A 72,089-nucleotide genomic window follows, 5' to 3' on the forward strand; every position below is an offset into this window, starting at 1 on the left:
TCTTTTTTTAAAGTCTAAAATCTTGACTTTTACACATTTTTACACCTTACAACATTGTAATCCCAGTGACATCCGACGTGACCTTACTTACTTCTTCATTACACTAAAACCAAGACTTCATTCTCTCTTAATAATACTTTGTTCTTACTTTATATATATGATTTATCATTATTATTATTTATATATGACAAAGTGTTACATTAAAAAGGATCAATTTTTATTGCCTTCACATCATAAAAGTTCCAGAACCGTGTTTTAATTGAACAACTTAATAAGTATTTAAGGCTATAATTCTGTACTCTAAAAACAGAAATTACTACTGTTGATCAATAATTCAGATTTTAAGGAAAAAATGCTACACCTTAAAAGTTCAAATCCATCTTGACCTTGTTGGATTTTTATGTAAAGTTCAGTAGTTGTACTTGAACTTTTATACTTCTGCGACAGAAAAGGGAGCAACACATGTGCAGCCTACTTTCTTCCTATTGGACCACTGACTAGGTGACACCATATGTATATTAGGACCTGTTACAACTAATAAACCATCTTATAACACTGTCTATATGTGCATATTGCATGTTTATACAAACTACTGCTACAGCATTTGTTGACTCGATGCTGAAACTGAATGAGTTTGGAAGTGAGCCAGCCATCTTTTATTCAAGAGACCTTGACGATCTGTCCACACCACTATGTCTTTTAAAGTGGCGAGAGAAAGAGGAAGTGAGAGTGAAAATACAAACATGCACTTTTTCTTTTTTGTTTGTTTGTTCTGTTTTGTTTTTTTGTTTTTTGAGCGCACATATATTGTACGATTGGGCCATGTGTGTGAGGGAGAGACAGACATGGTCACGGTCAAAAAGGCAAGATCAACAGATTCATTACGTTTGTTTGATCAATAACTTCCTGTGGGAGATAGATGTCTTTTGGCTTGAGCAGCTGTTCGCTCTGACAATAGTCATTCCCCTCACATGATATTCCTGTGTGGTGAGGGAATTGTCATTCAGCGCATGTTTGTGCGTCATTCAGTGTATGTGTGTGTGGTCTGGGTGGGTAATTCACAGGGCCCAGACAGAAACCCCCAATTCCACCTCACACTTTTCAGAAGGGTCACCCACACTAGAAGCCCTCGCTCCATAAAGCAGGAACAAAGTGCACGTTTGCCTGCGTATGCATGTGTGTGTGCGCACGTGCGATTGTGCAATGGACTGAAACTTAAATCAGCACATGAAAGGTGTGTATCTCAGTGTTGCTTCTCCTGCTGCTCTGACAGGAAACAGACCCTGGCTGCGGTGTATGGTTTCTCCAAGCTCCCACACAGGACTCGGTTTCAAACATGGTGCAAAATTTAAAACAGAAATGCATCATGAGTGGGAACAATGAGGCCAATGTTATGTCACTAGTTAAATTTAATGCCACAGATTACTCACTTCTGTTCCAAGTATTTCAATTTTGCATTATGAAAAAAAAACTGAGATAGTTTGCATATATCAGAGCATCAAAGGTTTTTAAGAGTTGTTTAATTGTTTATTTTCCCTGTGTTTCGTATCTATTCAAACTAAATCCTCTTTCCAGTGCCTATACACCAGATTATTCACCTCAGCAGGAGATTGGTATTATTTGTGTGTGTAACGCAGGTCTCCCTAAACATCATGGATCATGAGGGCTGAGACAACAACAGCACAGGGGAGGATGAGCAGCAATCAGCACAAAGAGAAAGAGAGGTATTACGGCATATCTCTCAACACATTTGCACAAATGTTTTGGCTAGACTAGTTGAGTCTTCTCTGTCATCACTAATCAGCTAACAATAAATCCCCGAGCAGCTCTTGGTAGTGAAGTAAAGATCTAGAGAGATGACTCTGTCTGCAAGAGAAGAGTGCTTTTCACACAGCATTTTCAAATATTCACTGAATAATGAAAAGAATGGGTTGAATTTGGTTTTCTGGCAGTCCATCATAGAGTTTTTCTCCTCTGCGGTTCACAATGAACCATAGAATAGGTCAACATCTTATTGGATTTTCTGTTTTGTTGAACATTTTCTGCCAAGTTGAATTTCTACTTCGACAGCCGAGCTAGCTCGCAGAATTTGTGCCGGGGAGTTTTCTGAGCTTTTGCATTTACTCTGTTGCCACAGTGCCATGCATGGCCACGTAATGGACACAAGACGCTGCTCAGCATGTCTGAAGTGAAGACAGCGCTGTAGTTCCTAATGAGGCCGAGGAGTGATCGCTCACAGCAACAATGTGCTGACAGAACTGACCAACGCTGCAGCTCCAGAGGTGGACCAGCACGCTGACTGATCTCTTTAACTCTCAAGCTTTTCAAAATGAGCCTCTATGCTCAGCAACATACTGCAGGGCTTTTTAATGCATGTTTTTCTTCACAATGAGGAAAAGTCAGCAAATTCCAATAAACATTCTTGTTTACTGGAATCATCAGCTTGGTTTAGGCTGAGCCATTCTTACATTGTTTTCCTTCCCAAAGAGGACAAAAAATGTGAAAATGAGTTAATTCTCTATTATTCTTACGGAGCATTTCCTGGCCAGCTTTTTGCTTTAGTATTCGGTTAAGTTATCGTCTTTCTCACGACTCGGTGTCCAAGGCTCCATTGTGCTCCAGAGCTTTAAATGTGGTTACATTTCCTGAAGGCTGTTAAAACATAAACAACCAGGGCATGCCACCTCCCATACTTCTGGTTTTTGAATAAGAGTTTCATGCATGGAAACACAATCAGATGCATAATGACAGAACAATAGATCAACATTCAAGCCAGTATGTGTTTGGCCACTTTGGTGCAGTAGAAATAGGCTGTAAAACAAAACTGACCTATTAACACATTTACTAACAGAGTATTTCTAGTCGGGAAGAAAGGACTCTGTTTGAGGATGCAGATGTTCACGTTATGTACAGAGAAGACAGATAGTGTTAGAGAGGAGTAAAGGAGGCCATCTATATCCACTGAGAATGACCATCGTTGAACTGAGGTGGTGGCTTACGACACCAGCCAACTTCAATGCAATCCTGAGATCCCTTCCCAGGTGTCTCAATCTCCTTTCACACCTTGCTTCAATTGACCTCAATAGCTCACCTGATGGCGGGCTGAGCAATGTCTCAGAGGTTTCACCTGTCTGCCCCAGTGATGGTAATGACCCATGCTTTTTTTTCACACCTTGGGTCATGTGAAGACTCGCTTGATCAATAGTGGGTTAATGACCCTCAGGACTGCCTGTTACGGGACAGCCCCCATTAGGGGTTAATTACCTGCGTCACTAGAACTGAAAAATCTTCTTGGATGAGAAGTGATTGTCTTCAAAAACCTAAAGAAGTCCAGATGTCTTCTTTTCAAGCTCTCAAGATTGTTTTGTATTCTAGCATGTGACAGACTGCTGCATCCTAGATGCATGAAGGAGCGTTTCTGCAGGTCCTTCCTCCCTGCAGCTGTCAGACTGTACAATCAAAACTGCTCCCAACAGACATAGATGTTTACATCAGCGCTGTAATTTGCACTAATCAACCAAACAACTACTACTGTTATAACTCTTACATTATTTTTCTCAGTTCATATAAAAACTCTGTACTTTAAACTTAATAACTGTACAGTACTCTGTTTTCATAACTATTGTCCATGATGTAAATATTTTTTCTGTAAATATTGTGTGTTTCTACTCTGTATCCTGTTCTGTTTTCTTTATTTTCTTCTGCTGCTGTTACAACCAAATTTGTAATTTGTGGGACAATTAAAAGATTATTCTATTCTATTCTATTCTATGTTCTTAGTCTGTTCCTTGGCATTAGATAAATGTGTCTCTGCTTTACACCTATAAGTTTATTAATGAAGCTTGCTAACCAAGCTTAACACTCCATCTTTTCACTGATAAAAGGCAACTTCTGGCTTCAACCATGGTGGCAGCCAAAACACTGACATCAAAACTTTAAAAAGTCGAGTCCTTGATCCCACAGTATCTACTTCCGTGTTTCTTACTCTCTTTTTACCTATCGAACATTTTAATGTTTACAGTTGGGTAGCTGTACATTCAAGACATTTAGAGTTGATTGAAAAAAGTAATTTCATGATGAAAGCTTTACCAGCCCTCATGACATTACACGCCCTCTTCTCACTGTTATACTTGTACTTTCGGGGCGATCGTGGCTCAAGAGTTGGGAGTTCACCTTGTAATCGGAAGGTTGCCGGTTTGAGCCCCGGCTTGGACAGTCTCGGTCGTTGTGTCCTTGGGCAAGACACTTCACCCGTTGACTACTGGTGGTGGTCGGAGGGCCCGGTGGCGCCAGTGTCCGGCAGCCTCGCCTCTGTCAGTGCACCCCAGGGTGGCTGTGGCTACAATGTAGCTTGCCATAACCAGTGTGTGAATGGGTGGATGACTGGATGTGTAAAGCGCTTTGGGGTCCTCAGGGACTAGTAAAGCGCTAGACAAATACAGGCCATTTACTTTCTGTTAAGGGGAAGTTTGTCTACAACATTTTTTAAAGTCACCTTTATGACAATGTTTGGTGGGTAGTCTTGTTTGCTGGTTTATAAAACCAAGCAGTAGTTTTAGTGTTACAAAGTAAACAATTCACAGGAAAAAAGGAAGGAAGAACTCATGTTTAAGTGCTGGGTTATCTTGAGTATGGTGGCGGTGGAGGGTTTGGTTTTTAATGATGGTCCCCTTCCTAATTTCCACCTAATGAAATAATTCCCATCTACCTGCAGTGATACACCACTTTTTTTTGCCTGGAGTGGTGTTTGGAGATTAAATTAGAACCATCGTGTAAATCGCGAGAAAGAATATTATGAGAATGGTGAGTGTATTTTGGGTTTTTTTGTCCTCAGGCAGGCAGGTTTTCATCTGAGGCTCTTGTGTCAAGCATTTGACCTCTTTGCTGGTTTTTTAGTGTCAAGGATTTTTAGGTACTCAAGAGCCACAGTCTGCTTCCATGGAAATATGGCTTGAGGGCATGTCCATCACTGCCGAAAGGGTGACCCAGAATACCCAAACACACCCTGCCCAATCGTATTAAAATTCCTCTGCATGGCACACACATTCCACTTTATTCTAGTCTATAGATGGGAAGAGTACCTGTTGCTATGAAACACCAGCCAAACACACGGGTCAGACAAGCGTGTCCGTGTCATTCCTAACATGACAGTGGTTTGCCATAAATCTGTACCGGCACGGTAATAATACTCCTGCGCAGTGGGCGTGGCTGGTGTTTGGCTCTGTGATCGCTGGTTGGAGCCCAGTCTGGCCCACACTCACAAATGGGGAGGCAACACAGGAAACTGGGGCTTCCAGTAAAAACATGTAATTAGAAACACATTGACTGGGAGCTCTGGCATGATACACCCATCAGGAAGGGAGAGACACATGCAGGCAGGGATGCACGTAGGTTTTTTTTTTTTTTTTGTTAAGTGATTGAAGTGGAGGACAAGATCACTGGGTCACTGGGAAAGTCCCATGAGAAAATCCAGTGTTGTAAGACTAAAATGGAAAAGCAGAGACATGGACTGTGACATGTTGTTACAGACACAAGCTTAAGAGAGCAGAGCGGTAATCAAAAGCAGGGACATCTCAACACCCAATCTGACCTGTCAGCCACTTTAGTTTGATATGTGGCAGACAATAATATTCCACTGCTGAAAATCCCTACTATTACTACTGTTTACAAGATGCAATATAAATGCCACTGTATTTAAGATTGCGTCAGTATGGCCTGGAGGCCTCGCCACTAAAGAGCAGACGGTGCACAGCACGAGCTTCGCGGAGAGCGTGGGCCTCAGCGTGGCCGGGCGGCTCAGGCCATGCCCTGCATGCCCATGTGGTGAACCAAACTCCAGAGGGAAAGCCAGTTAACCCGGCCACATGTGATCTGAGAATCCTCACTAACCATGCTCCCCTCGAAGCATGTCAGGAGCTCAGAGACATCCTGCAAGTTTATATTTATGTGCAGTGGAGCTAAAATGTAACTAAACACAAATACCTGGAATTAGTTAATAGTTTAAAAAAAACGCACACGAGCTAAAATGTGAAGTTTACTGCAGCATACTGCAACATTTGTATGATTTCAGGAAGCCAAAGGCACATGTGGCAAGATTTACCAAGTTTGAATAACACACACAGCTCTCCCACTTCAGTACGATTCTCACAGTCATATCCTGGGATACCAGATAGCCTCTGCACAAGGACAGATGTGAGAAAGAGTCCCTACATCCACAGAGAGAAACCATCAGAGGCACTCTTTAGTGTGTGGTTTTACAGATCAGGCAAGTGGTGACTGTGGCTTCAGAAAGGGAAAAAAAGCCTTAATTAGCCTTCACTCCCAGCAGACTGCCAACCTAAGAATAGGGGATAGATTAACAACGAGAACTGAACACTTTTAATCAACTCTCAAAGCCTCTTTTTCCTTGTACCCACCCCCACCTTAATGTCAACAATCTACAAACACATAATTACAAAGAGTAGAGGAAATGGATGTTTCATAGGTGATGAGGTTTTATACATTTTAAAATACAAAGGTGTGAAGTGACAATTCACAGTCTCAGAATAAACTGCTGGAAAATGGGCATTAATCAAATGGGGAGTAATTGAAGGAGCAAATGGAAGTAGATGGAAAAAACAGAAAAGAAGTGCACTTTTATTGAAATGCATAAAGTTCTGGTTTGAACAATGATTTAAAAAAGAACAATGTAAACACATATTTTAAGGCACAAAACCCTTGGGACATTTATATGAAACCATACTCTACAAATCATTACCAGAATCAACAGAAACAGTACTTTGCATTTTTTATTTGCCCCAGATTTGGGAAACATTTGTCCAGAATCTGTGACACAGGTATGCTAACAGGCTTTAAGCACCGCTGGTTTTCATACAACAAGGTGTGGGAAACGAAGGAACTGCTCAACCCATTCCTCAAGGTAAAGATGAAGGTCACACCCAACAAATCCATCCAAAAACAGATTTCAAGAAAGATGCAATAGCAATATGTTTACACTCTTCAGCTATCGTGTAAAAACTATTTAGGACCTATTTCAGATTTTCTAGGTATTTTCAGAACTCATAATGCTATAGCATGCTTCTAAAAAGTACAGTACATCTGAACATGTTTGGACCTGTGTATTTTCATCTTTACATATAATCTTCCATTTAAATCAGTAAAACATGAAGTGAATGAATGAATTTTTTGTGTTTATTACTTTAAATAAGACTTCTGGCCTGTGCTCTGTGTTGCTATAGGAACCATAAAGCTCAATAGAAAGTCTGCATAAAAAACAACTGACATGGACATCTTGACACCAATCATTGCCCTGTTTTAAGGCCTGTAATTCACCATTACGGCTACTATAGTTTGTTATTTTTTGGAGCCAAAAATGACAATATTTGGGTGAAAGACTAGAGTGTTAAGTTGACATTCAAATCCATAGATTATGGATATCGATAAATTAATAAACTACTAGATTTTACTCACCAAAAGTGAAATACACTTCTCTGCCACAGACCAGGCTGTGAAATTTGTCAGATAAATGCATTCAAATACTCAAAACAGCACCAACACCACAAATATGGTCAGAATCTAGTTTAGTGGCTCTGTTTAGCTAAACAATTTTAGCTGAGGCCTGCAGTTTTTGTCACTTTGCTGGCTTTATTTTTCTGCCCTTGAGACCCATGCTTTGTTTTGCCTCCTGAACAAAACGGTTTAGCCTCCAACAGGAAAATATGTAGAAAGTGTACGGTTAAAACTAAAGTGCACAGAAAAGTTTTTGGTCACAACTTGTCTTCATCATTTGGCAACTGGCCACAACTGTACAGTAAGGTATTCAGATAACAGTGGAATGGGTCATGTTGTGGCAGTATGTACAGTAACACTGGTTAAAGTTCAGAAAGACCGGAGCAGACACAGAGGCTCCGGAGGCAGATCAAACATATCTGGGATTCTGTTTGTTCAGATCTCCAAAAACAATATGGAAACAGTATGACCGAAAGAAAGTACAAATACACAGTCAATGTTTCAATTTTGAAATACTCGCCTTAATCTTTTCCATGTCCTACATGCATGTATCAGTATTAGCAACATTTCTGCTATCTTTCTATCTGCATATCATCTTAGAGCACAAGACTTAAGTTTATCTGAAGAATAAGATCTCGTTTTTAGCCAGTGCTTCCTTAATTGGCTCTAACTCTCCGTTTCCCCGTGGACATTCTCCATATGGACTTTGAGGTAGTCGTTCCTGGTGAACTTCTTGTGGCACAGCTGGCACTCTGCCATCGGTCGGTTGGGGTTGTGCGTCAGCTTGTGCCTGCTGAGCATCTTCTTCAAGCTGAATGAAAGGTCGCAGACCTACAGAAAACAACAAATAGAGGATTATAGGAGTCATAATTACAGTATTTAAACACACTTTATTTAAATCTGGCAATATCTGCTCACTGTAGAGCCTCGGTGCAACAAAAATGGGACACGCACTTGGCAACAGAAACGTCTCTTTTCTCCACACTGGTAGCAGGGGGAGGGGGGATGCACGCAACTTAACATCCATCTTAAATGAGGCATTTTACACTGTACAAATGACTTCAGGCCCCTCTATCAATCAGGATAATCCGCCAATGGCTGGCGTTCAGCTGCAGTTTAACATGCAGCTTGGAGAATCGCAGCATGTGTCCTCCTCGCTCCATCTGCGAAGAACGTCAGCGCTATGAATTACATTCAGAAAATCTCACAGACAGCTTACATCTGTGGGTGAACGGCAAATATAGAAGCTATGAATGAAAACAGCAGAACCATCACATGATACCATTCCAATAGTTTATCAGGTGGACTTCCACATTTTCATTGATGCGCTATCATGTTGTCGTTTATGTTGCTCCGGCAATCTATAAATCTGCTGCTGTGTCAGGAAAAATATTTTCAATTTTGCAAAGTGAAAGAAGGACAGCAGCTGATGAGAGCGAGAGAGAGAGGGGGGCCTCCACTTCTCATGGTATCCCAGATGTTGCTTGATGCTTCGACAACATTTTAATGCTGGTTTGACAGACGCTGCATTCAGAACCCCTCCAGCTCGTCTGGAAAATGTTCCTGGGACTGTGTGATCTCTTTGTCTGACTCAAAATCCACCCCAAAATAAAATCCACATGTTATTTCTATTATTTCTAATAGTTTATATGTTGAATTATTTAAACGAACATGTCTCTTCCAAAGCTGGGAAAAAGAATCCAGATGAACGCTTGATGTTGCTGAGAGACACGTTCCAGTGATGCTTCACCGGAGATGAATGGGATACTGATTGTGTGTCCTCAAACGGCAACTGTAGATGATTCTCAGTGAATATGGGCGCATATGCTGTTTTAGAATTCAATGATGTTGTGGATAGAGGATTAGTGGCGTGTTAAAGCTCAAATGATAATTTAGGAATCCAGACTGGTGCTTTAAGCTTTGTTTGAATAAGACATGCTTGGAATCTACAGTTACGAGCTTAAAGTACTCTGCGTGACTTCAGCGTCCACATCAAAAGTCAACAAAAACGGGATAACAGAAGTTGCATCAGTTTGAAATCTTCTGAGCTTTTGCCTTGAAGACTTTCAGCACAGGGAAAATCCATGCGAGTCGTATTATTATCATAGTTTTGGTTTTGTAGCAGTTTTAGTCAGTGTCTCTTTTTAGTTAGATCACTCACCTTATTTCTTAGTGTTGAGCTTTTTCCTGTATTTCCTGTGATTGTGTTGTTTTATTTTCTTTGTACATAGCATAAGTTTGCTCTATATTTGCTTCAACTTGAGCCCAGTGGTAGCATTTTTAGGGTCTACTGTAACAGGCCATGTTTTTGTTGAACTTTAGGCTAAAATAAATTTGCATAAGAAATAAACATTCATATTTCACAAGACTAGAATGATTTAAATATGCATTATCAACTCCACATGGCAAACTAGTGTAAGCAACATGAAAACATGCCATGGTTTATCTTTATTATATAATGCAGGTTTACTAATTCTTACTGTTTCTCATTTCATATCCCTGTAGCCATTTTTGGCAGGTGGGGATCAGACAGGCCTCTGCCGCTGACCACCACCAAATTCACCCAGCCCTTACAGCAGGTGGTGGGCCTGCAGGAGGGGAGTGTGTTTTGGACATATTGTACCATAAGAAGACTCCTGGGCAGACTCCAGACACACCCGAGAGATTATGTCTCTCAGCTGGTTTGGAAATGCCTCGGTGCTCTACCAGAAGAGCTGGAGGAGGTGGCAGGGGAGTAGGAGATCTAGGAATCTCTGCTTAGACTGCCCGGATAAGTTGCAGAAACTGCAGCTGTGATCTGAAGTTTACAGACACGCCAAGACCTTTTAACTTCTTGATAGTACCAACACTTGGAACCATGGGACAGTCTCACATTTAAGGAGAACTGTCTCTTGGAGCCATTTCTAAACAACTGCAGATTCCAAGATCAAGAGTTCAAATAAATGTGTTTAAATACAAGTTGTTCAAATGTGTCACCTCTTTTTCAGGGTCTGGAAGAAGACTGAAAGTGTCACCCTCAGATGAGAGGAAACTGGTTAGGATGTTCAGGAACAATACAGGAACTACCAAGGCTCAAGTATGCTGGAAACTGCTGGAACAGCAGCAACACTATCCACAGTAAAATAAGTTTAAATCTCCATGGACTGAGCAAGTGCCCACCAAGACTTCAAGCTCAACTGAAACTTGCAGCTGCCCACATGGGCATGCCTTCTGGAGAAAATATGGTCAGACAACACAAAGATTGAGCTATTTGCCAACAATGATAAGAGGTATGCTTGGAGGAGTAAAGTTAAGCTTTCAAACATAAGATTACTGTACCAACGTTCAAGCATGGTGGTGGTAGCATCATGCTCCCAATCTGTTTGGCAACCAGTGGTCCTGGGACATTGTGCAAAGTGAACGGAATAATGAAGAAGAGGAACTAGCTCAAAATTCTACAACTTCACCTCGACTAGACTTGGAAAACTTGGAAACAGCTGAGCGTTCCAACAGGACAACGATCCCAAACAGACATCAAAACTGTACAAATCAGGCTAACTTTAAGCCTCAATCTCAACCCAACTAAAAATTGGTGTGTTATGCTTAAAAGCAGAGTCTATGCCAGGATACAGCCAGTTTAAATTACTTAATGGTCAAATATCCAACCAAAATTCTGCCAGAAGTTTGTTAATGGCTAACAAAACTGTCTTGCTAAAGGGCATTTAACCAAATATTAGGGGGGATGTATGTATATATTGCAGTCTGTATCTATACTTTTGACCCTGTGTGGATTAATTAAAATCCCCAATAAATTCAAATTTGTTTTTTAGTAATTAAAAATATATTCTGTATAATCATTCCACCCTGGAGAAAGCACAGTTCAAAGAAGTCATTAAAAGCCCAAATTAACATGACATCCAGGCTCGTGATGAGTGTATGGAGACTTCAGACCACAAATGTGGATGGATGGATGAATGATTTGCTGACATTGCTAAAGCAGTGACGCAACCCCTTTGTTTCTCTGCCGTGGCTTCCACATGATCCTACTGATATGCCTCTGTCACCTAATCCTCTTACTGTTTTGTGTATGTTTATATTTATGTACCAAGTTGCTGCACTTTTTAATACATCAATGTCATATTGATGGCTCCTTTGTGAAGGTAATGTGAAGGTAATGAAAGCAAAGAAAATAGGGAGTTAAGGGAGTTGTCACATGGGAAAATGGACCTGCTTGATGAGTCGGTGAAGATTTGTGTCATGATTTCGCTTTCAGAGTTACATTCCTAATTTTGAAAAAAGGCATTTTCAGCTCCTGTTTGTTGTGTACTGACGAATAAACAAGAAACAGTAACTGCTTTTCATACTGAAATCCCTTGAAAACCTCACAATTATTAGGCAAGTTTTAAATAACATCTCTTTTTCTGTGATTTCAAAGAGACTTATGTATATTTATTCACGATAGACATGAGAGATAATGATGTTCTTGGAAAGTGTTAGTCACACTAAACCAAAAAAATATGTGTAGCATCTGTGTGTACAGATTGGACTGTTATGACTAGCAGAAGCGGCTTACATGAATGAGTGTCTCTGTGACCAGGTCAAATCAACAGAAAAAGCTCCAACAAAATAACTTTCTTTTCAAAGTCTGTAAACCGTTGCTTGGGAATAAAAAAGCAATCACAATGTTAATAATGTTTAAAGGTGTCCTGTAACCCAGACCCCTGTATTGTTTAGCCAGCACCATAGTTCGGCGAGTTCAACTTCCAGGACAGTTGTGGCTTTATAAATGAAAAACAGAAAACACAAAATTGGACAAAAACAAAAGCAGGGAGAAAATTTTTCCAAACACTAAAAACAAATTCTGTCGCGTGTTCTCTCCTCAATCTCTGAGAATAATTATTACTCCTGCAACATTATAAGCAGAGAGTAATTTCTCCCTCTGATCCTCTAAATGTGTTTATGTGAATCAGCCCACTGGGCCCCTCTAAAGAAGAAAGATCGCTATCTGCCTCTAAGTGAGCCCCAACTCTTCCACACATCTGGCCCTATGCCAGCAAAACAAGAAAGAACAGACAGTGGTTGATGGTACGGAGGACCAAAACCGCCAAAAAATTTTAAAAAGACCAATAAATTGTTTAAAATGTAATTAAACTAAGAATTAGATATGACATAAATTGATATTTCTGCTTTAACTTGTTTTTTGGGAAAATAAATGTTGTAATAACTCCCCCATTTATTTTCTTTTTGAGTAAATTTCCTTTCCATTTCTGTTGTGATGCTCGCATCAGGCAACCAATAGACACAAAGTTGAAATAAATGATGAATAATTAGTTGAATTTATTTTTCTTTTAATTCTTTAGGCACATTTATAGCTATAATTAATTTACTGAGTCAATTTATTGGGTCAATTTGTATATTTTAGGCAGTTGCAGTGTTCCACAGAGCTGCGCACTCACATCACATTGAAAAGGCTTCTCTCCTGTGTGAGTCCTCATGTGCTCGTCCAGTCCTCGTTTCTGACTGAAGGCCTTGTTGCACTCACTGCATTTATACGGCTTCTCCTGCAGTGAAAAACACACAAAGGCACAAATTTAAAGAGGGCACTTTGTCTGTCAGTGTACAGCAGAAAAATACATTAAACAATAATTCACCAGCTTTGGTCGCATATGGACAAAATCTGGAGGGAAAAGTGTAATGACAGACATATGTACAAACAGGCATGCACAGCACAGTGGAAAACACAATAAGATGTGGAAACACATACATTCACCTTCACGCACTGATGTTTTCTCACTTCACACCACAGCGGTCTCCCTGTGCGTTTATGAAGATATGAAATGAAATATTGTACAGTGCCTGCAGTAGAGAGGAAATGAGCACCATAGAGGCCATCAAAAACACATGGATTCCTCAAAAGAGAAAGGAAAACAAAGGAGAGAAAATCTCTTTGAACGCGTATCAGTGCACTGGCACTCTGGGGCTGTAGAATATCACTCCTGCGTCTCCACACCTCATCGGTTTACCGAAGAACATTTCCTCTACGCCTTTCGGAGGCCTGTCTCACTGTCAGTCAAAGCAGCTATCTCACAGTGGGTGTGTTCACAAAAATCTCCCAAGTATGCCTGTGTGTGTATGTACAGTCGAACAGTAGGCGTGTGCTCCCCACTTCGAGGGGAAACGGCGGTGACACCTAAAAGACTTGAAGAGAAATAAGACGCATGTAGATAGTGAGGAGCTGTTTCCCAGTGTCACTCTTTGGAAAGCTGTTTTTGACGAGTCTGGCTGATAGCAGCGACTCTACCCATTTAAAGCTTAGTTGTCATGGGAACAGGGTGAATGCAGGAAGTTAGGGTCCTGGGAAAGGCACTATCATGTGGGCGGGGCAAGGAGCGCCCAATGACACAGGACACAAAAGGAGGTAAAGATCAGGTCCACTGCATGAGCGGCTTTAAGTATGCAACAGTTTGTGTGAATGTGACTGAATAAAAGGGACGATAAAGCTGGGTCTGTGTGTGTGTGTGTGTGTGTGTGTGTGTGGGCGAGAGACCGCCGTCTCAAGGAAACAAACTCTGTCTTGATCAGTGTGATGCAAATTTCCACTTAAACCTGCAGCCATAACAAGTTCACTTCTTTTTCCATCAGGGGAGGAGGGTTCTTCTATGAAAGACTAAAAAGGTCAGTGTTCAAAGGTCCCGAAACACATGGATGGACTTAGGTGATGTGGTGTACCCAGAATGCATCACTACGACCCCGGTAACATTGAACATCTGTACCTGGTGGCCTTCACTGTTCAGCAGCTGTTCCCCCTTTGACATCTGACCTGGCCATTCTTCTGGATCTGACCACTCTCCAAAAAAGTGCACATCTATACATGCAAGGATGGAGTCTCGTTTAATTACTCCAACAGAGCACATCTTCTCGTATGACATTTGAAAAGCTGGTATTTGTAAAGCAGCATGCCAACGGCACGTTGTTGTACTCTATTAGGCTTCAGGCTCCAACCAGATATCAACAAACAGCCCATTGTAGGTTTGAATGGTTTTCAGACATGCTAGCAGCACGGCTCCGGGCTGTGTCAGTCTGCCAGTCTGTCTGCTTGGTTGTTTTTTTCCTCTCCTTTGATCGAGAACGGAATATCTTAACAAATACTGGATGGAGTGCCGTGTTCTTTTGTGCAAACATGCGTTGTCCTTTTTTGTCTAGAACCACAACAAGATTGTATTATTGTGGTTCACAGTGAAATGCCAAAAACAAGAAATCTCACTCAGGCCTTTATGATATTATGGCTTTAATCAATATTAGTCGGTCCAAAAAATTTGCAAAGGTGCAGTATCAGCTTTGAGTTAATGTGCAAAAACTGACTTGATTAAGATGTTGCCCAGAAAACAAGGAGAAACTGAATGTATTCAACATCGTTCATTTTGTGGTTTAACGTAAAATTGTTTTAATTATAAAGGTGGTGACATTATCAAAATGACAAGCATAATAACAAAAGTGTGTTTACCAGACATATCCCAACAGGTCTCTTATTAACACAACCTGAAAGCTACAAATGTAATGTTATCTACACACTTTTTTCTTGTGTCTGTTTTTATGTTAATTGTCTTAACTTAATGCTTTTATTAGAAATTACAGTCTTGGGCTAAAACATTTAAAAACTTCCTTTCTTGGAAAAAACACTTGAGAAGAACATCCCACCTTATTTAAAGATGACCAATGATGCAGCTCTAGCTTTTTCTTGATCTCTACTAGAGTAGCTTTGCATGATTAATTATTAAAGTTATTCTTTATTTATCTTTTGAATGGAAGATGAATCCGAAAGATAAATAATTCAGAACCAGGACACGCTGGAGAAATTATATCTCTTAGCTGGCTTGAGAGTGCCTGAGTGTAGCTCCTGGATGAGCTGGAGGAGATGTCCAAGGAGAGAAAGGTTGAGACCTGCACTGTTAGTGGATGGATGAATGCGTGTATGAATGAATGAATAATTGAGCTTGATGCACCCACTCAGGTCATCCGCTATCTTAAACAAACAGTTTTAACTCAACTCCATTTAATTTGATACATTTTTAATTCTATCGATTTTTTTAATGTACTGTATTTTTCAGACCATAAGTCACCGGATCATAAAGCAATTAAATGAAACAAAACAGTCAGATAAGTCAAACTTTACTCAACTCATTCTTCTTGCTTCCTCCACTTCCGTACCATTGATTCATTAATGTTGAATTCTCTCGCAGCTGCTCTATTCCCATGTTCTTGCAGTATATTAATGACTAACCTCGTATTGTGTATGGATGATCTCAGTTGTTGTCCTGACTGAAGTTTGGTCCGTTTACAGCATACTCCGCGAGGCTCCTGACTACGGTAGCTGTAATGCTCCGACAACCCATCAAGTGGTGCGGCTTCATAGCTTACCAAAGTCGTACTAAAACATTTTTTGACAGATTTTTGAGTGTTGTGTACCACATAAAATCGGCAACCAGAATTCATACATAAGGCGCACCGGATTATAAAGCGCACTGTCGATTTTTGAGAAAATGAAAGGATTTTAAGTGCGCCTTATAGTGCGGAAAATACGGTATAGAAAGCCCAATCACAACAGCAGTTGCTTTATATTATAAGATAATAATATGAGATTATATTATAACAATAATGTTAGTTCCATTATTATTTAATATGTATTTATTATTAAGTAATACTAAATTAATTAGAGCTATCCTTTTTCCTTTAACATCATACAGAGCCAGAAAAAGCCGTCTAAAACCGAGAGCTTGTCTCACATTAATTAACTGTACATTTACAGACCTCACTTTTTGAAACTTGGCCATGTTTAGTATGAGCATCCACACTGGCACAATACATATTAACAGAAACTAAAGAAAGGCATAATAGATCACCTCTGAGACTCACGCATGAATCAGGTAGAGCTTTTGCCTTTTCGGAAAAAGTGAAAGGGGCTAATTTCATGAGTAGACCTTAGTGTGACACATTAGTCTTATTAAACTTACATATAAAGCATTAGCATTTAGAAAATAGGAAACTGGGGAATTGGAAATTCTATTCCATATGGCTGAAAGATGACTGGCTAGTGTTTCTGTAACCACAGAACAAACAGCCATATCAGTTTTCATTGAAGATCAAAATTGTTTTAAAAATCCTTTAACTTCCAAAATATCGTCATCAGACGTGTTCCATTTTGGTTTGCAGATGATGTGGTTTGCGGTATAAACACAAATCACACAATCTCCAGTCACATCCATCTCACATCATCTGTACATTAACAGTGAGCTGCAGCTCTTTCAGCCAAATGACATTAATTTTTCTCAACAGTGACTTCATCTGCCTCTGCTGTGTGTAACTGTTCAGCCCATTTCTCCGAGCGCTGTGAGCGAAGGCAGATCTGGGACGCTGGGAACAAAACATCAGTCAGTTTAATCAGCTGCACGCTACAAAATCATACCTCCATGTTCTTACGGAGTCACAGCAACCTGGGCAGGTTACCTTCATTATCGGCACAGTGTAACAGAGCGATGTGCTCTGGACAGCATTAAAGAAGAACAAATCTTTGAAATTAACTATGCTGACAGGCTTCGATTGTCACAGTCAGAGTTGTATAAACTGATGATGGAAGTCTATGATGAAATGCATATTAGGTCTCATTCGTCAAAAGTGACACTAACGCACACATCCAGATGGTTACAAAGAGCGCATGGAAAGTGTCGCTTTGGCAGAGAACTTTAGTGGGTTGAGAAATGACGCAGGAAAATGAGCCGTGTCCCAGCACAGGAAATGACCTCATGACATTTAGAGGGAAGCCTACCTTTTCTTTTCTCCATCCCAAACATGGCCTCATTTTGCAATTACATGTTCACACCATAAAACAAATGCTTGTTATGAATTTTCTACATCCTCAAACAGCTGTGTCTGTTTATAATGAAGTAAAAAAAAAAATCTCTGAAAGTGCAAGCATTATTTTTCCAATTCTCTCCCCTGTCTTCACTACACCACTGCTGCCTTTTTATCCATAGGCCTTACTGGACAAATTATGAAACTGGTGGTTATTGCCTTATAATTAAATTTACTGGGAAAGTCACATATGTTAGACACGGAGTTCTCACACTATCTTGCATTAGGCAAGGTGTGTGAGAGTTAATTCATTCTTCACGCAAACGCTGCACTTTACACAGTGGTACACAAAAGAAAAACCCAAAGTGTGCGCTCAAGGTAACCGTGGAACAGAGCCGGCATCCCATTCACTCTTTCTGTGTCTGCACCTATTCACTGTCTTATCATCCTTTATCTAATCCGTCTGAATTATGCATGGCAGGTCAAATGTCTATTAAGCAGACATCACATATGCTGATCTATTTACTTTTTGAGGTCAAAAAGAATAGTACCAGCCACCTGGCTGGCTTGTTAATAATATCAGTGAACCTAAAAAAAACCTCACAGACAGACAAGCAAAGACAGTCTCTAGACTCATTATGTCTTCTGGAGAATGGTGAACCACTGACAGAGGTGTAATTATGCGTTAACTGGCAGCAGACAATGGCCTGACAAAGGTTACGTTCACACTGCAGGCAAAAGCGCATCAAATCCGATTTTTTTGACCCTATGCGACCCATATCCGATCATGGTTTGACAGTGTGAACAGCACAAATCCGATATTTTCAAATCCGATCTGGGTCACTTTCGTATGTGGTACTGAATCCGATAAATATCCGATGTTTTAGAAAGCGACTGCTGTTTGAATGGTTATGTCGCATTAAATCCGTCTTTTACGTTACTGACACAAGACAGACGCCAATTATCAGCGCCGGAGAAGACACCGCGAACGCCTCCTGGCCATCCAGTGTAGATGTTAGTGAACCTGTTGGGAAGACAACGTGAACATTTTATTTGTACTGTATAATCTGCAGATTCTGACAGAAATCAGCAACTATCCTTTGAAGCACCGCTCCTCTCTAAAACAGCAAAAAGGATAATTATTAGGTTATTTACATTATTATGTAAATAACAAAATAAATTAAAGCAAAAATTGGGAAACGTAAAGTCCAAAGTCTTTATATTAAGGGCCATCAGTCAAACAATATTGTTTGCTCTGGGTCTAAACAGAGCGCGTTGTGTATGACGTCTTCTTTTGCGCATGCGGGCCGCTTTGAGCGTTCACACTAGAGAGCGTTTGCTGTCGCATTTTATTTGTAGTGTGAACAAGCAGACAAAAAAATCGGATTTGATCAAAAAATCGGAATTGAGCATTAAGACCTGCAGTGTGAACGTAGCCAAAATCTAGCAAAGAAAGAATGTTAAGGTGTCTGATGGCCGGACGTGGAGCCACACAACTCTGAAGTTGGGCAAAAGATTTGCTCTGGGATGCAGCACTAAAATATACAGCAAGTGCTAACTGTGCAGCTTTTTCATGGAAATTTTTCTCTGGCCAACTTTGAGAGAAACGACCACTGTTTCAAAACTACAGTGGAACCCCGACTTACAAAATCAATTCGTTCCCGAGGGTCTTTTGTAAGTCGAAGCACCCATCGCGCCTTTTGAGTGAACGATAGGCTGTAGGCTAATTGCTAACTGCAACAACAATACGTCATTCAAGTAGAACAGCGAAGCGCAAGTACGAAAGCCAAGGGGTTGTCACATGATTCGGAAGGCATTCTGGGCTCAGCCAATCAGAGCCAGCGGATTTCGTTACGCGGGCATTTTGCCGTAACACGGGCAGAAATATTGCCGTTAAGTGCCTTCGTAACTTGAATTTTTCATTAAATGGGGTATTCGTAAGTCGGGGTTCCACTGTATCACTAAATATAGACGGTATAAAAGGTAGGCATAGAGATGGTGGCTTCTCAGAATTAACATTCGGTTGCTGCCATGTTGGTTTTATTTTGTTTTGGACTTAAGTTACCTTATAGGCTAGAATGCTAATTTATCATTTACCGATAGCTAACTTGGTTAGCAAGCTGCATTCATCAACTATGCAGGTACAACTCATACGCACACATATCAACTACTTGATAACAGGCTGATAAAACTGCACAATCTAGGGTGACCAGATCCTACAAACTAAAATGTTCGTCAAACACTGTTTGTGTGGGACAAAGTTGGACACGTCAACAAGTCTGAAAGAGTCTGAAATGTTCATATCTAACCTAAAAAAAACAATAAATTGTCCATTTCACCAGACAGTCCAAATACATTATTGCTGCTTTTCTGTTTAATAACACTTTTGGGTTTCAGTTTGAAAGTATCCATAGACTGACGCACCTTTTTTGAGCCATATCTAAGAATTTTATCCAATTATGACACACATATGCCGAGTCTCCTCACACAGTGCTTTCCCTTGTGTAAAACTGAAAAATAACTTGTTGTTTCCATGATATTCAACAAAATCTGCACAGCTTTTTTGGTTATTTGGACATTTCCTTGGTGGCATTAGACAGACTAACTTTCTATGACTATAATAAAAGTACTGGCAGTCTGTAGTACCCCTCAGCCTCCTAGTAGATGCACCTATAGTATAAATTTCCAAATTCGAGGTCACTTCCTTCTCGAGATGCTGCATTCACAAGATTTTAAGAAAACTTTGTATCTGACCTTAAAGTTGAGTTCATTGAGATTCAAACGTGTCGAACATTTTTAGCTGATACACCTAAGGTATCAATTTAAGGGTGACAGCTGAGGGGTAAAAAGATTTCCCTTTATAGGTAAAAGCCAGACTTTAGAAAAGTGCATGTGCTGTAGAATGTCCCACATTTGAGAAAATTGGGGGGGGGGGATTGTCTCAAAATGTGGGATGGGAGACTAGGAATAAAGATGCTGTGTGATCCCATATAAAGAAGGACATCTTTTGTTTGTGCCAGGCAGATATTAGTCATAAAAATACTACAAAAGGCAAAACAATACACGCAAACAAGGTAAAGGTCTGGAAACCGCTCTTTGGGCATCGCCATAATTCATCCACAGTCAGCTTTCGTCTGGGACAGCCAAGAGTATAAAAGCTTCATTTTGTGTACAATGGTTAGTATTAATGAACAATACAAAACTAGGAAAGACAGGAAAGAAAAATTCAGTAAGAAATGGAAAAACTTACACGAGTGTGTGTGCGGATGTGCATCTTCAGGCCATCGTTCTTGCTAAATGCTTTGTCACAGTAAGGACACTGATAAGGGCGCTCACCTAGGAAAGGAACACCATAATACATCATATATGTATGTGAATTTGATATGGTATCACAGAGGAGTAAACAGTTTTTTGAAACTCGTACGTATATCAGTAAGGCATCACTTGTAAAGAACCCCACAAAGAAAATATGAAAGAACACGTATGCTGCTCACTTTAAGGCTAGCGCTAGCAGCACAGAGGTCAGGAGATACAGCTACCATCAGTGCAAGAACTAGTGCAGTTAGTTCTTGCACATGCAAATAAATGGCATGAAAGCAACTACTTTGTGTACAGCCTTTTATTGGGACCATCAAACATGTGACTAATCTGGCCCAGTGGATGGCTTTGGAAACTGTGAAAACTACAGTGGAGTCATCAGAGATATCGACAGGTTCATTTGCCTAACTTGTGATTGATTTTAGCTGACAGGAGTAGAGTAGCACCAGGTGTTGTCTTCTCATGCTGTAGCCCATGTGCGTCTAGGATAAATATGCTGTTTATTTGAAGCTCTTCTGCATACCTTGATTGTAACGTGGTTATTTCAGTTGCTGTTGCCTGGCTATTAGCTAAAAGCAGTCTAACCATTCTTCCTCTGACCTCTGACATCAAGAAGGCATTTTCACCCAGAGATTTAGTCTTTTTTTAGACTATTCTCTGTAAACCCTAAAGATGATTTACGGTAAAATTCGTAGTAGATCAGCAGATTCTGAAATACTCAGACACCAAACAGCCATGTCATGTTTAACCTCCTAAGACCCCAACTCTTACATGGCATGCATTTTTAAATTCTCTTTGCTATTTGGGCTGTTTGGGACCTGATGAATGTAAAAACAAAGAATTTCCAGATTTTTTTTTTTTACCTGATTTTTGTCTCTGAGAAAAATGAGATCCACATAAGAGGACATTCATTTGAAATTTCAATAGAACAGTGGCAGAAAAATGTCCTCGTAAGTGGATATCAGGCCGTTGTAGAGCAAAATTTAGTATTTTGGTCTAGACATCCCAAAATGTGATGTCCACATTTGTGAATGCCAGGTCCTAGGAGGTTAAAATCATTTAAATCACTTTTTCCCATTCTGACCATTTCTCGACGCTGGGTTTGATGTCTAAAACTACCCCTGCTTATTCATATATTCTGCTGCCTTTGTCCTATTCAGTAAACTGTGTTTTTGTCCTGCCCCAATACAAATTTGACCTGGTTACTGGTGAATAACTTCTCATTCATTGTGATTCACACTGTCTTTCCACTGCAGAGCTAAAGCTTGTGTTGGCTCGCTATCTTAGCTTCAACTGGCCAACCGCTTAGGAGCACATCACAGGCAATGTGGCTTCTCTTGGTTGGATCAAAAACATTTAAGCCAACCTCCTGCAGATCCTATCTGAGCACACACCGCTGATGACAAAGAGAAAGTGACAAGCTGTCAGTCAAACGGTTCACTGACACATGGATCTGTTTACCTTGCACTGATCGACGGGCCAGATAAGAGTCACAGAATGGATTTTTAATCTATAGAAGGGATATGAGGTAACCTATAGGACTGTGCTGAAATTAAAGATTCTGACAGGATAATACAGTACAAAAACTGACAAAAAATGCAGGTTCCATTATTGCCTAATTTAATTCATACTCTGCAAACTAAACATTAAATTCACCCCTATGTCTAGAAAACAGATACATCAGGAAATCACAGTGATCTAGATTTTTTTTCTCCATGTGAAACTTAACGAATCTTGGCTGAATTTACACACACATATATATATATATATATATATATATATATATATATATATATATATATATATATATATATATATATATATATATATATATATATATATATATTTCTGCCCGCAAGTGCTCACAGTACTATTTAATGAAACGCTATCAAAAACAGATACCTAAAGCTACACATTTGTTGTTCATTTCTTCACTACAAGCATCTAATTTCTTATCAGCTTCACAGTAATCTCTCTTTAGTGAATAATTGTTGAACAGGCAAGCAAGGAATTTTATTGATGGGGGAGATGTTTTACCCCTTTAAGTAATAAGGTTAATTAGCCGTGTTTCCGTGGGATTCAAAATGCAGAGATGCTTATTAAATCAGAAAATCCATCTCGGGAATAGAAGAGTAATATTATCCTACCGCTATAAACAGGACTGTGTTGGGGTGATTTTGTGCTTCTGTTTCTAGCATTAGGTCCATCTCTGTTTCAACAATGAAAGCTTGGGCAAGGTACGGCAATTTTTTTATATTATTTTCTAAAGACTAAGTTACAAAAACAAAAGGTCGAGGGCTTTATTCTTAACACATCCTACAAAGTCTGCATCTTTCAACATTAAAGCTACAGCACCTGTCATGTGCCAAACATACAAATTGGGCTCTAAACACACCATAACCCCACCCACCCATCCACAAGAGGGCTTTAAAGAGGCATGAGGAAGAGCGCTCTAGTAAACCAACGTGTAACCTCAGGTTGGTGTGCAAAGGATTTACGTGACATATGTGAACTGATTACACGTACTGAAACATGTGCATGAGGGCAGCTCAGCATTCTGTCCCAAAATCCCCTTCTGAGCAATTTCAGCCTCTAGGAGGCCTTTTGTTGACAAACAGGAAAATCTGAATCCCAGATGTGTTTTCAGACAAACCCTATGTCTTATGTAGCATGTGTGGTATCAGGTTAAGGCCCAGCGCTAGCCTTGGGGAGTCCTGGGGAAGGCATTAGTGTGCTAATAGCACCAGAGCACAGAGTGCTAGTGTACTCTGCAGCTTGGATCACATCCCTCCCAGGAGCTGGCTATTGTCAGCAAATATACAGCACAGACAACCACACCCTGCTAACACTGAGCGTTGCTACAAGTGCATACCAATTCACCTACTTAACCTATACACTGTTTGGTTCTGAACATGTGTGTTTCATCAAGAAACTACAAACAGATTAATTGATGGTATCCAATATTTTAAAAAGAGGTCAGTAATAAATATGGTCTCTTCAAACACCCTACTCAAAATCAGTTCTGTTCAACAGTCAAGGCTTTTCCAGGGTTTCAGTCTGATTGGACTAAAACAAGAACCCCTCAATTTCTTAGCGGAACAGGAAATAAACAGATGCTACTTGGAAACCAAAGCAGTAACTTTGGAACATTGGTCTCTATTATTCAGCGTCTGTTCTGCCGAGTGTTACTGTAACTAGAAACCCTCCACTTATTCTCCAGATTGAGCCAGATTGTTTGGGGATTATGAGGGGTGGCTGCAGCACTGAGCCAGGGCTTTATGTGTGTGGAGATGGTAACTGATTTAGCATGTGCTGAAACAGTACACCATCTCTTTGACCCTGGGTGTCTCCCCCAGCCCCCTGCTGTGGCCCTCACACTCCTTGTCTGCTAATCGATCCGTTTGGCACCCCTCGTGCGTTGTATATGTGTGCGCATACGGCCGTGTATCTGGTTAGCAGATGGTCGGCTTTGTCGTTTTGCCTGCCGCACGGCGTTCGTGTTATGGAGAATGCTTTGTAGCTTCGGGGCTCCAGTCTGAAAGACATTAGCGCTGTCCATCAGAAATTAATTCCTGGCTTCCTCCAGTTTGGGGGAGACAGTGGCCCTCCGCTGTCCTTCTCTCCGCTCTGTGCCACATGCCGACAGGGGCCAGGGAGGTAACGTGATATCAGTGTGTTAAAGATGATAAGAGATTGCCTTTGATGAGCCATAGGAACGTCCAACAACTTTTACACTTGACCTTTTCATTATAGCAAAGGGCTCAGAAGTTTTCACCACTTCCTCAAACAATTCGCTCAAAGCACCATACCAAGGTACCTCTATCGAGACGAGTCCGTGCCCGAGCCTCGCCACACATGGTGCAGATCTGATCCAGACGTACTTCAAAACCAAGCCCTCAATCCAAATTAACCATCTCAACACCCATGCAACAGTGACGTACTATTCATCATCGAGACAAACAATAATTCACTACATGGTGATTTTGCTTTACAAGATTGTAACCATGACCACAGTCAAGACAAACAAAGTCATCTGTACGTAAATAGGTTCAGTGATTCCAGAGTTCTGCCAGATGTCAGTTCAGGGGCAGCTGTTCTGGCGTGAGACCGCTACAAGCTGAAACGTGTAGCTTTAAAAACATCAAAATATGGGCTGCATATAATTACTATAAAAAAATGATACCATGATCGAGACAATTAGTAACCTCCAAGCTGTGCCAGCAGTATGGATAGTATAAGTTAAAACATTATAGTATTACTATGTGTATTGCTTCTAATATAATTTGTGGTCTCGCTGAGAAACTTCTTTGTACAAAGAACAGAGCCTTTCTTATCTTGTGCCAGGGGGCAATCTCTATTACAGCAACCCAGTGTTTAAAAAAAGCACATTGAATATTAGTTTTCTGGCACGGCCATCTGTGTAATTATACAAATGTTACGAAACTCAGGTGGCAATGATTTACCAACGTTATACAGAGCACACAACTGCAGCACACGCCTCTGAGTAAAAGCATTTACTGGCCCTTGCTCTACATCTGTGGAAACCATATACAGAGAGCTGTATTTACATTATCTACTGTATACAACCTGTTAATATTAGAATGCAGGGTTTGGCACTAATGATTATCTGGTGGCCTGCATGGCTGAGATCTCAGTCTTTTCAAATTGTCGGCGTGGCAGGGTTCATCAAGCTGTTAAACATGATGACATTAACAGGTTATTTGTATGTAAATGTGCTTAATGAAAAGAGTAATCTCTATAAACAGATACCTGCCTGTGAATACAAAGTATCTATTTGTAGCCTATAGTGAGAGTTCTACTGACCAATCACGATTAAGTTGCATGGAGACACACAATATGTGCGGTGAGCAAAAGAGGAACTGTGATTGTCAAAATGTAACCTCACACTGATTGGTTATTATCTGGCAATGATTTAAATATAACAATACAGAAACATTTATAACAACAGGTCAAACAGGAAGCTTTGACCACTGATATCAAAAACCTAAAAGTTGTCCCCAGAGACTAAGTTAGCAGACTAGAATACTGGCTCCCAGATTGTGGAAATAGATATAAGTTATACAGTAGAAAAGCTACAGTAAGCTGAAAAAATTTAATGGTTATTGATGTTTTGCCACTTAAGCCTTAATTAATATCTATTATCAGCATGAGGGGCTAAAGTCAAGCTTCTGTTTCGCGAATCATTTTCATATTTTTAATGTGGATTATTAAAACATACACAAATGCATATAACCAGACGGTGCACACACAAAGCCTGGCAGTGATTTAATCTATTTAGATCTAATTTATCCAATCAGACGACACAAAGTAAAGCTAAAACTACAAAGATGAAGACAGCTATGGTGGTGTGATGCTTTTCTTAGTTCTCTGAACCGAGCTGCACCACAACCAGAAAATTTTTTTTTTTTTTAAGAAAAGGAGCTCTAAGAAAGATCCCTTTCTTACAAATAAGAAAAGGGGCAACTTGACTATTTGTTTTCTTTAAGCCATACAAGATGATGCTTAAATTAGAAATCTGATTAGAGTAATCTTCTCTCCAATGTCTCTCTGTGTGCTTAACCTTGTTCTGTTCCAGTACTTGATTAATCTAAGGGTATTTAGGGCTAATGTGTTCCTTTTAACCCAATCATGCTAGGTGACACATAGTGGTGTTGATGCATCCCATCTCATTTAAACAGGACTTATTGTGCTCACTTATAGCTCCAACAACAAGAGTAGTTTTACATGATTTTCAGTTCAAATTAATCCTTATTTATCTTCTGCTGTTCCCTGGCGTGCTGCATCCACCCTTTAAATCCTTGTTTGTGGTCACCACATTAGTTGTTGCATGTGAAAACTATAATATCTGTAACTAAGATAAAGATCTCTGCATCAGCAGTGGTATAGGAAAAGAGAATGATGAAACAGGAAGCAAGATGATTCCATGTTTGTTCCAAGTTTTTCCTCCTCACATTCTCAGGATGTTTCCAACTATGTAATCTGGGAATCTCTAGGCATCTACACTGATAGATAATTGAAACTGCGATAAATAACAACGCATTAATGTCTCCAAACTGGCTGCAGCATTTGTAAGGGTGACAACGGCAACAATAAACGTTCCTAAACGCCAACCTCCCTTTAAGGCCATGTCCACACTAATACGTTTTCGTTTGAAAACACATCTTTTTCTCTCCGTTTTGGCCTTCCACACTAAGACGGCGTTTTTGGTCAAGGAAAACTGAGCTTTTTGAAAACGCTCCCAAAAGTGGATACATTTGAAAGCTGTTTTCGTGTTGCAGTGTGGATTGTGAAAAACGGAGGCTTTCAAAAAACGATGACGCATTTTAGTCATATGATGCAGTCATGTGACCAATTCAACTAAGATGGCGGACGGCATTGTACGGCAGTTGTTTTGTTTTTTCCCATTTTTCTCAGCCCTATTAAAGATTAATATCAGTTTGTACATGCTCCTCATAGCTTTTCTTCAAAGAAGACGGAATGTTAATTTCGGTGTATTTGGTACGTCTCCCAGTCTATATTCTCACTCGCTTTTGCAACTTTGTACTCTTGTGTTACTCGCAGCAACAACTCCACCTCATTGTCAGTCCATTGAAAAAAACTCAGTGCTTTTCCTCGACATTTTGCCGTGACGTTTCAAAGAGCCGGAAAGTAAATAAACGGCAGACCGAAATGAGGCAGGTCGAATCATCTTACGTTTCACGCATGCTCAGGGAAAGTAAGCGTTTTCAGTCGTTTCAGTGTGGATGAAAAACTCTTCAGAAACGACTGAAAACGATAGTGTGGACGTGGTGCATTTTTAGACGAAAACACAGTTTTCAAATTTATCCAGATTAGTTTAGGCGTAGCCTAGGTCAACTTTCTTTGGATGGGCTACCTCTATCGCATGGCTTCTGCAAGCAGAACATCATTCCTCACTCTTAATTGGGAATGGAAACTTCTGAAATCTTGTACATATTCAAGCCAAAATCTTACGCAGAACCTTGAGCACAGGGGCGCTGTTTAAAATGTACCCAAAAATCCCACTAATTACATCAAATAGAGCAAAACGCCAAGCATTTAGAGCACCTGAAGGCTCATGTTTTAGCTCACAGGGGATCCTTTGCACATAAGCTGACATCACTATTTAAAACTGGCCATTTTTACTGAGCACACACTATGTATGACAGAAAATATGGAAAAGTCAGGTCAGCTTTAAAGCTCATGTTTTGTTGTCTTCTTTCTTCTTGTTAAATTTAATTAAAAATTTGCTTGTAATTAGTTGGTTATGTGGGTGATTATGAACTTAATTTTACAACACAATTTCCTTTATGGTCAAAAAAGAATGGTACACTGGAGACCAGTGCACGTGTCAAAAGTCTGACTGTTGGAGTGTCATTTTTAAAGGGTTAAAAATGACACTCCAATTAGTTGTTACGCAGCTCATGGGCTTACACTGCTCGTTGCCAACTTGAAATGTCCTATGATGTCAGTATAACAGCAAGTCACTGGGCTCTGTCAACATTTTCCCTTGGCACAAATAATTTTCATGACCCCACTATGGTTATTCACCACTTCATGGCAGACATGGTGGGAAAATCTGCTCTCACTGAGCTGTGATGTGGATTAGAACATATTCGCTCCATCGCAGGGCCAAACAGAATAATTTAGAAAATGATAGAAACATCCATCATGACTACAGACTTCTACAGCGTCCTCATCCAGCTTTTTGGCAGCTCGCATTTTATGGGTGATCTCATAAAGGGTCCTCTGTGAGAAGATGCCTGTCTTTGTGGCACTAAAACTAATTTGCCCAACATGATGTTCTAACAAAATTAAACTAAAACTAAATCCAAGTCACATATGCGCTACATCTCTTCCAAAACATTTTATGCTCTCAGGTTGATTTTCTTTCAATTTTCCCTTTAATCCATTTCACACTTTTTCTATCCTCGTTATTCGCCTGTTTCTCTCATAATGCTCCGTAGTGTTTGATGGTAAAGTGATACGGGAAGGAAATCTCCAAGGAATCCTTACAAAGTCCTCTGTGTTTAGCAGGTAAATAATCAATGCCGTCTTGTTCCTGTGAAGCAGGAAGACAAACAAGATCAAGCTTTCCCGCCTTCCATCCAGGGGAGCTGCCGATTTACAGGCATCTAACTCAGCTAGTGGCCTTCTTAGGAGATCACCCATGGAACAGAAAGCGATTGTGGAGATCTGTACTTACACTAACAGGCTCATTTTATCTACATATTCACAGATGAGCTACATGAGCTGTGTGAAATCACTCTTCACTATGTGAGAACAAGATGATTCTTGTTAGGGTTGTCGCTCAGGGAACGACTCACGCTGTTCACCAGAGCTTATTTTTTTCCCTTTTGCCCAAAAACACAACAAATAACAACAACAACAACAAAAAACCCAGCCTATAGAATGAGGGGACAGATTTACAGCTAGTCGGGGTCAAGGGTCATCCGGCTAGATGCTTTCTTGGAGTGGTCTTTTCTCTCTTTCCTCCTTTCTTTCTTTTAGGTGTCCCCTAGGCTCCCACCCCTCCCCCAGCATTCCTCTCTTTTGTTTATTCTATATAAATACGATCAGACTGGGCTGCAGACCACACTGGTATACATTCACCCTTTCTGTTGGTTTGTCCTTCGCACATACACATGTACGCAAACACACAAACACAGCGCACGCACACACAGATACAAAGGGGGCTGTTGACAAAGCGTGGTACGCTTGTCTGTGGATGGCAATTCAAACATACATCAGGTGGACAGAAAGTCGAACAGGCTTCCACAAATATTCCTGAAATTATTTTTAATTTGAGGAGCTAACGCTACAAGGAAGATGAAGCTTTAATGGGTTTAAACATTGATTACATTAGGTAGGCTTCATAAAAAACTGCATTTACTGAGTTTAAGAGGCTTACTACAGGTAAGGCTCAAATAGGCAGACAACAATAAGAGGACTGAGAAAAATCAGCAGTGGATGAAGTTTAAGTTGGAGTGAGGAAAAGAAGATTTCCAGAGACAGACAGAAAGAAGAAGAGGGAGTGAGGCCAAGAAGTGTGTGTGTGGCCGTGCCAGGTCTCTGCACCAGTCTGTTGGTAAGGAAACGCACAGGAATGTGTAGCTTTCCAGTTTAAGGCAGTTTAATGAACATGCAGGGCTTTATTTTTGTGGTGGTGCAAAGGATAGTGCAACCAGCGCTCCAACACGTTGCCATTTTCTAACATTAAAATGCACTCCGTCTCACTGCTTAGATGTAACGTGTGCAGAGTGAAGGTGGGAGGACAGGAGCGTTTGGATCTACAGGATCTACGGATACTACGAAGAACAAACGAGGAACGGGCTGTTTGTGAGACAACATCTATCTCGTGTGGGTGCATTCAATATAAAGCCACAGCAAGCAGATTATAAGACGTGCCATTTGTTAATTGTGCACAAAAACAACTACAAGTAGTGGTTTTATGAGAATGTATGTGCTAGACTAATTCTTGGCTGTGAACATGGATAACATAAACAAAACATGTTCAGTTGGTGAACTTTGCAGGTGCTTATTGTTGGATTTTGTTACCATGAGACGGTGCCAGGCTGTTTCTCCTTAACTCCAGGGTTTATGTATGCTCAGCTTAGCTACCCAGCTGTTGGTTGTAGCTTCACATTTAACTACAAACACGAGAGTGGTTTTGATCTTCTCATCTAACTTTGCGCTCAGAAAGTAAAACCATAAAATATGTGCATGATGTAATGCTTTTTTGCTATTTTCTGCTTTTTTTAATTACTTCACATACGAGTGACCTAGAAGATGGATTCATTTGCAGAAATCCTGACACCAAGTCATGCATGTGAAGATAATAAACAGCTACAGTGTGAACTCTGTTTTCACAATCTGACTTTAAAGCACATTTATATGATCTCCCAGGACATGCGACTCTATGGAGCAAGTTCTGCAAGGTTACATTTCCCACCTTCTTCCCAAATGGTATCACGTATGCCCAGTAATCAAAACTCTATGGACTCTCCTGCTTGCATTTGCTCCCTACCAGACTGCCTTTGTACTTCACAGGAATTTGCTTGTGGTTTCCTTCCTCTCTTGATTTTTATTCTAGTTTTTTTCCTTGTGTATTTTTCCCACAGAGTTCCCTGTTTCATCTCATTCTGAATGTGTATGACTTTCACCTGATTTCTGGATTTAACCTTTTGCCTGCTCTTCGCTTGGATTCCTTGCTATGCTAGCTGTCAACCTGCGTATGTCTTCAGCCTGTTGATTTAACATTTGAGTTCTGAACAAGCACACACTTGCCTCTGATGTCCTGCTTTAAGGCGCTCGCCTCTTCTTCCAACCAATTCAGGAATAACGTTGGTAACAAATTTCCAACCAAACACTTTAAATCAACACTAACCTTTTTAATATAATCATAAATAAAGTAAATGAAACAAAGTTCAGTGAAACGAAAGCACTGCAAATTAATCAGTTTGTACTAATCTGAACCGATATGTTACTCTGCAACTTTCAATGCAGGTGCAGCGGCTGTAAAGTCGATTTAACAAAGCACTGAACCACGGAGGGCCGCTGACCTGTATGGCTGCGGATGTGGACCCTTAGCGTGCCGTTGCTGGCAAACTTTTGCCCGCAGTATGGGCAGATCTTCTCCTTCTCCCCCGTGTGTGTCTGGCAGAGAAATGATAAAAGAGACATATGGTGGATGTTAAGGAAAAAATTTAGAAAATTCACATTTTAACATCTTTGCTACATTACAAAGTAAAATGTGATCAATGGTAATAACTGGATTTCAAAGTCAGAACATGTGTCCATAACCAAGTTATCAAAAAAGATAATTAAGGGGCTTTTTTTCATACTCGGGTCTTAGAATACATCTGTTCAACCAAACATTATCAGATTTTAGTGCTTCTTTCATTTTGTAAAAGCAACTCCAGAACTATATGACTATATGTCCAGAATAAACAAGTTCTCATAATGCAAGTAAATGGAGATGCACATGTTCACATGACAGTTGATTCTGCAAGCTTGCTGGATCAAAGAATTCAGACGATACACATTTGCCAGGGTCCAAAACCCAAGAGACCTTTTCTTCTCCCTCTTCTTCCTCTCCCTTCACCTCCCAGCTGTCCACCGTGGTGAGTTCCATGGACCCATAAGGGCCGCACATGCAAACAGAGAAGAAGAACATGTGGCAAGAGTGCACGAGCTCCTCTACCTTTCCCCACCCTACCCCCCTCACTCCGCTCCTTACTCTAAATTCTTCCTGCTGGCCTGTTGTAAATTCCCGAGAATAATCGTGAGTATGAAAGGCTCAAACTCAGAGCGACAGTTTCAACAGCAGTACAACAATGCAGGAACACCTCCTCTCTGCCCCCATCCTTTCCTCCGTCACCCCACTGTGTCCCTCTGACACCTCTGGTGTTTCGTTACAAAGGCTCCATCCACACTCAACACACACACACACACACACACACACACACACACACACACACACACACACACACACACTCAGTATTTATAAAGGTATTTTACCTTTATAAACAGACAGCCAGCAGTGACGCCTGCGATTTCACATGGGAACATCACGTCTCAAATCACAAACGTGAAATTGGCTGGGGATTTCTTTTATGACAATGATTTTTATGTCTGTATCTATTCAGAATAACCCGGCAATTTTCATTCATCTGTACATTCCTCCAGCATGCCACTAAAAGAGATAAGACTTGCACAACAAGCAAAACACACATTGCGTGCACATACATGCTTTCACACACACACAAGCGCACACACCCCCTATGTAGAACCTAAATTCAGGCTCACTGAGGATAAAGTATTTACTGTAATACAAGAGAGCTCAGTGACTCCGCCGTCCTGTTCTGCCAGATATGTACATTACTGTTCATTTAAATAAGCTACCATTACACACACACACACACACACACACACACACACACACAGTAGTACTCGAGTCACCCTTCATTTCTTTATATTCTGCTTCAGAAAATGGGAAATAGGGGCAGCAATGTATTGAAACATATAAAAACATCAAAGGAAATAAAAATTCTAATGAGCTTCAAAGTCAATCTTTCTATGACCACTTTCATTCTTTAACGCAGCCCAAACTCTCTTAGGCAAGCCTTTAAGTAGTCTTCAGGAATATTTTTCCAGGTTTCCCGGAGGACATTCAAAGCTTTTCTTTAGATTTTGGGTGGTTTTTATTCCATTTTCTGTCACTGCTTCAGTAATGGGGAGGCCAGTCCATGACTTATAATGTTCCATTGTGTGTTCCAAGGTATGTTTTTACTGCACTGGCACTTTGTTTGGGATCGTTGTCATACTGATAAATGAAGCTGTTGCCAAACAGATGCTTTCCTCATGGATAAAAATCTGATTTTGGCAAGATTCCCAAACCACTGGCTTAAAAGCAGCCCCAAAACTATTTCTCTATTTCTTAAGAACCTAAACATACCGTTTATCTGCTGCAAATAGCTTTTTAGGCCTGCCGCTTCCACTTGGTAAGTTTCCTTGGATTTTTAAGCAAAGCTTGGAGAACTATGGCTCAAGACCACTTTAAAATAGGATAAGAAAGTCTTACTGCTTGGAAGTACAATATAAAGAAAGAAGAGGTTGCTCGAGACATTTGCACTGTACAATATAAAATGAAGCTCAAATTCATGCCATCCATTCAGTTTTGCTTGAACAAGCAAAGAAGAAAAGAAAGCAAAAACTGTTTGTTTCAGCAAATCAGTCAGTGTCACTTTCAACCTTGAAATATTTGATTTTTCCTCCTTCTTGTAACATAAAATCTTGGTTCAGGTGAGATGACAGCATTTGTCAAACGAAATGTTTCCATAACGACTGCGCCTACTAAATAAACTCACACTGATTAACCCTCGAGGGTCAAGCACTCAACTCATACTTTCCCTTGTTTCCTGTGGTTTTTGGCTACATGTGTTAAAGAAACCAAACACACACATTTCTTGTGCTTATTTAACTATTTCTGATACTAAGTAGAACTACAGCAATGCTGAATTCACTGAATTTAAAAAAACTACTCACTGAATCTAGTGAGTAGGGATGCACTGATTTAGAAATTAACAGAAACTTTCAACATGGGCAGCACGGTGGCAAGGTGGTTCACAGCAAGGAGATCCTGAGTTCTGTGTGGAGTTTACATGTTCTCCCCCTGTCATCCAGCTTCCTCCCAAAGACATGCACTTATTGGGCGTCCTGTCCAGGGTTTACCTTGCCTCTTGAAATACGTGGTTATATTCTTCCTCATCTTTGAATATTTAGCACAACTAATGTGTCACAACAGATAAACACTGTAAAAACATGACTTTATTTGGCATTATAACCTGATATATCAGTTTATATCTAATAGAAAGAATTGAAGCAACTACCAAATGACAACAGAGTTCAGGGTGTGGTGTTTGCTGTTTATGGCAAATTCTGGCCCTGCTGTCCAAATATTGCATCAGATATTGAGACTCATAATATGTGCGGACTGTAGCCTCAGTTTCCTGTTCTTCACCTGAAGGATAGACAACAGGTGTGGTCTCCTGCTGCTGTGGCCCATCTCCTTTAAGGTGTGACGTGTTGTGCGTTCATAGCCTGTCATCTGCACACCTTAATTGTAACCAGTGGTTATTTAAGTTATAGTTCCTTTGCAGTCAGCTTTAAGATGATAGGGAAGCCAATCACCTCTGACATCAACAAGGCATTTTCACTCAGAAAACTGCCTCTCGTGGGATATTTTCACATCTACATGCCTAAATGCATCGAGTTGCTGCCACGCTGATTAGATGTTTGTGTTAACGAGCAGCTGAGCATGGGTACCTAATGACGCGGACGATGAGTGTAACTGATTCATTCACTTGATGAACTAAATCAAATTATTCAAGTTCAATGGCTGCTTCTGTTTCTGTTCTAAAAGACGTCAGATGGTGGCCAGCTTACAAAAACATAACCAGCAACTAGTTTTAATAAACAAGCGATTATTTTTGTGTGTGTGTGTTTTTAAGTTTAACGGTTTCTTTTTTTCAAAAACTCCAACTGAACGACAGTAATTGAAAAATATCTGTTCTAATCAACCTGCAGCTGCAGCCCTGCATAAACGCCTCATGACCTTGGTAGTTAAAAAAGGGAAGTAAGCTCTTACTGTGATCATAAGAAGTCTGACTCACACGTTTCCTGAGGTTAAGAAAGATTCGTATCCTTCACCATATATTTTAGATTCTCGTCATATGTCCCGAATTGTGAGTGGAGCTCCAGTTAGAGCGTGGGTGTGATAATTATTTGTGAAGCCAGGTTTGCAGAGACAAACAGTTGCATAGTATCAAAGTGCATATTAAAAACAACTTCAACAATAACGCGGCCAAAAGTGGGGTTGCTCCACACGTGTAAACACAGTCGGCAAGTTGTCATCTCCTCAACAACCTGACTTTGATCAACGCCAGATTTCTCAGCAGCCTCCAGACACCCCGAGCACTGAGACAGTTCAACATGCCTGTCTTCAGCCCTACTGTTCTGAGACAACCTCCAAGACATTTTCTTTTGCCGTGTGCCAAGAAACTGTTTGGTTTCAATCTTGATCCATAACTGCACCGGACGTTGTCAGATTTAGGGCTCGCAATCTGCAGCGAAATCTGTTCGGGGCTCTGAAAGCCTGCGGAGCTAATGGACTAACTGCCATTTCTAATCAACATATGAACTGATTTCCAAGCCTGCTTAGGCAACGACGGTCAAGATGGATGTTTCCAGCAGATTCAATAGTCTGAAATATTAGTATAGTTAGAGAAATCAGTGTCGTGAGACAAGGAAATATTTTGAATAGATGTTCACCATGCCATTGATTTTATTACAATTTAGTTTGATAGCAGAGTGATGATGATGGAAAATCAGCTTTAAGCTGCAATTTAGCAAAGTTCTTCCATTACTTCAACTTTTATCTCAAAATGGCATATAATCTTAGTAACTGTCTAAATATTACTTTGCAAAGTTTCACAACTTATTTTCTAACTGTTATGTCTGTGCGCATTTCAAATAAATGCAACTACAATTGTGTTTGAACTCAATTTCAGGCCAAAGCCCCAGCAGACGTGCAATCACCGCGTATGATTGAGGTCGTCTGGCTCCAGCTCTTTTCACCCACCTTCTTGTGGCTCTTGAGGACAGAAGGAGTGACAAAAGCCTTCTCGCACAGGTCGCACTTGTACTTCTTGTGGCCGTCGTGCACCACCTGGATGTGGACGTTGAGCGTGTCCTTCCTCTTGAAGGTGGCGTCACACTGGTCACACTTGAATGTTCTCTCACCTGCAGCAAGGAAAAGATGAACATTTGCAAGAGCCATTTCAACTCAGCTATTGTTAAACGTCTGAACACAGAGTCATCACGCACAACAAGAGGGGACCCAATTTCACCAGGGCTATTGTGTGGGCAGATAACTACAAAGAAAACCCAGACAACCATCTTTTAAAAAGCTCTGGTTGCCTTTTATTGTGTATCTGTAGCTGAACACACGCCAAAGTAAACAATAAAATAAAATACTCTGCCATATGTTTGGCCTGTACGTCAAAAAGTTAAAAAACATGCCCTATTTTATTAATCATTTCCCTGAACAGGCCTAAAACTCCAGACAGACAGCTTTTAGACAGTTATGTCAGCTGCTGGGATAGCGAAGCCTGATGTTTTCCTTCACGCCTCGGCTCTCTGCCTCCACACAACAGCTTCTATTGTTCAAGAAAAGATGTTTCAATTATATGGAGATCATTCAATTTCCACAGAGTAGTTTAGATGGAGGGAGCAAGTGGTTACAAGCTTGCACTCATTCTCCTATTACCAAGGCAGATGATGGTCAGCTCAGTGAAAAGGAACACCAGCGAAAGCTGAGGCTCGCTTTGTTTTTTAATTTAGACGGAAACACTCTCGTGATGGTAATTAACGTCAACGGCACGCTCGCAAAGTGATTCCATTAAAACACAGAGCAAGGCTTCAGTCTGATAATAAGGTACTCACGCTCCTACATAAGCATGCACAAACTTTAATTTAGATGCAAACACACACACACACACACACGCAGGGGTTATGCCAAAGGTCTACAAATGGGGTCTAAACACATAAATGTGCTCTACCCAAAGCAAGAACTACATACTGATTTGTCACATTGTTACAAATACACTGCAACTTTAAAGTCGTGTACAGAAAAGGGCTAAAGAATGTGGGATTTAAGAATTATGATGACATAATATGAAAGAACCAAAGGTTTAAATAGAGCGAAGCCTGTGAGCCAGTTCAGGCAGGTAGCTTCAACTGCACTGCTTCACACACACTCTCATGTCAGGCACGTCATATGCCAGACCCTCCCAATTTGATGGTCCACATATGCTGAATATAAGTATATAAGTATACATTTATAAATATGCTGCTGCTTTCTCTTCTAACCCCTCTACCACCCCAACATCTACCTATAATCTCTGGAATTGCATTTTTAAGATCTAATAAATAATTTCATATCTATAAAACAACAGAAAAATACTGAAACACATTTTGTTATTCTATCACAATAATAACCCCAAAATATGGCCTTTTTTGTTTCTTTTGGCACATTTACACAATAGTTCTGCAGTTTTGAAAAAAATGTGAGAAATGGGTGGTTTTTACACTTGGTTTTAAAGTGCGCGTGTACATGTCTTTTGTTATGTTAAATTTTACATCCTGGTGCATCCTCAGCTAGAAAAGCAGGAAAATATACCATCAATGCAGGACTTACAAAGTCAAGTCCAAAAATGGGCAAACTTCCCAAAACATTTTCTCCTCTTTGCTCAAAAATCTGCCACTTCACCGGTGAACACAGAGACCTCGAGGAAAGACTTTTGACCTTCTTATGGAAGCGATACTGATAGTAGCACATATTAGATTCAGGTGTAAACACTTGAGTGTCTTGGCTCTCTGTCTGTGATCCAACTGACCAAGAAGCACTTAAAAAAAAAGTCTTTGAAAATTACTCATTGGCCAATTACTGGATTGCTTTACTGGTACATTATTTCTGTTTTCTCGCCTAGAGCACAATGAAATCACACATCCAATCCTCAAGCTCTATATCCCATTGATACATAATAAAAGTCCTGATATTATATTGCTTCTTGCCGCCTGAGACAGCAGCAGGAAATGCCTTGAGCTTTACAATCCTTTTGTTATCTGGCACAGTTTGAGGACGACTAATGCATCCTGCCAAGACTCATCTGCAGCTCAACTGTCCAGGGAGAAAGTTTCTGTCAAAGCAAAGCATTCAGGGAGGACCAGACAATCAGACAACTGATGTCTTAACAGGGAGACTTTTGATGGGGTTACAGCGTCTGGAAATATCCACAGTGGTAGGGATGAGACGGCAATAAAAACAGTAAAAATACAGGACTATAGCCTGTAAAACTTAGTAGGCTGGTTTTAACGGGGCAATTTTACTTTAAAATGTTGTGAAAGAATGTGGCAAACTCGCCACTTTAAGATCAAAGATGTCTATGTTTTGTAAGGAGATATCTACTTACAGCTTCTGAGGCATTATAAGGAGAACACATGGAGCTCAAAGAATCCTGAACAGAAACCTGTGGGAGTAACTGTAAATATGGTGGTTCCACTGCAGCTGATCACAATTAGCCAGGAAATGTATGAGCTGGTCATATTGCTGTACTCATGTATGTGCACAGGAGCAGTTTTCAGCAGTTTCAACTGGATAGTAGCAGATTTATCTACTACTATCATCCCAGATAGTTTCTATGTCAACAGTGTTTGAGGAGTCTGATGGAGACATAAATGGTAATACTTACTATTGTGGATGAGAAGATGACGCTGTAAAGAGAAGGGGGTGCGGAACAGCGCTTTGCATTCCTCACACTGGAAAGGCCTTTCCTCAGAGTGCGTCTGCAAAGAGAATCAAGCAGCATGTTTATAAAGTGTAACGCAAGCCGCCTCCCGCCTCGACGTGGACGTCGGGAGGCTTCTTAAATTGATGCAAGAGGATTTTGCTTAAGGCTCCGTAGCCAATTAAGTTTGTTGACTTGATGAAGACAAGCAGCTTGAGGGGCTTTAGATTCAAAGTGCTTCTGTTTTTGCGACACCCGTCTGTCCCCCCCCACATATCTGTCTGAGTGACAGCTCAATCCCAAAAGTAAACACAGGGAACCTCAAGGGTGGCCCCAAATGCCCAGAGACCCCACAGATAACAGCAACCAACGAGACCCTGATTGATCACAGCTTCACTAATAATTCTAGCTTTGAAGTGACACTGACTTTTAAGGAGTATCTCCTCTTTGAAAGCACCACTCGTCTGGATACAGTGGTATAGTTAACATAATTTACCTAATTATAGAACATAAAAATCTAAAGTGGATCTTCACATCTTATACACTTGCTCACCTTCTTGTGATTCTTGTAGACATTGCGGTGTGCAAACTCCTTCCCACACAGCTTACATTTGTACGGTTTGTCCTCGCTGTGGATGATCTTATGAGCCGTCACCTGGTCCAAACGCTTGAATGACCGACTGCAGATCTCACAGGTGTACGGTCGCTTCTCTGATCAGTGACAGATTAACAGAGATTATCTCCGAGAAGCAGAGAGAACGCATGAAGCAAAAAGGTCAGCTCATCGTTGCAGCGTCATCGTCTTACCCGAGTGTGTTATCATGTGGCGTTTCAGCTGATTTGTAGAGATGAACTTTTTGTCACAAGCGTGGCATTCAAATATTTCGTGTATCTACGGTACAAGAGCAAAAAACAGAGCGAGAGCATTTGAAGTTTTGTTCTTGCTGACCACTGAAAAAATTCAGGGGAAATGAGCTGCGAAAGTTCAAGGATCTCAGTGTGCGATGGTCAACTGAAACTAAATCTTGTCCGCTTTCATTAGACTGATGTCTACAGACGGAAAAGCAATTAAAGTGATGAAAACTTTCAATCCCTTTTCTGCTTCACAGCACAGTTCCAGTAATTGCATATTCAATAGCTCCCCGGCGTACAGCTACAATAGCATATGCTAATGTAACGCAGCTCCTCTTGTCAGCTGCTTCTGCAAAACCTTGTTCAGCTAAATGATGATAAAGGCAGTTTTTAAGCTGCTTTGGAGCCAAATTATCAGTATGGAAAGTTTGATTTCTCTTCTGTAAGAATAATACTAAATGCCCATTGGCTTTGATTGAAGCTATAAGAACATGTCAGATTTTTGTCAGAAATGTGACATATTTAAAATAACACTTTTAATGGGAATCAACTCTGCATTATACTCGATTCTTACTGTAAAAAAAATAGGTAATTTATATAAACCCCACGTGGTTGTGGCCTAAATTTATAGAAACATCTTTACTTTACTTTCAGACAACAGTGTGCGATTAGAAAACACTTTTACTATAATAGAAGATGTAAAACTGGTACACAGACAGATCTGGAGGCCACACAGGAATATCACACACTCCTATTTTAAAACCCCTTGGAGATCTGAAACTGGAGAATACCGATGCATAGACAGGTGAAGTAGGTTAAATGATTCTCTGCAGAACTGTGTCACTTCCAGGTGACTTTACAACAGTTACACAGTTTGGAAGAAGCTTGCTGATGAATGAGTGGACAGGGATGGAACAATGTCAGCTGATTAATCTGGATGATAGATGTTGACAGCAGAAAATTACATTTCACAATCACCAACTGGGATAATTAATGAATGACTTCTAATAAGACAAATTATTTGAGACAACTTGCAAACTAATCTATTAACCAACATCACTGAAAAGTGCTGTACAAAATAGGTTCTCAAGACTAAAATGAAGGGATAATTAGCACAAAAAAACAGTAGACTAAGATATTATAGTTTTTCCTTAACACCTTTGACTTACTATTATATATAAAATGCGTACAACTGGATAGAGAGAAGTTTGCCTAGTCATACAACATGACCCTTACACAAAAAAAGCACATGGTCTTCAACTGAAAATATTAAAGCAGCTTTATATTGCTGACAGCAGCAGGCTTATTTCTTAAGAACCCAAAGTTTCAAAACAGAGCTTCACAGCTAATGGGTAATGTCATAGTGGCTGTGTCCATTTTTTATATACAGTCTATAGTTTGACGATAAAAATGTTTAAAAATGTAGCAAAACAGGCTGGAATAAAAAATAAAATGATAATATCTAATGTCTTTACAAATATTGTGCACCATGTTTTACATGCCTTAAAGCCCATCTGGCTAATCAAGACATTCAGCCACATCTGCTCTTACTGCAGCATTTACACATAAATAGAAGAGAATATAAGCTAAAGCCAAATAGCTGTAGTGTGACCACGCATTTACTTTTTTTACATAAATACCATTCTCCAGTGTTTATCTTGGCATTGTCATAGCAAACGTTAACCCCTCAATCATGTCAGCTACATTATTAATAACTAGTTAATGCAATTAATTTAATAGAATGTAATTGCAAAGAAAATACATCTTTGGATGACCCATTAGCCTACTCAACAGAGGAATGTAGCTTGGAAAAACTTGCCTAATCGCACGTGTTAGACATAGAAAAATCATGTACTGAAAAAGGGTTTATATACACAGCAATAAAATTAATTTTAGCTGTATAAAAATGTTTTAAAGAACTATTTAAACAGCTAAATTCAAATCTGTAATCCATCAGTGAGAAAGGGGACCCTGTTAAAACCTTGTGCTCGGCAAGCAGAGCCTCGTCAATTTCAACAGACCTGTGGGATGAGCTAGTGAAAAAGAAACCGCCGTCCTCTCTCTGCTCTGTCATCCCAAATAAGTTTAAACCTGATCGTAAAGAGGGAATAAATGAACCCTAAAGCATGTGAAGCAGACGCGAGATTAAGAGGTTAGACTGGGTTACAGAAACAGTGGAAATTGATGGATACCACCGTAGAGCGAGAAACGGCACCAAAGAGACATCGCTGTAAAAATGGATCATGCAAAACTGCGTAAGCTGAGCAAATCCTCTCAGATCCAATGCAAAGTATCCGCCTGGGATAAACTGAGCTGTACAGAAGATGTTAGAGAAGCTCACCTTCCTGTGTTCTTGTAAATTCAGGGAAGAGGAGCATTTTCTGTTGCATATGGTGCATGTGAGTTTCCGTCGTGCACTCCCTATAAAGAAACAAACAAAGTGCATTACAAAACTCCACGTACAGAGCTGTTAGCAATGAACAACAATTTTGGTACACTGACACATCATTACGTGGTTAAAGAAAAACACCAAATGTTTTATTTGTCATTGAACTCCCTTACTCATAGCCCCAGTGATCCCACCATTTTGGGACCAGTGACACCCTCCCTTTATCCCTGTCTGAATTACATGACCCACATCTGTTGCGTCTGATCCACTTCCCCCTTCGCCCACACATTCACACACACACGCACACACACACCACTTAGTTCTGACTGCACTGGGAAAAAACATAAAGGCGCAGATCTCAGCTCCATCAGCCTCTCAGATTAATGTCTTAATCTCGGGTTGATATGTAAGGCTGCACAGATTCCCACTGCCCTACATCCCATCATAAATAGCTATGGAAGTCCAATTATCTGAAAGAGTGAGCTGCCCCAGCACACACAGGTCAGCAATTATGGAACACAAGTAATTAGAGATGTGTCTTAACATCGCAGAGATTTTAACTGATCGAGGTCATGCACTCTAACTGCAGTTCCTTGAGTGCTGAGGCTGCTAATGGACGATTATCTTTATTACATGAAAGTGCTACGCATGTGTACAACAGAGAGAACGAGGCAGTGAACATCACAGAGAAACACTGCGAAACAGAGAGAGACAGAGATGCCAACCTGTGTGAACATTTCCTTTATGCTTCTTCAGAGCGTCTTTGCTCTTAAATCTTTTGCCGCAGCTCTCGGCTTTACATATAAACCTGGCATCTCCTTTACAGGCTTCCTTATGTTGTTCAAAACTGCACACACAGAGATATCAAAGATGAAAGAAGAAGAGGAAGAGTTATGAGTTACAGAGTAACAGTGGTACAACTGCATGCTTTACACTGTCCTGTACTATGGTTTGGATGACGCATGTTACCTGGACTCTGAGCTGAATGTGTAATGGCACAGGGAGCACTGATGGGCTTTGGAGTCAGCTGATGGGTCTAGTGACTCAGAACAATGCAAAACACTGGGGGAGGATTGAAAATAAAAACATGTCCAGGATGACTACCACAAATAATCAAGAGCAGAAAAACATCAGCGTAACATTATTAAAAGATTTTCCACTGAAAAAAGTCGAATTATTTTCTTCTTTTAAGTAAATTTGAAAAAAAAAAACTGAATTTAAACATTTTTTGAAACAGACTCTTCATTCAAATACTGAAAATAAAGCTAAAGCTAGCACCCATTTAGCTTAAATTAGCATTAAGAGTTAAAAGAAGGGAGAGCAGTTAGCATATCTATGTCGAAAGGTAAAACTAGAATGAATGCCTCTACTAACCACTCACGTTCAAGCCTCTAGGTCTCTATGCCTGCCCAGACTAATGTTAAATATTTTGTAAAGACTTGTAATAGCCAGGCACCAAAGACTGTTGCTAATTCAGTTTTGGGCCAGAGATGAAATATGACATTAATTTTACCTGATTATAGCTTTAAATATTGGCCAGTGTTTTGTGCAATGTGATCAAATTTATTTACTTGATGTTATTGTATGTTTGTGTTAGATTGTGTCAAATAATAGCGTATAAACTGTTGCTTTATGCCATATTAATGTTTTTGAGGGGTCAAAGTGATACACATACTTCATTCTCGACTCAAAATCAAAAATTGGGCCAAACTTTTATCTATCTAACACATAATCTAATCAGTTCCCTGGATTGATTTAACATCTCTTCAAACTTCAGACTTCTCAGAGATCAGAGAAACGTTGAGCATGAAATAAAACTACACTAGAAGTAATGAAAGAGTAAACCCACTGGCGCTGCAGAGCCTGTTTGATGGGAAACTTTTTGCCACAGTTCCTGCATTTGAACTCCTTCTCCTCTGTGCTGGGCCTCTGGTGCAGACTCTGGAGGTGGGCAGCCAGGATCTCTTCACTCGGAAAACTGCTCTCACACAGCAAGCAGGGGTGGTCCTCCTTCTTTATTACTAGTTCTATTAAGATTAATGAACACAGTACGACATACTGTAGGGCAAGTTTTGTTTTTTTATGTGTGTGCTATAAACTGATCACCTGTAAATGTGTATACATAAGAAGGCAAACTAAAACATTCCACTGTACCCATTTCTACAAGGTGCTTGGCCTCTTTACTGTTCTCATCTTCATCTTTAATATCCTCTTCCTCTTCTTCTTCCTCCTCTTCCATATCACTGTCCAGGTAGCCTATCAGGAGCTCCGTGTCTGTCTCTATGTCATCCACAGCCAGGTAGAAGATGTTCTCCCCGTCCTAAAAAAACACAAACACAGCCTGAACATTGGCTGAACGTGACTCGATATATTTAACAATGTAAAAATAAAAAATTTAAGTCAGTTGCTAACAGTTTTAACCTTCTGCGGTAAGGCTAGCTGAACTCATTACACCCTGACAGCAGTCTGTTAATGCTTGATTGAGGCCATAGGTCAAACGGTGAAACTCTTAAAAATATTGTCATTCACTTCCCTGCCTTAAAGGTCATGTTAATAAAATCAAACTGTCATTTGGTTTTTAACTATGGGACCCTAAATATACATAAATAACGATTAAGAGGATGAAAGCTACACAATAAATGTCACCGTTGATGAAACACAGAGATTTAACTCACATGTGTGACCTTTAAAAGACCGATCACTCCGTGTATTCAACTATTAATGGCAGCAACTTGGCCCTCAGACCTCAAATGTTCATCTTCTCTTCCTTGGACTTTCATTTTTCTCCCAAGATGAGCAGATAACCTCTTTTTATCTTTCACATAGAAGCGCAGAAGCTGAACTTTCCCATATCCACTGTACTGTATTCAGGAGACTGTGAAAATCTACATTGTGCGTTTGGAAAATTCTGCATATTTTCCGATTCTCATTTCCCGCATAACTGTAGTTAACACATTATTTGTCAATATAATAACTTTATAAAAGCTGGTCTTGGAAATAAATTAAGAAAAGGAATTTTGCAGCTGCAAAATATTCCCTCAACAAAATCCAGAAAAATGTATAAATCCTAAGGACACCAAGGATAAAAACAGAGAAAAGAAACAAATACACTTCTCTCTTTCTCCAACTTAATGTCCTTTTTACGTTAATAACAGCCTTTAACAGTTTAAACATCTGGCAACAAAGAGACTTCGAGCCAAAGTAATTTGTTTTGCAATATAAATGAACTCTGAATTTTTTTGGCAGAAATTTCCTTTTTTGCCTTAAACCTTTAATCATTAGAAAAACAATCAATTTTCAAGCAGTATTCCATTTCAGTTCAGTTTGTAGGTCTCAGACTTCTTTCTTACCCGTGCTTTTTCTACTAACGTCGCTCTTTTGCAACTGCTTTATCTCGCATGCACATCTGTGATTTTTCACACAACAAAAACAATAAATAGCTGCTGAAAAAAGCCTGTCATTTCGATCTTGATTTCAAGGTTTTTTCCAGAAGAAAATAAGATTTCCGTATTTGCTGAGATCAAATTTGAAATAATTTACATAATTTCTAACTTCGGGTTTGGAAGTTTGACAGATGTCTGTAATATTTATCATTTTCTTTCTTTCAGGAAGGTCTGAGGGATTCATTGTCTGCAGAGTGGAAATGTACCTGAATGGCTGCCAAGTTCTTCTGCTCCTGCGAAGGCGCCTGATGGACAAACCGCAGCCAGTTGGCATAGCGGGGATTGCTCGCATCCAGAATATACAGAACATCTCCTTTACTGCCACGGACCTAGAGGGGGGAAAAAAAGAAACAGCAACGACATGAGCTGTCAGATGAGAACAACTGATTCTTTTTCTTCTTCTTCTGCTCTCATTGCCTTCTTTGAAGGTTCGTCTTCTGTACATCAAAGCGTGCTGGCCTTACATATGAACACCAGTGTGGCAGCTACAGATAACTACATCACAGCGTTTCTACACAAGACGAGATAAGACTCACTTTCAGTCAGGCATTATGGTTCATTTGTCTGCAGCGTAATTAAATGTTTCCTTTATCACAGAAAAAACAAGAATGTACTCAGACAGACCCACAAGCAGCTGCATCGTGTGATAAAGGACTGATCTGGGGCTTTTTTTGCATTGAATTGTGATACAGGTTTTTATAAGAATATTTACTGTGTTTAGTTGTATTAATGCTACACAAAAACATGATTCTTAAAGTTGTTATGTGTCTGTTTTCTCCGCTGCAGCTGTTTATGGTTAAACTGGTCTTAATACAGTTGACTAGCTGCTTTCACCAGAGCGGTTATTTGATTGGTTCAGTTTGTCTCCTTTTTTATACAGTAGTGTGTAAAAGTCTTGAGTCACCTTTCTGTAAATTTAGCTTCCAGTGATCCAGACTTTCTTGTAATTCTTTAAAGTGGTCTTGAGAAATAGTTCTCCAGACTTTCTGAACTTTTTATCTGAACATTGGCTGCTTTTTCACTCATTTTCAGTCCAGTCCTTGTATGTGACCATTTTTAAAGGAATGTCTTGGGTGTTGTTTTTTTTTGGTTTAGTTTGGTTTGGTCAGCATTAAAACACTGACTCATTCAAGCATAAACAGGCACCTAGCTTACAACATAACTAAAAGAAGCAAAGAACCAAGTTTAAATGACATCTTTAGGCGCTTTAGTTGAATCTACGCGGGAAAAGCCAAATATAACACAGTTTGACAGACATAAAATTGTTTTTATGGACCAAATAATAGCTCTCAAAGAGCTATTAGCTGAAAACTTGGCATGGTTTGCAGTGTTTCCTTAAAAAATATGTGGAAATAGGACAAGTGGAGAATAAAAGAAGACATGTTAGGCATCAGACAAGCAGTATCTGAAAGTAATGTCCTTAAGAAATAGAAAAAAATCCAGCAAGGACCTGAGAGGTGCCTCTGGCCCTTCAGTTGATCTATCTACTGTTCACTGAAGCATCACCAGAAATGGTCACAGTGGAACCGTGGCTGTCAGGAAGCCATCCTTAGTAAAATGAACCAGGGAGAAAAAACTGAGGTATGCCAAGTTACACAAGACCTGGACTGAAAATCAGTGGTGACAGGTCTGATGAAGTGATGCATCCAAACCTGTAATTTTTGGTTCAAATCATCATGAGTATTTATGGAGGTCAGTAGAGAGGAACAACACTGAGTGTCTGCATCCATCTGTAAAACGGGATGGAGGCTGTCATGGTTTGGAGCTGCATTTCACCCAGTGACATTGGGAATCTTGTCAAAATTGATGGATTTTGACACCATCAGTACCATCTGTTAAGTGTGATTGGCAACAGCTTGATTTTTTCATGTGACAATGATCCCAAACACACTTTCAATACAGTAAAAGCATACCTGGATTAAAAAGAAAAAAGATGTGCAACACTATCAGAATGCTGCAGCTCGTCTTCTGACACGTACTAAAAGATGTGAACACATTTCCCCGGTGCTTGCCTCTCTTCATTGGCTCCCTGTCCGCTTCAGAATTAACTTTAAAATTTTATTGTTAACTTACAAAGCCCTGAATGGACAGGCTCCCGGGTATTTGTCTGACCTCTTGCAGACTTATACCCCCTTTAGATCTCTTAGATCAAGTGATCTTTTGCGTTTAGCTGTACCAAGGTCGAGGCTGGTTCATAGAGGCGATTGAGCATTTGCAGTCGTAGCGCCTAAGCTGTGGAATCATTTACCCCTATACATCAGACAGGCTCCCACTGTCAATCTTTTTAAATCTTATCTTAAAACGCATTTTTATTTACTGGCTTTTAATACAGCATGAGAGTTATTTGTTAATTCATATTTGGTGTTTGCTATCAATACTCTAAGTTATTTTATTCGGTATGTTGTATTCTTGTACAGTTATTTTATTATGTATGTTGTATTCTTGTACAGCACTTTGGTCAACGCTCCTGTTGTAATTAAATGTGCTATATAAATAATTAAACCATAACCATAAACCATGAATCAGAGAGTGCTGACTGTGATGATGAATAAGGGCAGTCATAACAAATATTGACTTACAAAATGTATATATGCAATATATACTGTTATTTATACTGTATTTCCATGTATGTTTGCACATGTTTCAATCAACTGTTACACCCATTTCCAAATTTCCTAGCAAAAGATAAGGAAATGAGGGCTGGCTATAGATGTTTGCACAGTACTGCAAGATTACTCATCCAGTTAGAAATGGATTTGAATGAAATTTTCACCAAAGACTGGTATTGGCCCAACGTGGTTAACACTTGGAGTTGATCCCAATCCAGTGAAAGATTTTTTGGAATGATGCTTTGACATTGTGAGACTGCAGGATTGGTTGTTATTTATTATTAGGGGTGGTGACATTTTTTGACAAATGTATCTCTTTGGACTTTGAACAGAAATTTAAATGACACCATGTCACAAGACCAACACTGACTTCTTACAGACATTTTAAACATGACAACAAGACACCACAACACCCTGATTATTATGGTTAGAAATCACAGGCCAAAATGCAGAGAAATACCGGATTAATCTTGAACAGGGTATTGGATTGCGGTATCTGTTAAATTCTTATTAAACATAAGATTTTATTCTGAAATATAGCTTGTAGCTATAGCTGTCGTGTTATGCAGCATCACAGAAATAACACTGTTGTAGTGCTTCTTTTTAAGTAAAAAGAAGCATTAATTGGAAAGATTCGGGTACGTTACAGCATTTTACATGTTTGGTTTTTGCTTTCAGAGGTGCAGTCGTGGGAACTCTGGAGTTAAAACTACTTGGTCTGAAGGATGTCTGTCAAACTGGCTGAAGATTCAGCATTTCCATTTCCTGAGGTTTTAAATTTTTAAAAAAGAAGCGCATTCACCTCCCACATCAGCCTGGTGTCCGAGCTTTCATCCAACTCACTGGGCAGCTTTTTCTCACCAGCAAAGGGGCCAAACTTTTCTCCCTTTAACACAAACAGAGGGATCACTTGTCAAACACGATGCCTTTAAAGAAAACAGTGGCAGCCAAAAATGAATGACATTAAACCATAATAATACACCCCAGAGGACATGATTTCTGCACTGATGAGTGTTGGGTGGATGGTGGGCCCGCCTACTGTTTAATGTGACATGTACATGTGTCCCTCAGTACTGGACATTTTTCCTTTTGACTTCCCAGGGGGCGTGGTCAAATTGTGCCGCTCTTCTTGTTGTATTCATGTTCACACTCTGCAACTTTTTACCACACATTTAAATGACCAAACATCCCCAGTACAGACACTTCAACCCACTCATCCTCCGCAACATTCCCACCTCCTTTTCTGCATATATGGCAACAAAGGGTGGGGGGACATGAATGTGAATGTATAAGTTAATTGGCGTGAACAGTTAAAATCTTTACGTTGGATTTAACATGGATGTCTATCCGCGGAACGACCCTTCTTTGCAGGCAGGAATACGTGAAGTGAACCCGGAGAAACAGCCGGAGTTACTGTAGCTACGTGGCACTTCACGTCACAGACGCCTTGGCTTCTGGCTGAGATTTTGACAGCGACTATCAGTGGGAAAAGGCGAACAGAAAAAAGTATCTACACCTCTAGGAGTCTCTTAAAAAGCAACACGAAACGTTTCCCGCGTGTAAACCTGGTTACAAAGTTGCCCGAGTCAGAAACTACAAACCTTTTTGACTCGCCTCGCCGTGTATAGACCGATTCCATCCTGGACCTTTGACGACTTCAGGGAAAATCTGTCTGGCACATACATGCCCAACATTGTCATCGCTCGGAAATGTTTCCTTCGGTGACAATTAGTTGGCTATCAGATATGTCAGCGGAAGTGAAAAGGCATTGTCAGTATGAATTTAGAGCAGATAGTTTCTTCGTGAAGGGGTCCAGGTTGAACTTCTGTTGCTCCTGCTGCAAGAAAGCGAAGCAGCGCCCTGATTGGTCCAAAGTTTGTAACCAGAAGCTACCTTTTCTGTCGAGCAACACGCTGCTGCCTGTTTCATTCAGCCTGCACTCCCAGCTTACCCAGTCTGACGATGGTTGTGCAGGAGTATCAGGGGAGCTACAGAAATGAAAGTAATGACATTATTTAATAAAGACAGCTCACTTAATGAAAGGCTCCATTAAGAGCTCATAGATTAGTTTAATGAAACTTTTAGCTTTAGGATTAGATAAAAGTTTCCATACCTTTATCTAATGTTCTGCAAATGTTTAACTCTAAGTGGACATCTTATGCTCATTTCCACATTTATATGTTTATTCTTATACATTACAGCAGTAGTTTTTCATGATTCCCAGGTTAAAGTAATCGGTGGTTATCTGACACCAATACTTGGTGCAGTCCCTCAGATCGTACAAGCTGTTTTACCTTTGAGCCAACTTTCTTGATTGGCTATTACTAGCAAGCAAAAGGTTTGAAAAGCTGGTGGGTAGGACTCATGCGCCTAAATAATTTGAGTGATATCTACTCTCTTTGAGATCATCAGAGCTAAGACCAGAACAACTGCTGAAAGAGCAGTCTGAAGCTTGAGCTTTGTGCTCTCAGGGATTACTTATACATACACTGACCTCATTATTTGAATCTTTGGCCATGACTAAATATGAGGTTGCAGCACTATCACTGTATTATATGGCAAGAATAAAGTAAAAAACAGATGTTACTGTTTGGTGGGAAATAATTCCCACCAATAAAAAGAAGTAATATAAAACAGAAGTACTTCGGAGTCATTTTGTGTAGTTGAGTAAATGTACTTAGTTGTATTCTAGCGCTGAGTATTCTCTATATACAAATGCTGGATCTTAGTAACAATGTAACTACCATAAAGGGTAACTAGATGGATCTGTTATTGAGCATCTGTTTGCCCATTTAAGTAAGACTGAAATGAATTCATACATACCATCCAATGAGAAAATATATTACACTAATGCAGATGTAGTGTAGACTGTAGGAGCTTCATGTGCCAGTTTGATAATCACTAAAACTACTTACTGTTAGCTCGCAGAGATTAGTTATTACATAAAAAAATGTTGCAATACACTTCAATCTTGCACTTCACATAGCACAGAAATACAGCCCCCCTCAATTACTCCATTCTCCATTAACCCCAGAAACCTCACAATATTGTGATGTTCTGTGTGTTTTGGCTTGAACATATCTTTTCTGTAATTCAGAAACCACACTGTACCAACAAGCAGAAGACCAGAGGCCTGACAGACCCTTTCGGTCTAAAACAGTCCTAACAGCAGGCCAGAAACCACAGTTTACCAACAAACTGAGGCTGCTGGGACAGATTTCTAGATGTCTGTTATAGACTCAACCACAATGCTCAACAACCATGTGAACCAAACCTTTATTTCAAAGTAGACAATGACCTGCAAGTGAGGATGAATTCTACCTTGATGACTGGTTTGATGATGGTTTTCCATTGTTGGTAAATGATGTCCAACATTTCATAATCTCAACGTCTTTGAACCTTTGTTTTATAATAATGAAATAAAACAAAATAATGGTACATATGTGTTTGGCCTGTTTAATTCACATCTTTCTGTTATATATAAATTAAAAATCAAACTGATTATATTTCTTTTGATATGTTTTTCATTCACCGGCCCGTTTTTAAATGCTCATTAATGCAAATATCTTATTAGCCAATTACATGGCAGCAGTTGTGTGCATTTATGAATGTAGACATAGTCAAAACAACCCACTTAAGTTTAAACTGAGCATCAGAATTGGGAAGACGGGTTATTTAAGTGACGTTGAACATCCTGTGGTTGAATGCACAACATGTCGAACCTTGAAGCAGATGTGGCTGCAGCAGCAAAGACAAAGAAACTGAGGCTACAGTTGACATGGGCTCAGCAAAATTGGACAATAAAAAGAGGAAAAACATTGCCTTGTCTGCTGAGTGCCAATATCTGCTGTGACCTTCAGATGTTAGGGCCAGAATTTCATGTGAACCACATGAAAGCATGGATCCATCCTCCTTTGTATCAACAGTTTAGGCTGGCGGTGGTGTAATGGTGTGGGGAATCTTTTCTTGGCAAACTTTGGTTCCCTTAGTGTCGACTGAGCATCTACAGCTACAGCCCGTCTGTGTATTGTTGATGACCATGTCCGTCCGTTTATGACCACAGTGTACCAACTCCAGCAGCTCAAATCACCTAAAAATGGTTTCTTGTGCTTAACAATAAATTCAGTGTACTCAAATGGCTTCTAGTCACCAGATTTCAATCCAAAAACGGTACCTCTGTGATGTGGTGGAACGAGAGAGTCCTATTATGGATGTTCAACCCACAAATCTGCAGCAACTGTGTGATACTGTCACGTCAATTTGGATCAAAATGAATGTTTGCTGTAGTTCCAGGAAACAACCATATACTATCAGTGTGTACCTAATAAAGTGGCTGGTGAGTCATTATTCCTCAAAGGGAACATTGGAGTATTATCTTATTGGTTCTGTTTTCCAGTAAAAGCAGCATTACTGTCCTATTAAAGTGCTGGTTTAACTATGTAATTGTAAAAATGCTCATTTAAAATGGACTGCAAGTCAAAACTTTACTTCTCAATAAAGAAAACAATGTTGAATAGCATCACTATTATTTGAGGAGGCTGAGAAAATGGACTTCAGACTGGATCAGTGTAAAGCGAATACATGACATTTGAAATTAAAGCTCTTTAAAGTGATGCCAGATGACTTTTCTTTTGTTCTTTATCTGACAAACAGTTCAAGCAGCCAACACTGAATGTGGTTTCACAACAACCATAACTCTTGAATATGGTGCTGTGGAAACGCTGAAAGTAACAGACCTCACATTATCTCCATTATGTTCTTTTTTTTATCTCTCCTCACCTTGATTTGTTGACTTTCGCCCTGCAGAGAGAGATTAGTATCATCTCTAATCACCGACTGTTTGTGTACATTCTTTTTCTGAACACCTCTTTAGCAAACGTCTCACCCTTTTAATCAGCAGCATGTCAGTGCTCTGTTGGTTTTGTTTACTGTGTTTATAGCCCGTGTTTATGCCACTTGCTTCCTGTTATGTTGTGGCTCTATGCCCAACTGCTCCATGATTGGTCCATATGACAAGCGTTGGTAGACGGCTACGAAGAAGACTGAATCATGATGCACGCGTTTACATCAGAGTCAATGAGCTGGTGCGCTTGAATGTCTCGACTGCTGTTTTTACAGGATTTGCGCTTCAAAACGGGGATAAACATGTCCTTCAGTAGGGATTTTTTTCCTCCCAGGTCACTTTTGTATTCAAAATGTTTTCATCAGTGGCTTGGAGTCATATTCCCAGTGTATTCCGGAGAGTTAAGCCATAGGAGAGGGTTACACTTGGGTGACAAGCCTGATCACTGCACTGAGAGGGTCTTTGTGCGTGCCTGCCCCACCCATGTGCTTCTTGGTACATTTCTGCTCCCCCTCCAACCCCGACCTCTCTGTCAGTGCCTTGGCCTGTCAGGGCAGGACGATCAAATGTCATGACCCCTTTTTCCCTCTGTGCCCTCTGAGGACCCTCAAACCCATTAACTTTCACTCGGCTTTCACTAAGATCCCTTGGTTATCCCCAACACCTGCATTGAAGACACAAAGAGGCTCGCAGAGGAGTCTTCCCTGAAAGCAGGGACACCATTACGTTATTTTAGGATCAGTGAGAGTCTGTGGTGGTCTGTACAGATAATTCAATATTTTTGGTGTTAGCGTATCTTGAGCTAAGTTTAGGCATACTGGAATCATCCAAAAATCCCATGGTCTAAGCAAGAATCTCAAAACATTTACTACTAAATGTGAGAAAATTGAATTTTTTCATGTTAGATTGAAAGTTGTCCTCGTTTCATAAAATAGTCATGGAGTTGCACAGGGTTCAGTGCCTAGATGTCATGCAGATGACATGAAGTTGTAGTCATCTATGAAGCAAAATGACATAAATCAGCTAGATTAAGTACAGATAGTTCTTCAAGGCATAAACCTGCAATGCTCTACTAAATTCTGACCCCTCAGGTCAGAGTTCCAATCAGAAAGTTGGAGAAGCCCCACCAACACCAACTTCACAATTCAAGATGGCAGCAGTTTGCATGAATAGTAGTAAAACTGTCTAACTTGTTATCTGTACTAGTTTTTGGTATATTTGTGACTTGCTAAATAAGTCATCTAAAAAATACTGGCCAGGCTCTATCCGTAAAAGTGCTCCATCAGTGTTTTTAAGCACAAAAACGAAGGCCAGCATTGTATTGCTAGCCTACTACTACTACAATGAGAAGGCCAATATGACACATGCACTACACCTCTAAATCTTTCTAGACTTTACCTAGAAGTGCTGCATGGGTAAATACAAAAGTCTAATCCACTCTTGGACTCATTTGAGAAGAGTTCAGGTAAGTGTTCAGTGGATGCACAATGTGCTTGAGGCTGTTATCTTTCGAACCTTCTGCACGCTATTTAACAATCAACCCTTCCCTAAACCAAAAACAGTATTTCAGTGAGAACACATCCTGTTAGAGCCAATCTATAGAGAAATATTTTGTGTGATACCAGAAGTGTTAACGTTATTTGGCTCTTTTGTAAGTGTTCGCTAACTGTCAGTCTTCACGCCCTCCAATTAGGGGGCTGGAAATGTTAGAGCCAATCTACAGAGAAATATTTTTGATACTGTTTCAGTTATTATGTTACATGTATGATTTTGTATAATATGTGGTTAGAGAATATATGCTGCGTGTTTAATTTTGCGTCGGGTAAGAAAACATTGCAGCGCATGTGTGGTAGCAGGTTAGAATGAGCCAGGACGGCAATGGAAATGTGCGCTGTAGCAGCAAATAGTTTATTGACCGTGATATCGTTTCTTTGTATGTACGAGTTAGAAATAAATCTGGACAGCTCACATTAAGAAGTGAAAGAATTATTTTTTCAAAGCTTGGGACAGTAATTCGCCACTACACATCCAGTCCAGATCTATTGTTTTATACTTAATATAAGAAATATTAACAATATCCTGACCTGATTGAAGACAAACACCACCTTTAGTTCATATGGGAAAATTGCTCAGGACTCCACAGACATGCTAGCAGCTCAGTAAGGCATCACAGCAGAGCTTCAAGTTAAACAGAAGAGAAATTAGGCTGCAGATGTGTAGAAACTGTGGGTTACCGAGATCAGCTGATCTGATGGGATTATGGCTGAGCTTCACTCAGTTATAGCTGTTTTTTTTTGTTTTTCTAACAAAAAATGATTTTTGTGAAAAGACATAGTTTAATCCAAACAATGGTCAGGTCCTAATCTTAACCAGTTCATTTCAACTAAAAGCTGAAACAAAAGATGAAAAATAAATAAATAATCCAACTAAATTGCAAAAAAGTCAAACAAAAAGTGTCTTCCAAGTGAAATAGATCAATTCATCCACCACAGCCTGTTCCTCAGGATAACTGTGTTCCGTCATTCTGCCAGACCTAACTTAACACCAAACTTCCTCGTCTACATTTCCTCTGCCTGTTTCTTTAAAGTTGCAAAGTTGTGCCATTACAGCAACAGGACAGGTCAGTTATGAAAATGCTGGACGAAAATCACCAACACACGATAAATGATGGACCAACCCGTTTAACCAACATGCCTTGCAAGATTAAAGCTATGAGAAAACAATGCAAAACGGGGGGGGGGGGCTTTAAAAAAAATACTGCCAAAAGAGAGGGTTAGGGCCATAGGACCTTCACTTTGAACGTGAACGTACCCAGCCCTGGAACTGAGCCACTCATTGCTGTGCTGCTGGTTGAGACTCTGAAGGCCAAAAACTACAGAAACCACATTTAGGGCACAGTGAAGGAAAGCACTGCATTGAAATAAATACTCTCAGCATTCCTTTTTTTCTAAGTAAATATTTTCACTGGGGAAAAAGCCTCAGTTTGGCAAACATACAAATGGTTCCACACAAGATTTTCCAAATGGATGGGTGCATTTTTCTGAAATCTCTCAAACCTGATACTGTAGATTTAGGGGCCAGACCACCTTTTGTTTCATGTTTCACAAACCCCCGCAGTTCCTTACCACAGCTCCCTATTTCAAGGCTGTCGTTGAATAGCCAGCAAACCATTTCCTGAAGCTCCGAGGTCACTGGATAAATGATGTTTTCATTTGACAACCCCAGGTTGCCGCTAAAGGAGGGTCTTCGGAGGGAGCCTTTTGAAATTACAGTACTGATGAAGCGTGAGAAATTACAGGCACTTAGAAGTGATTTCATGAGCACAAGAGAACTTAGGGACCACCCCCATGCAGGCAAGAGGGACCGATGGCAGTGAGTACACAAACACACATGGCCTTGCATGTGCACAATGTTAATATATAAACACATCTGCACACACACATGCCCCCCCCCCCCCCCCCCCCACACACACACATATCTCCCTCAAGTGCAGATGAATCAGCACCATAACAGTTTCCTCATCCTCAAATGCGTATCATGTGTTGAGGATTGTTTTTCTGTGTATGATAATAAAATTGACCTTACAGTTAAGTACATGGTGGAGTTAAATGAAAGTCATATTCAGGAGCCAGTCATTGTTTTTTTTCACTACTTGAGTTATCCTAATGGAGATCGGCTGAGACGAGCAATGCCCGAGGGCCACTGGTCCCTCTCCACCCTTCCTGGGAATGGGCTTTCGGTCAGGATGGGTTTGGAAGGAAGCCTCCGATTTTTTTGCCTGGCCCTCTGCTAAATCAGAGCTATGTAGAGCTGGTTTGGACCTGAGCCTCGGTAATGATCTATCCCTGGAACTGCTGAAGTGGAATCATTTTCATCATGGTCTATGCCTCTTTAGTCCCTAGAAGGGTTTCCCTCTGTGTGCATGTGTCAAGTTTTCAAGCATTATAATTTCATTTCACACTGTTTACTTTGGTGATTTGCAGCACATTGCACCAGTGTGAAACTGAATCATTTAATTTAACCACCCACAAGTATAGTACCAACCCAATAGATGGCAGAAGCCCTTCATTCACTTTGCTATTGAGTTTACACAAAACAGTGTTTCCCTACTTTTCTCTACAACAGAAGCTGGAGTCAAAGCCCCCCCAGCGTGCCCGTCTGGTTGCTGTCTGTCTCTGTTTGGATTCTGTTCGAGCCTCGACTCTCTTTTCACGATCTCTGTCCAAAAGTGTCACTCAGCTCTAAGTTGAGCAGCAAGTGCATTCATGCACACTTACACAAAACGCTCGCACAAATGCCAACTCCTGAAACCTCCCTGAAGAGAGGGTGATGGAAATTCTGCAACAAATTAACAGCTATAGGACTACAAAGCACATCTGTGACATTACATTGGCTTGCTCAGTTTAACAGTACAAACGTTTATTTTCTTAGGCCTCTGCATCTGCTGAAATGTTACACTACTTTAACAGCAGTTGAAATTCTTTTAAAATAATCTTTTTGCGTTTCTTGTTGAGAATGAGGTTAAATTATTCATTAGAGTGGCAATAAATAATTGCTGACTCAGTTGTTAAATTAATCTTCAAAAAGATCTGATTGGTCAGATCTGTTTATTTTCATGCAAAAAATCTGAAAAATAAATGCTGCAAATTCATCCAACAAAATTCCACAGTCGGTGTGAATGGCTGCGTTAAGATTAGGTGAGTTCAAATGATATTTCTAACATGCAAAATTTTCACATGAATTTTATGCGTCTTGTGTGTAAAGTCCTTAACAATGGTCACTGGTGAGCTTTAAAACTCTAGGAGGCAGTTTTATTTATCATGCTGCTAGCAACTGCTAGCTAGTTAGACTGGCAGTTAAATAATCATTTTGGGTAAAGGTATTTTTACAATTTTTAGTTTTGATTAAGAAACAATTTTAGCTTAAAAATCATTTTGATGGTACACTGCCCTGTAAAAGTGAGAGGGGCTTCTTAGATCTAAGTTGGGTGAACACATAAAGCCCTTTTCCACTAGTACCTGGTTGATTTGACGTGACTCGACTCGGTTTATGTTGTTTTCCATTACAATCAAGTTCCACCTAATGTGCGTGGCAATTGGCCGATATTTCTGTGACATCATTTGTATGCAACATGAACACCACAACAATGGTACAAGTTGATGGTGTACCTGCTGCTCTGCAAATGGCTTTTGACAGACTCAGAGACCACAGTGTTGCCATTTCTCTCAATGCCAGGTTTCAAAAATGGCGTTTTTGATTTCTGCGAAAGAGACGTTCATTAGACTCACTGAGTGATACCACTGCCACAAACTATGGGTCTTTAGCTAGCTATAAGAAGAACCTAGCTCTGTATTCTCTGTAACTACGATAAAGCAGACGAAAGAAGACCTAGACTCCAGTCACAGAGGCATAAAGACTGGTTGGCGACCCCACCTGGCAATGTACAAAACCCTCCGTGTGATTGCTTTGGTTGCTAGCATATTGCCAAGCTCGCTCACAGTATTTAGAGAAGATATTGGCATGTCTGCACACACTCGCTAACCACCAAGCATGAGTTAAACTTGAAAAGAATGTTTGCTTTCAAAGTAAAAGTTGGACCTAAAGCTGAAAACAAGTCATTTTAAAAAGCCCAACTTTCAAACTGTGCAACCTCAGATCAAGTTGGGATATTTTAGGTGTGGTACCATACACCTCTTTGCAACAAGCAGGACGACTGCAGGTTTGCTTGCGACTAGCAAACAACCTCCTACAGTTACCCACTTATTATCTGAGGAACACTAATTTTTGCATTTTCCCAGTGAAAAGTGGTTCCCTTTGTGACTGGTGCTTTAATAGCAGATGAGCAGAAGAGGAAGCTGAAAGTCAGAAAAGAGTGAACTGGCAAGAGGCCAATCAAAAGTAGATTTCAGTCATTTAGCTGTTAACAAAAGGTCTGCTGATTTCCAGAGGCTCGGCCACTAGTTAGATGTCTAAATGAAAAGTAAGGGACAACCGTTGGGGTGAAGGAACCAAAAATTGCAGTTTCTTTAACTGTCACTTTAGGCTGGCTCCAAAAACAAGTTCTTCTCCATAGACTCCATAGACTCTTCTATATGGATAGCTTCCCCCTTCAAAGCAGCAGTATGGTGGATGACTTTTGTTATTTCTCATCTATCTGGATACTGAATGTATCCAAATGGATTAGGCACAGGCCACTGTAGCTGATTTCTGTCTGCTAGGCCTCACCTCCACAAATCAGTTATTCAGCTGGACCTCTCCACTGAATTCATGCTGTTGATGCTACAGCTTATGAATGCAGATTATTGGCTGATGCCTTTGAATTCCACCCTCTCGTCCAAATATGGTGGCTAAAACAATATGGTGATGATGGATGATGGATGATGGCTCTGGCGGCATCCATCTTTTTTTATGTCATCACTGTTTTCAAAGGATAATATTTATGAAATATTTCAAATTAAAATAGGTCAGCTTTGACTTGAACACAGTAGGAGGGTTCATTTTTCCTCCATACAGGATTTCTTTTTTGTGCCACATAAAGCGCCTAAGCCACCAGAAAATTACCAGCAATATAATATTCCAGTGCTATGATGGACTGGTGGCCTGTCCAGGGTGTACCCCGCCTTTTATCCCATGACAGCTGGGATAGGCTTCAGGCCCCCCGTGATCCTGAATTGGGTAAGTGGAAGAAAATGGATGGAAAATGGACGGCTGGATTATTTTTTAAATTAAGCTCTTTGTTTAAAATGTTTGATAAGAGACAACAAAAGCCTTTGAGCTCAAACATCTGGCTCTATGGGCGCAACTAACATTTTATGACATTTCCAGCCACAGTTTAATTGAGGTGTTATGTACAGATTATTTGTTTTATTCCATACACTGATCACTTCACATAAGCCCCAGAATCAGAGCCAGCTCTTCCGTGCACTGCTGTCATTACTACACCACTTATCCAGGCCCTACATGTCTGTCTCCACTCCTCGTCCTACTCATGTACACACATATATACAAAACTCGTACATCAAAGCGCTGCACTCGATTCCACGCAAAAGATAAACACGGGAAGCCCTGCAGATGGTTAGCTCTAGGATAGAGGTTTCTCTGTATGTTCATGTTTGCATGAGTGTTTGTGAGGAGATCTCCTGAAAGATGTTAGAAAAATAGAAGTGTCTGTATATTTCTTTCCATCTTAAACTTCTTGGGTGGACCAAAGACGAGGACTTTTTTTTTTTTAGCACACAGCAGATATTATTCACACATGTAGGATAACATTTGAGCAGAGTTGGCCATCTTTATTAGTGGCAGTTTACAGGGATATCTATGACAGTCCCATAGCTCTCTGGAAGCTCCTTTACATTATTTCAGGGTAATGGCAGGTTAATGGAAGCCAGGTGGAGCCTCACTCCACCAGGAGCACTTGATTGACAGTGAACTGTGTCGATGAATTGGAGTGCAGCTACCCACAATCAGGGTCTGGATGGAAACATGGCAATTCTCAAACAACAGCTGCTTTTCTTGGCCACAACAGAGGCGCCATTTCCACTCATCTAAGACTACTCAGTACATGTAGATATGGTCATGCATGTGCGTCTGGCTTTTCTCTTTGCTTGTTTGTGATTAAATGTGTCTATTGACTAAATACTATTGCACCAAGTCCCTGGAATTTGAAGCCTGGACTTTGAGCGTAAGCACTTAAAAAAATAAGTGGAAATGAACAGCGACATTGCTTCATAGAGGGTGGCCTGTTCAGTCTCACTATGTTTATAGTGTAGTTAAAACCATTTGGAAAGTGCGAAGTCCAGAGTAGGATTCTGATTATTGTAATTATGTTTATTTTGCTTTAGAGCAAGGCATTTTTTCCCCAATTGAATATAATCAAGATTACGTTCACAGAGTTACTCGGTTTGACTATTAGCAATAAGTGGCTAATGATAGCTAATTTTTGATAGCTATTGTAATTAGTTTGTTAGTTTGTTGACGTCACCACTTTTGGGTTTATATTCTTTGATATTCTTAATCTTGACAAAATCAGTGCTGCAGTAGCAGAGCTACAGTCAATCTGAATCATTCATTTCAGTTCCATAAACTTGTTGTAGTAAGAAACTGTCCGATTAAACTGACACAAAAAGGCTATCCTGTTTGTTTCTTTCTGGCATATTTGGTTTAAATCATGTTTATTTTCTGATTGATTTGACTATAAATGCAAAACAGAGCGACAGAAAGTCAGGTGGCAAAATCCGACTCAAAATTAGCAGAGGTTTTTTTTAATTTATGATTCACTGAAAAAATTCTTGTGTTCATGTTGATGTCTTAGGAAAAATGTTTAGTAGCAGACCAAGAGTTAGACTGCAGGCTATTTGTGGGTGTCATTGGACATTAGAAGGTTAAATTTGTCATGATATGCATAAACCTTGCAATGACATTATTTGAAGTAGATCTTTGGGAGATTACTTGATGCTAAAGGGAAAACCTTTTGCTGTAAGGCCAAGTATTTCTATGGAAGGGTGGAATTTGGCCATTAGGGCAGCTTTCGGTTACACCATAGATATTCTGTTCAAATTAAAAAAGAACATAAGATAAAACACCAGATATGTCATATCTATTATATGGCATATGTATGGTAATGTGAGCAGAACTGCTGCAGTACAAATTTGGATTTTTAAATCACCCATCCGATGCTCAACCTATTACAGCTTTTTTTTGTTTTTTACATCATTTTATACATAAATTTATCACTTCCCTTTCATGGTTGGTTCATCTTCCATCAGCAAAGCAAGCTGAATGCTCTCCATTTTTTTAAATTTACAGTGGCACTAGTGTACAGAACAACAACACTGGGTGACGATTTTTAATTTATACTCTTTTTATAAAATTACAGATTACACCGGGACCACGTGATACAGATGGTTCATACTCCCACCGGTAAAAAAAAACTCAGATCAGGCTTCTTGCAGATCATCAAGACAATAACTTGTTCTCCAGAAAAAATCAAGAAATACACTTGAAACTAAATCTATTAGGATATACGCTCATTTCCTCATTTAGCCACTTGTGATGATATCAAGAGGTGTTTTTTTTATTCTTTTTAAGCTTATTTACAGCATATATCTTATCTGTTGTTGTTCTTTTGCTGTCGCAAATCTTTTAGAGGGTCGTGTTTTGATGTTAAAATCCCTCTTAGTATTAGGTTGTGCTTATGCAGCCCTGATTTAGATGTCTGAGTCTATAATCACAATATGCTGTTCAGCTCTTTCTCTGAGAGCCATGATTGGGATGTTAACTGCTTGGCAAAAGAACATGACACCCAGGGTGACACGGGGATTACATGTTCTATATTTAGTCTTTATGTACATGAATATTGGCAGGACAGCTCTGTACATGTGACACACACACACACACATACACACGCACACACATACACAGCGATACAGTGATAATAACACAGATCTCCAGCACAGAACACATTTACAAGATGGGCTCTAGAGCAAACACTGGCTGAGATACACACGGGAATGTCTGAGCTACGACAACTTCCTCATAAAACTGGAATTTTCTTGTAACAGTTACTATTGTCATCAATAAAACAGACAATTAAAAAGAGAGATGAAAAGTATAAAATAATTTAAATTCCTCCTAAAATGCGTCATGAATATGCGGTGACAGATTTATACAAAGCGGGCAGCTACTGTATCTCCTTGACACACTGAAACCGAAGGATGCAACAAATATGACAGACAAAAGCGAAAGTCATGCAGCAACAAAGGAACAGAGAAGATGAAAAAAGGGGATCTTCTTTGAAGTTCTGCCCTCCCAGTGGCAGCATGATGTCAAGATGACAAGCCTGGTAACAAAGCACCTCACGCTATGGGCCACCCAGACGTGCCACAATGAAATGTAAACATAAATATACAGGTTGAAATCTCTCTCTACAAACAGTTCAGTCCCTGCCACGGGCCCATCAGCTGTGTGAGTAGTCAGTCTGTATACACTCCTTAGTAGAATATCACTTAGAGTTAAATAAACTTATTTAATATATATATTTATAATAGATTTATTCTTTGCAGAGTCTTTTAGCAGTATTTCCTTGTTTTCACCAGTTTGTTCTGGTATTTTACTGAGTGGCCACTGTGTCCCACCACGTAAACGTCCAGCAGGTAGGTCTTTCCTGGCTCCAGACCTGTGATGGTTTCTGTGGTCACAGCTTTCTGCAGGTTCGGGCTGTGGAAGTACTTGCACAGGACCTTTTCTGACTTCCTGCGGGTCTCTGGTCCAGCACATTGATTTTGTTCCCGGCGCCGCTGCTCCTCGCCGTAATTGTCAGCCACTTCCTTGCGGTAAATGCAGTATTTGTTGCGGTCCTGCGTGCCCAGCCAGGCCACAGTGACGGAGGAGCAGGTGCGCAGCTTGTCAAAGGCCTTGATGCGTGTATCCTCCGGAAGTGAAGGGAAAGGCTGTTTGCTGCTGGGTCGGGTGCTGGCAAGCACCTTCAAAGTGGAGGCTCCTTTTCTGCTGCCACGGAAACGGATCAGGTATTTGGCTTTTGGCTTTCCCCGTAGCTGGAACTGCCGTATCCCCTCCACGTTCTGGGAGAGCAGCAGCTTGCCATCTCGCCTCACCTGCACCTGCACAGCATCCAGACATGTGTGTACAAAAAGAGTGACCCTCTGGTGGGAAGACACGGGAGCGAAGCGCAGGAACTTGCTGCCCTTCCTTTTGATGAAAACCTCTGATACTTTGCCGTCCTTCAGCTCAACTGTCTTCTGACGAGCCTCCTCTTTAGTGCGGGCAAAGGTTCCCACATATGCTGTGCTGGTGTTGGTAGCAGCATTTACTGCAAACACATCAAAGTAGTACTGTGTGTCTGGTTTTAGGTCTGACACCGTGAATATGTTTTTATTGCCAATGCACACCTTCTGGATGTCTGATACCCTGGGCTTGGCTGCGTATGCCCGTGAGATCTTGTTACTTGTGAGGCCCCGGTCTTTGCCGAAACCATTGTCAAAGCCAAAGTGCACAAAGTCGAACGGGCTAAAGTCTCTGCCGGGCTTCGGAGCCAGCATGAATGCATCGTCAGTGCTCATTTTTGCCTCGGCAGCACACATGCTTTTGAAATTGTGCTCCTTGTTGATCACTACGCAGTACTGCACAGGCTGGCCCATCAGCAAGCCGGTAGGTGTCGGTTTCCAGGCCAGTGTGACGGTGGTACGGCCAAGTGCAGTGACATCCACGCGGGGGTCGTAGGGCAGCTCTGGGTAGGGCTGGTCAGACTCTGGAGTCGTGGTTGCGTACACCTTGAAGTTGCTGTCTTTCTCAGTGGACAGCAGTTCAAGCTGGTAGAGACCAGAAGGCGTGCTTGTGGCCACATAGGACTCCACATCATTGCCCTTGTAGGTGAAGAGCTCCGTCCCTTCATCTACTGTCACCTGCTGTTTCTGTTGGTCCAGAGGTTCAGGCTCTCCTGGAAGATAAAAACCAAACACACACAACATGAGCTGTTTGCTTTAGTCACCAAATTAGACAACCCTTGCAATATTTTCTTTTCTTCTTTGGCTTTGATGAAAGAAAATTTCCACCCAAACTAAAAACTGTTTAACGCTGCAAGATCATGACTAAGCCTCATGGATCATTATCCCACACCCATGGAAGCCATGTTTTCACTCCAAACATCCCCAAAGATCTCAGGCCAGCATTCACTCAGCCTTTCTAGGGAAGTTTTGCTACAAAGAGGCGCCTTGTAGCTTCTATGTGAGAGGGACAGTCTAAGCTCTTACTCCAGCTTGAGCAAGAAACCATAATATTATGTTTGTCAACCAGAGAGTGTGCTCAGCGGTGTACTAAAAATTAAGCTCAAAGATCAACTCCCAATAGAGATTTCTAGCAGGAAAAGGCTGCAAAGACAGGAAAGATTTCACTAGCTGCTCTGTTTCTGCACCAGTTTTCGTGAAGTCACTGCCACTGCATGAGTCCAAATTTGTCATTATTCTTCCAGCTCAGGATGAATTCTCTTCTCTTGAAGCGCGGTCAGTGTCCACAACAGTGTAACTACCCATTTGCAGGTGCTCATGTCTGGACATTCAAATATATGCTCACATCACACATCAGTGCTCTAAACCACTGCTTTAGTCATCTGGCAAGATCTCCTCTGCTGAAAGGACACCTTCCAGATGGGAAAAGGTTTTAATGTGAAGCAGAAAAACAGAAAAAATGAAGGGAAAAAGGAAGACAAACAGACTGAGTGTAGCAGGATTTATCTTAAGAAGACCGAGGCGACCTAAGTAAAGGGATGTAATGTCTTTGATTCTTTAGGGTGACTAGAAAACCACTGAAATTATAGACATCAAACTGGGCCGAGTCAGACCTCATAAGTGGTCAGACTAGACACTACATCTGTGACTTAATTAAAACCCACGAAAACACAAAGCCTAACATCACTGCGTAGGTTAATTGTGTGTGGGGATAGTCATATTTCCAGATAACGTGTAATTAACCTCTTCCACTGCTGCCTTATGTCAGTTATACCTGATCCTCCTCCGCTGGCGTCTTCTGGCAGCTCCTGCAGAGTGAGTTTCCACTCCAGAGGAGCATCACAAGGTGTCATGGTCACAGACAGGGGTGTGTTGTCTTCTTCCACCACAAAGTAGTACCTGTGAAAATAATAGGCCAGATATAAGCACCAGTGTTCATGATAGTTTGACATTATTCTAAATAATGTGTGGAGTAAATGCGTGAGCAGACTATAATAGGTGAAGCACGTGGTGGCATATAGTGTTTTGCCTTGAGTGAAGAAAGACTTTCTCATCTATTATTTAGTTTTTGCATCAACATAATAGATCCTATTACAGGGTAACATCTGATGTTTCCTATCTATTTACAGTAAGTAGACATCACCGGGTTTAATGTTTCCTTCAATGATTGAAGCAGTCACCAGCACGAGGTTTAACTGGCTCATTTTTTTAACCACCAGCCTGATATTGTTTGTCTCACAGAGCTCTTACCTTTTGGGTGTGTCTCTGAAAAGATAGCCACTGATCTCAGCTCCGTCCGGTATGACAGAGGAGTCGTGGAATAGCGACTTGTCTCTGATCTGCATCTGAAAAAGACCTTCATCTCTCGTAGGCAGTTTCTGGGCCACAGATCCCAGCCCCAACAGTACTAGCAGCACCACCACGCTCCAACCTTTACACTGCCTCATCCTGAAAGACACAGAAAATTGACTTCAGTTTCATTAAGTGTTTTGTGATTTTTTTTTGCAGATGCTCCTGATCGTCTGAGCAAAGAATTCACTCTTCTTCTTCTATGTTTTTTAAATGAGGATGTGAAAACCACATGACACAAAGATGTCTTTAAGTAGCACTTTATTAGCCTTTTCTTGAGTATAATAAGTTAATCATTGCTTTGCCTGACTCCTTACAAATAAGAAACCTTTTCAACTCAAGGTGAGTCTGTGAATGACCTTATACCACAAGACAAATTCAATGTTAGCAAAAAGCTGATATGCTACAGGTGAATTTGCCCATTAGTTTAAATTTCCTTCATCTTCACATAACGTTTACTTTCATCATCCATGTTTCAGTCTATATGCCTATATATAAACACACCTATACATATATAACCACAACACGGACAACCTTGTCAGTTGCATTGACTCACAGGTGTCCCGAAACAGACAGCTGGAGCCAATCATTGTCTGTTAGCCCTGTCTCTGCCATTTGATATCAATAGACCGGATCTCTTCACTGTGTATGCGGTGGTGGCGCCTTTTGGAGCATTTTAATATCTAATATTAAGGCTTGCTGTGTGAGTCAGATGATTTAAAGTTCATGCTTCAGCTTTGGTGAGTAAAAAAGGCGAGTAAAATTGCTTGCTCGGTAACCAAGCTTGCTAATGTTAGCATTCCACCCTTTTCTCCATATAAGGAAACTTCTGGCACAAAAAAACGCACCAATACAGTGGCGAGATCAAAATGCTACAGCTGACACTTCAAAATGCAGAGTCCATAACCAATGTGTGATGTCATAGTGGCTATGTCCCTTGATTATTGAGTTAATATTAGCATACAGACTTGGATTGGCACAAGAAATTCCATATGTGTCACAGTAAAGACAAAAAACCTGCACAAACTATTTTTTAAGCCGGCAAGGGTTTTCTTTCTTTTTCTTTAGTCTTACTAAGCTAAACTAATCAACCGTTCTTCCTAAAATTTCTAATTATTAGTTTACAGAAAAATAAAAAAAACTTTGATAAAAGAAAAAGTTTAAGCATTTTTATTTCACATTTATTTGATCTGAAAGTACCCTGGGCCACCACTAACACTGGCAGCATTAAAGTACCATGCACAAGCTACAGAGGAGAACTCGAAACCACCTGCTGTGAGGCAACAGTGCTAACTACTGAGCCACTGTGTTCCTTATTGAGCTGAGCTGGCTGCTTTCATTGTTTCCACTCTCATTATGCTAAGCTATGCTACTTGACTACAGAAAAGGCTGAAACTTGATGTTTAGCTTACGCGCATAAAATTAATATCAATCTCTCTTCTCAACAAGAAACTGTATACCACACTGAGTACCTCGTGCGTTAATGCATACTGTCAGTAAATATTAAAGGCTCATATTAGCTAAAGTATGTCTAAGATTTCTGTTTTTCTAATGGAATTTCTAAATAACCTTATTTTATCTCTCCTTTTATTTTGACATTGGTTCAAAACTGCTGATGTTAATGAGTGTGAGCTGTGACATGCATACAGTGTTTTAGCGAGCTTCTGCGTTTGTCCGCAATGTAATATATTTTATGCTAAAATGTGCTTCTTGTCCATGTTTTCCTTCTAGTTTCAGCCTTAATTAACATTTAACTTAAAATCCTGATCACCATCTGGGAATGAATCAGAGACGAAGAGCCCCTGAATGAGTACCCAAGGCCACAGAGAGGAAGGGGGATTAGATTTAAACAGGAATGTGTGAAGGAAAAGATATTGCTTGGCACTCCAGGGACCCACGCCGTTTCATAAAACGCTTAATATAAAAAAATCCCCAAATCCATGTAGTTTAAGTTTTATTGACACTAATATAAAAATGTTTGGAGATGCAATCCACAGTTGGAGCTGCAGCCGATGTGGCTGAGAGGCTCTCACGTATCCCCTGTCTATTGATTTCTGCCCATTGATTGCAGCTGATGGGAATGCCAAATCCCGGGTGATTTAATCAGTGTAATGATGGCAGATTAGCCAGATACTTTACTGCCATTTACTGCAAGTGAGATGGTGTCCTTTTAATGACCCCTCTCCCTTTCTCTGCTCACCCTCCTTTGTCTGTCTCCTTCCCTTGATCACAGGTTTTTTTTTTTTCATCAAATAATCTCTTTCACACTTGTACACACACATCCCCTCCTCTCGGTTCGTCTTTATGCTTTCTCCTCCTTCACCGCCTCCCTCAGCAGAGGCAGATAAGTAAAACCAGAGGACTCGGGCTTGGACAAATATCCACACTACACACAGGGCTTCATTTCTACATTATAGTCCTTTAAAAACACAAGCAGGGAAAAAAGCCCATGACAGCTCCTGTCAGTGTCTCTGCTGTTGTCTGAGCTCAGCCTCCCGTCACACCGCCAGACTTCAGAGAGCAAAAGGAAAGCCGCCTAAGTGGTACTTTGAGGTTTGACTCACACAGAGACTTGAGATCCTTATCGCCTCGGCTTGTCTCATTCCACTTCAGAAACATGTCAGTCGGAACAAAGACATGTCTAATAATACTTAAGACAGCGCTGAGGTAGTACGCGCAGAGTCTCTCAGTAGCATGCACAGCATTTCTCAGAGCTGCCTTTCTTTCAAACATCCCAAAACACTCCACAGACACAACGAGGGCCTCGTCCCCTCAACCGGCTTTGTCTGCCGCAGTCACACACTGAGGTTTTTAATCACCGCTGCCTTAAACATTTGATGCGTGCCTTCCCCGTGCTCTTCACATGTGACACCACATACTATATATTGCAGGGAGATGACATCTAAATATCAGAGCAGTTGTGTTGGGTCACTGTGGTTGCATGGACCAGCGCAGAGTCAACATGGTCACACAGCCGGTGCTGGATGTGCTTTTACATGCAGGCCTGCACCATTCTCATGCCACAGAGTTCCCTTACGAAAATAACACATTAAAAAAAAGCTGCATCTGGAACAAATAAAGTCTAATGTTTAATTAGAATGGGGAAGAATGTATGATCCCAATTTAGGGAATGGATAATTTTAAGGCAAAGTAACCCACAGTCGTGTCAACTTTGTTTTGCTTTTGCCTTTCATCTCTTTATTTATATATTTATAGGTTTTTGTTTCACTTTCATTGGTATTTGCCAAGTATTTTCTGTGGAAAACATTGTGTATTTTCTAATTGGCAAGCTGTGGAATTTAGAGAACTGTGTAACTGGATTAAAGGACAAATGCAGGAGTTTACAATGGGTGAAAATGGTCCCAATTTTCTTTCCCATGGCTGTCTTTGACACATCTAGAGTATCAGTCTTAAACAAATAAAACAAGAAAAGGACCCCCACCTCCTTTCCCTTCCTGTGTAATCTGTAGAACTGCATCCTATCAATTGAGTTTCTACTTTAACAACTTTGACCCAGCTCTAATTTGGGGTCATTACAAGCAAATCATGTGCACAGCCAAAACAAAAATGTTCACACTTTGTATTTAAATCTCCCAGATGGATGCAATCTTTTCAGCAACATCAATCCATAGCAGAATTAAAATCGTTTACGATCCACTGAAGGTTAAAGCGAGAAAAATATCAATTACATGCAACCATTTGGCCACAACTTTCATCCACCTGATCGACTCTGTGTGCACGTGTGAGAGGAGCGTATTTTCAGCAAGAACATGGTGATTATAAGCACGTGATTTTCACGTATGGGGCTTTTTCTGATCACAAGGCAGGCTATATCCATGCAACCCCCAGCCTTGTCCTGCGTGCGTGCACGTATATGCTCACGTGTGTGTGCGCAAAACACCCCCCACCACCACCTACACTCTCTCACTTCACTTTGTTTCTCTCCTTCCCTCCAGCTCCTTGTCAAGATGGATAAGCCTCCTGCCTGCTGCCACATGGAGCTCATTAGCAGAACGGGAGGGAATAAAAGACAGTTTAATTTCAACACAAATAAAGAGACATTTCGGATTCCACCCAACAAGACGCCTGGCATGAGCTCGCAGGACCTGAAGCCTCTGTGTGTTTTCTTAAAGGAAGTCTAGATTTATGGCGGGTCCTCGGTAGCGAGCTCCATCATGGCTGTCACTTCAGGGCCAATGTGGGGATTAGAGTAAGTAAAGTATATGCAGGAGCCAAAGAGGGAACCACACAGGACCTGGACCTGTTCTATAGGCAGGCCAAACCAAATCAGGTCTGGTGCTCTTGGACAGCTAAACAGCTTATTAATAAATTGGTAGAGACTGTGGTAAACGCTCTGATCCAACAGTGGAGATTTTAATCTGGTGTGTGTGTGTCCATACGTGCACACATATGCGGGTCCAAACCATTGCATTCCTCTGCTCCACTCTGTGTGTAAGTCTAAATCATCACTCAGGACCTGACTCCTCGCCATCCACAACATCGCTCGCAGTTTGAGTTTCTGAGCTATCCACATCATCAGAACCACTAAGGCTGGCACAATAGCATCATGGAAACCAGAGCCCAGTTTCCTTTCCTTCTTACCCTCCCCTTTCCTCTTCGCTCCTTTATATTTCATCTCTGATCCCTGCCTTTAGCTCTGCATCCTGGAAATTCTCTATGAGGGGGTCGCGGGGGCGCTTTCTGTGTAAAAACAACTCAAATAGAATTGAGGGTGGGGGAGTGGCGGTGTCTCTGACTGATGTGCTGGCATTGTGGCTGCAAGGGTGATTAAAGATTACAAGAGAAAATGCCCCCCCATGGGAAAGTCATCCACCCACTACCCATCATCCGGTGCACGCATGCACGGGCCTGGCCCCGTCGTGGGAAATGAGTCAATCATGATCCGGTATGTTGTGCTTGGTTGAGGAGGCAGAGAAGGGGAGCACAGAAAGCCTGTTCAGCAGCTAGTGCGAGCAGGCTCTGCCTCTTCTTGTGTCCATCTGAGGGAGCATAATGAGGAGCTTTGCAATGAGCGTGCCCGGGCGGGGGGAGACGAGGAGACGCGCATGGTGTGTGGATATGATGAATAATTTAACAAGGAAATAAAAACTTTGCGCCCTTAATCTTCCACCACTGACTCTGGATATGTGACAAAAGGCAGCGGAGAGGCGACTGTATATACACCACTGAAGCCTGTCACTTCTCTGGACGCAAAACGGCTATAGCAACACTGGCGGAATTCTTTCAGCCAGAGAGTTTTCATATGCAAATCATGGTTTAGTTACGGTATGCGACGCAGACCTTCCCATTTTAAGACTTTTTTGTTCATGATTCATTCTCCTGAGAAAGTAGAAGGGAGGCAGTGTGGCTTCACCCTGCTGCTAAATACAGTTATTCAAATCCCCACTCCGGGTATGTCTCTCATTAAACACCGACTGAGAGCCTCTCACATGGACCGGATGAGGAAAACAACTCCCAACACGAGCTAAATTATCATTAATCTGCCTGGAATAATTCTAATTGAAACAATGCAGGCGGTGCCAAGTCAAACAAATCCAATTTTTCACTTATATTAAAAAGCAGGTCTTCATTACGCGCTTCACTAAAGCCTGTCTGGGCTCTTACAGGTGCGTAAAAGGAACCCAGTAGTGACACGGTGAAACTAACATTTATCAAAACTGTAGTCTTTATATAAAACTTTTACATTTTACTACAAACTAAAAGCCAACAGAGTGAAAACACCACAAATGGTGCACAGGTAGCTAGAAATACAGCATGTGTAGAAAAATCGCCTGTGTTGGGTGCTGTGTCACCCCTGGGAGCATGGGAACTGTCGCGAGGCACAAAACAAGAGGATTTTCGTAAAGTTCATCAGCTCATCTGCCCCGTGTGATATAAAGCCCAAAACAAAATAAGCTAGAATTAAAAAAGCATGCGAGTTGTGGCTTGAATGAAATGCGTTTGAAACTTTTAACTTCCTGGAGTTGTAAACCGCAAACCGTTTCAAAGGCACCAGCTACTTTACTCAGAGAGTCCGACTCTGGATTCATACGGAGCTTGCATGCATATTACAAAATAAATAAATAAATAAATAAATAAAGCTACAGAAAAGTTTAAGAAAATTAAGAAGTTTTTTCTCATATAATTGCTCGAAGAATCGGACAAACCGCTACACTGCAGAGAAATCAAGCGAAAAATAAATACATAATCTTTACAAGAGACAGTCTTACCTCTCGCAATATGAATCGACGACGTTATCTGCAGAATGGTGTCTGTTTTTCTTTAAAAGAAAAAAACTCTTACAAAAGTGCTTTAAAACTAAATCGATTGATGTAAAAAT

General features: G+C 40.5%; 2 protein-coding genes across 3 annotated transcripts in view; both read right to left on the bottom strand.

The window, feature by feature from the left end:
- Positions 1-6,561: 6,561 nt before the first annotated feature.
- prdm5 (PR domain containing 5) lies at positions 6,562-49,662 on the bottom strand. Of its 2 annotated transcripts, XM_084921964.1 has the most exons (16): positions 49,417-49,662; positions 48,618-48,701; positions 45,413-45,535; positions 43,918-44,083; positions 43,613-43,790; positions 42,733-42,825; positions 42,489-42,610; positions 41,716-41,795; positions 39,330-39,414; positions 39,076-39,233; positions 38,487-38,580; positions 35,816-35,976; positions 31,236-31,329; positions 20,588-20,673; positions 12,945-13,049; positions 6,562-8,340 (listed from the first exon to the last, which is right to left on the bottom strand). In XM_084921964.1, exons 1-16 carry the CDS (start codon positions 49,513-49,515, stop codon positions 8,176-8,178), a joined length of 1,893 nt encoding a protein of 630 aa, XP_084778090.1. In that variant the 5' UTR covers positions 49,516-49,662; the 3' UTR covers positions 6,562-8,175. The 2 variants fall into 2 exon arrangements, 1 of the variants encoding a protein (XP_084778090.1); XR_014799460.1 differs by lacking the exon at positions 20,588-20,673 and having other exon boundaries at positions 8,323-8,340.
- Positions 49,663-61,965: 12,303 nt separating this feature from the next.
- ndnf (neuron-derived neurotrophic factor) overlaps positions 61,966-72,089 on the bottom strand; it is a 10,677-nt gene continuing 553 nt past the window's right edge. Inside the window, exons 1-4 of the mRNA XM_084922182.1 lie at positions 71,980-72,089; positions 65,651-65,848; positions 65,175-65,299; positions 61,966-64,113 (exon numbers count right to left, since the gene is read on the bottom strand). The exon at positions 71,980-72,089 is cut by the window's right edge and continues 553 nt beyond it. Of these exons, the coding sequence (XP_084778308.1) occupies positions 62,726-64,113; positions 65,175-65,299; positions 65,651-65,847 (1,710 nt within the window). The 5' untranslated portion in view covers position 65,848; positions 71,980-72,089 and the 3' untranslated portion in view covers positions 61,966-62,725. The remainder of the gene's footprint in view (positions 64,114-65,174; positions 65,300-65,650; positions 65,849-71,979) is intronic.

This window comes from Perissodus microlepis, chromosome 23 (assembly GCF_051167445.1).
Source record: "Perissodus microlepis isolate ML-2025 ecotype Zambia chromosome 23, ASM5116744v1, whole genome shotgun sequence".
Taxonomy (NCBI): Eukaryota; Metazoa; Chordata; class Actinopteri; order Cichliformes; family Cichlidae; genus Perissodus; species Perissodus microlepis.

Excerpts from the sequence above, each read along its gene's own strand:
- prdm5 (XM_084921964.1), bottom strand. The coding sequence starts at position 49,515 with ATGACAATGTTGGGCATGTATGTGCCAGACAGATTTTCCCTGAAGTCG. Across the intron at positions 44,084-45,412 it reads AGAACTTGGCAGCCATTCAG|GACGGGGAGAACATCTTCTA; the intron begins GTACATTTCCAC and ends GTGTTTTTTTAG. Across the intron at positions 43,791-43,917 it reads CAAGCACCTTGTAGAAATGG|AACTAGTAATAAAGAAGGAG; the intron begins GTACAGTGGAAT and ends TAATCTTAATAG.